The 65,317-nt window shown below is 39.4% G+C and overlaps 1 protein-coding gene, 1 non-coding gene and 1 pseudogene across 2 annotated transcripts; 1 reads left to right on the top strand and 2 right to left on the bottom strand.

Annotated features, from left to right (window-relative positions):
- Window positions 1-12,538: 12,538 nt before the first annotated feature.
- LOC102838294 lies at window positions 12,539-20,058 on the bottom strand (annotated as a pseudogene).
- A 1,017-nt stretch (window positions 20,059-21,075) lies between these two features.
- Window positions 21,076-52,604, bottom strand: WBP4 (WW domain binding protein 4). Its single transcript, XM_006837676.1, has 10 exons — window positions 52,600-52,604; window positions 51,632-51,704; window positions 48,462-48,524; window positions 48,253-48,376; window positions 41,448-41,615; window positions 33,954-34,000; window positions 33,290-33,362; window positions 27,840-28,030; window positions 25,505-25,668; window positions 21,076-21,283 (listed from the first exon to the last, which is right to left on the bottom strand). Exons 1-10 carry the CDS (start codon window positions 52,602-52,604, stop codon window positions 21,076-21,078), a joined length of 1,116 nt encoding a protein of 371 aa, XP_006837739.1.
- Window positions 52,605-53,652: 1,048 nt separating this feature from the next.
- On the top strand, window positions 53,653-53,724 carry TRNAE-UUC. The gene has a single exon. It is a non-coding gene; the product is annotated as a tRNA-Glu (tRNA).
- Window positions 53,725-65,317: the final 11,593 nt, after the last annotated feature.

Here is a 65,317-nt window from a genome sequence, read left to right as displayed (position 1 = left end):
ATGTTAAGTAGCTACCTAGCTAGTTTTTGTATGTTAAGTAGCTACCTAGCTAGTTTTTGTATACTCTGTGTGTGTGTGTTAGGTGCCATTGAGTCTGTTCTGACTCATAGCGACTCTATGCACAGCAGGAGGAGACTCTGCCAGCACCTGCACCATCCTCACAATTGTGTTTGAGACCATTGTTAATGTCACTGTGTCAATTCATCTTGTTGGGAGTCTTCCTCCTTTTCGGTGACCCTCCACTTTTCCAAGCATGATGCCCTCGCCAGGGACTGGTCCCTCCTGACAACATGTCCAAATTATGAGAGACAACTCTCGCCTATCCTTGCTTCTCAGGAGATATACTTATTTCAAGATAGATTTGTTTGTTCTTCTGGCAGTCCATAGTATTTTCAATATTCTTTTCCAACACCGTAACACAAATTCATAGATTCTTCTATAGTCTTTTCCTTATTCATTGTCCAATTTTAATATGTGTATGAGGTGATTGAAAATGCCATGGTTTGGATCAGACATACCTTAGTTCTTAGACTGACATCTTTGCTCTTTAACACTTTAAAAAGGTCATTTGTAGCAGATTTGCTTAATGCAATAGGTCATTGGATTTCTTGACTGTTGCTTCCATGAGCGTTGATTGTGGATCCAAGCAAACTGAAATATTTGACAACTTCAATCTTTTCTTATTACGATGTTATTTATTGGTCAGGTTGTGAGGATTTTTGTTTTCTTTACATTGAGGTGCAATCCATACTGATCTTCATCAGTAAGTATTTCAAGTCCTCGTTGTTTCCAGCAAGCAAGGTTGTGTCATCTGCAGATTACAGGGTGTTCATAACTCTTCCTCAAATTTTGATGTCATGTTCTTCTTCATATAGTCCAGCTTCTTGGATTATTTGCTCAGCACACAGATTGAACAAGTATATTGAGAGGATACAACCCTAGAGCACTTCTGATTTTAAATTTCTCAATACCTCCTCGTTCTGTTTGAATGACTGCCTCTTGGTCTATATGTATGTACAGGCTCCTCATGAGCACAATTAAGTGTTCTAGAATACCTATTCTTCAAAATGTTACCCATATTTTGTTATGATCCACACAGTCGAATGCCTTTGCATAATCAGTAAAGCACAAGTTAACATCTTTCAGATGGGTCTTTTAGTCAAGATCCAGTTGATGTCAGCAATGATATCCCTCATGCCACATCCTCTTCTTGATCTGGTTTGAATTTCTGGCAACTCCCTATCAATGTACTTGCAACTGATTTTGAATTATCTCCAGTAAAATTTTACTTGCATGTGATACTAATGATGTTGTTTGATGGTTTCCACATTCTGTTGGGAATAAATATATATTTCTTCCAATGGGTTGGTCAGGCAACTGTCTTCCATAATAATTGACATAGAAGAGTGAGTGCCTCCAGTGCTGCCTCAATGTGTTGAAACATATCAATTTGTATTCTGTCCATTCCTAGAGGCTTCTACTTTGGCAGTGCTTTCAATGTAGCTTGGAGTTCTTCCTTCAATACCATTGGTTCTTGATCATATGGTATCTCTTGAAAGACTGAACATCAACCAATTCTTTTTGGTACAGTGACTTTGTGTATTCCTTCCATCTTCTTTTGATGCTTCCAATGTCATTCAATGTTTTACCCACAGAATTTTTCAATATTGCAACCTGGGGCTTCAAATTTTTCTTCAGTTCTTTCAGCTTGAGAAATACTGTATTCTTCCCTTTTGGTTTTCTAACTTCAAATCTTTGCCCATTTCATTTTAATACTTGACTTTGTCTTCTTAAGCTGCCCTTTGAAATTTTCCAGTTAGCAATTTCACTTCATGATTTCTTCCAGTTGCTTTAACTTCTGTATGTTTAAGAGCCAGTTTCAGAGTCTTTCTAGTCTGTCTTAATTTTGAAGCTTCACCGAAACCTGTCCACCATGGTTGACCCTGCTGGTATTTAAAATACCAGTCACAGCAACACACAATCCATCACAGTACAACAAACTGACGGGCAAGCTGTGGTGTATAGTGAATGTACTATAAACCACTGAATTTTATACTTTAAAAGGGTGAATTTATGGTGTATGAATTATAGCCCAATAAAACAGTTTTTTAAAACTTCCTTTTTATCATTATATTGCTATATGTTGTTTATAATATAGTGCTATATATATATTGCTTTGGGTTAATGTGCTGGACTGCAAGGTCAGTTTGAACCACAAGATTGGTGGTTCAAGCTCACCAGTCACTCCTCAGAAACCCTATATAGGGTCACTATGAGTTGGAATCTACTTGACAGCACTTAACAACAACATATATATTGTTAGAGGAGAAAGATGCAGAAAGCCTCAGAAATCCTATTATAGGTTCACTATGAGTTAGAACTGACTGGACAGCACTAAACAATAACTATAACAAATGCATTGTTTATATATATACATGAAAGGAGCTCTGCTAGCGTAGTGGTTATGAATCGGGCTGCGAACCTTAAGGTCAGCGGTTCGAAACTACCAGCCGCTCCGCAGGAGAAAGATGAGGCTTTCTACTCCCGTAAAGATTTACACCCTCGGAAACCCTGTACAGGGTCGCTATGGGTCGGAACCGACTCAATGGCACTTAACAACAACAACATATATATACATATATACATACACATGCATATATACATACTACGTTGTTGTTGTGTGCTGTTGAGTTGGTTCTGACCCATAGAGACCCTGTATAGGGTTTTCAAGGGGCAGATGGTGAGCTGGTATGTATGTTGTTGTTGTTGTTAAGTGCTGTTAAGTCAATTCCAACTCATAGCAACCCTGTATAGGGTTTTCAAGGCCTTAAATCTTCAAGGGAGCATAAAGGCTCATCTTTTTCCTGTGACCTTGAACCTTGTGGTTCACAGTCCATTGCTTATTGTATACATACACACTGAGCCCTAGTGTGGGTAAGCACCGGACTGATAACCATGCTAACCAGAGGGTGGGCAGTTCGAACCCACCAGCTGCTCTCTTAACACCTGTACAAGGTCACTGAGTTGATTCCACAACATACAACAACAACAATATATATACCCTATAGTATGTATATACATGTGTATAAGTGTGTATAGATGTATATGTCTATATATACATTCTATAGTATTTATATAAGACTCCTAGTGTGATGCTGTAGTATCAGCACTGGACCTCAAGGTCCATGGTGCAAACTCACCAGCTGCTCCTCAGAAAACCTGTACAGAGTCGCTATGAACCAACTCGATGATACTTAACATAGTATGTATATATGTGTGTGTGTATCTTTATACATATATCTATATGTGCAATGTATAATATATACATGTGTGTGTATCTATCTATACATTCTATAGTGTGTATATGGGATCCTGGTGTGGCGTTGTAGAGTAAGCACTGGACTGTTAACTGCAAGGTCAGCAGTTCAAACTCACCAGCTGCCCTTTATAAACCCTGTATAGGATTGCTGTGAGTTGGAACCAGATTGATGATACTTAACAACAACAACATATTATGTATATATCACATATATATGTATACCCATTGAATAACATTTGGCTTGTTTCCAGTTTTTACTATTGCAAATCAAGCTGTTATGAAACAATAGCCATTTTTCAAAATTCACAACTCTTATTTTTATATGGAACTATTTCAAGGGGAATTCTGCAAATTGTATATGCCAAACTTTGTCAGCAAAAAAAAAAAAAAAAAATTATGCTTCAGTTAGCAGCTGTGTCTCTTTACTTAAATTATTTTAATAAAAACTTGAAGACTTTACTCTTCATTCCTCTTTATTAAAAGTTTCCCTTGTCTTGAAGACAAGATGTATTACATATGCTGTGACCAGATTCTCCTCCATATTCTCAAGTGGGACAATTCTCTGCTAACTCAGTACCACGGTCTATTTACTTCTAGTAGGGTCCCTTCTTAAGGAGCTCTGATAGCATTGTTGTTGTTGTTAAGTGCTGTCGAGTCAGTTCCGACCCATAGCAACCCTGTACAGGGTTTCCGAGGCTGTAAATCTTTACGGGAACAGAAAGCCTCATCTTTCTCTCACGGAGCAGCTGATAGTTTCAAACTGCTGACTTTGAGGTTCGCAGCCCGATTCATAACCACTGGTTGCAAATTGGTCGGTGTACCTTAAGGTCAGCAGCATGAAACTACCAGTTGTTCCGCAGGAAAAAGATGAGCTTTCTGCTCCTGTAAAGATTTACAGTTTCGGAAACCCTGTACTAGGTTGCTATGTGTTGGAACCAACTCCACAGTACATAACCACCACCAACCAGGGGCCCTTCTTAGAGTCCCTGGGTGGTGCAAATGGCTAGGTGCTCAACTACCAGCAGAAAGGTTGGCAGTTTGAACACACTTAGAGGCAGGCCTGGCAAACAGCTTCTGAAAGGGTGTCCTATAAAGCAATTCTACTTCTCACACATCACCACCAGTCAGGATCAACGTGGCAGCAACTAACAACACAGCCTTTCTCACTTGCTGGATGTATTCTGTTTATTGATTTGTTTTACACTTTTGAGTCTGTCTTTTTCACTAGAATGTACACTCCATCATGTGTGAAGCCACGTTTATCTTTTTCACTAGTTCCTAGCATAATGCCAGACATGAAGACAGCACCCAATGAATGAAGAAATAAACTGTTTGGTGCCATTTACATTTATATGACAAGCATCTGCATTTGTAACTCTCATCAGTTAGTGAGCTCACAGCTTTGAGGAAAAGCTGTTATTACACCATTTTTTTTCCTGGTTGTTATAGCAACCACTAACTGCCAGAGCTACAACTTAATTCTGATGGGTATGTTTTCCCAGAAGACCAAACCGTATTTTCAATTCTGGAATAACGATGCCATTATAAACCACATTTCTCACACTATAATAAGACCATTGAGAGACGTTTTCAGTTGTCTTTTATGAAGATGGCAGAGATTTAGAAAGGAAACACAAATCTTTTCAAGCCAACTGAAGCAAGGGGCTGGGGTAGTGGGGAGACAGTCTGACACACATCTTCACTACCAAACCTTTCATGTTCTCTCGAAGGCTCTCTCCACCTTCCTGCAGCACTCATGAACTCAGGTGAATTTTCTATCAAGTTGACAAGGAGGTTTTGGGAGGTAATTGCTGCAAAACAAAGAATTCTGCAGAGTGCCCCGCTACAGCATTAGCGTTTTCTTTTTCTACTCCTTGCCTGGTGATTAAATTTCATGTTAAGTTAACAAATGATGGTCCCAAAACCAAAAACCAAACCCACTGCCACTGAGTCATTCTGACTCAACACAGACCTATATATAGGATGGAGAAGAACTACTCCTTAGAGTTCTGAGACTGTAAATCAGTATGGAAACAGACACCCCATCTTTCTCTCTCAGAACACCTGGTGTGTTTGAACCACTGACCTTGAGGTTAGCTGCCCAAGACTGCATCACCAAGACTCCTAAATGATGACAGTCTTACAAAAATTGAGATTAGCTTTGAAAAGATCCCAAGTCAGGTACAAATCCCCCCCGCCCCCCTGCTGTAAAGGCAGAAACTGAGAAGAGTTTTATTAAAATGGATTAAAAACCCACTGGTTGAATCAATTTTACTCATAGCTAACCTATAGGAGAGAGTAGAACTGCCCCATAGGGTTTCCAAAGCTGTAATATTTACAGAAGCAGATGGCCAATTCTTTCTCCCTCAGAACAGCTGGCGGGTTCAAGTCACAAATCTTTCAGTCAACAGCCGAGTACTTTAACCACTGTGCTATTGGGGCTTAAAACTGGATTTTGTTATTGTTAGGTGCCATCGAGTCAGTACAGCAGAACGAAACACTGCCCAATCCTGGGCCAACCTCACTACTGTTGCCACACTTGAGTCCATCGATGCTGCCACTTGGCCAATCCATCTCCTTGGGGGGGCCTTCCTCTTCTTCTTTGACCCTCTACCTTACCAAATATGATATCCTTTTCCAGTGACTGGTCCCTCCTGACAATATGTCCAAAGTATGAGAGATGAAGTTTGGCCATCTTGGCCTCCAAGCACTCTGGTTGCACTTCTTCCAAAACGGATCTATTGGTTCTTTTGGCAGCCCATGGCACTTTCAATATTCTCCTCCAACAACACAACTCAAAAGCATCAATTCTTCTACAGTCTTCCTTATTCATTGTCCAGGTTTCACGTGCATATGAGGTTATTGAAATACCATGGCTTGGGTCAGGCGCACCTTAGTCCTCAAGCTGATATCTTTGCTCTTCAACACTTTAAAAAGGTCTTGCGCAGCAGATTTGCCTAATGCAATACGTCATCTGATCTCTTGACTTTTGCTTCCGTGAGTATTGATAGTTGATCCAAGAAGAATGAAGTCCTTGACAACTTCAATCTTTTCTCCATTGAGAATGTGGTTTATTGGTCCAGTGGTGAGGATTTTTGTTTTCTTTACAGTGAGATGCAATCCATACCGAAGGCTGTGGTCTTTGGTCTTCATCAGTAAATGTTTTAAGTCCTCTTCACTTTCAGCAAGCAAGATTGTATCATCTGCATATCGCAGGTTGTTAATGAGTCTTCCTCCAATCTTGATGCCACGTTTTTCTTCATAGAACCCAGCTTCTCATATTCTTTGCTCAGCATACAAATTGAATAAATATGGTGAAAGAATACAACCTTGTTGCACACGTTTCTTAATTTTAAAACATTCAGTGTTCCCATGTTCTGTTCAAACAACTACCTCTTGGTCCAGGTACAGATTCCTCAAGAGCACAATTAAGTGTTCCGAAATACTAATAATTTGCCATGTTGTCCATAGCTTGTCATGATTCGCACAATCAAAAACCTTTGCATAGTCAATAAAGCACAGGTAAATATCTTTCTGATGTTCTCTGCTTTCAGCCAAGATCCATCGGACATTAGCAATGCTATCCCCTCATTCCACGGCCTCTTCTGAATCTGGCTTGAACTTCTGGTAGTTCTCTGTCAATGTATGCTTGCAGCCGTTTCTGTATTACCATTAGCAAAACTTTACTCGCTTGAGATATCAAAGAGATTGTCCGATGATTTCCACATTCTATTGAGTTACCCCTTTTTGGAATGGGCACAAATATGGATCTCTTCTAATCAGTTGGCCAGACAGTTGTCTTCCAAATTTCTTGGCAGAGATGAGTGAGTGCCTCCTGTGCCACCTCACATTCTTGAAAGATTTCAATTTTTATTCCACCAATTCCTTCAATGTACCTTGGACTTCCTCCTTCAGTATCATTGGCTCTTATTCATATGCTACCTCTTGAAATGGTTGAACATGAACAATTTCCTTTTGGTACAGTGACTCTGTGTTCCTTCCATCTTCTCTTGATGCTTTCTGCATCATTCACTCATTTGCCCAGAGAATCTTTCAATAACAAAAGTCGAGGCTTGAATTTTTTCTTCAGTTCCCCCAACGTGAGAAATGCTGAGTGTGTTTTTCCTTTTTGGTTTTCTGATTCCAGATCTTTGCACATTTTGTTGTAATATTTGACTTTATCTTCTCAAGGTGATCTTTGAAATTTTCTGTTCAGCTCTAGGACCTCCTCATTTCTTCCATTTGCTTTAGCATCTCTATGCTGGAGAGCAAGTTTCACTGTCTCTTCTGACATCCATTTTGACCTTTTCCTTCTTTCTTGTCTTCTCAATGACTTTTTGCTTTCCTCCTGTATAATCAAACTGGATTAGTAATCATTAAAACAACAACAACAACAAAAAGTTAATCATACTATAAAACTCATAATTATGAGTTAAATAAAACAGAGTTTATCTGCACCCTTCACCTAGTCATTTTCTCTTCAGTCATTTTTGGTCACATGTACCGTAGGTCCCTAGTCCCCACCATATAAGATCACAGTTTCAAGGTGCAGCCTGACATAAATATTTTACTACAACTTTGGCATCGTGGGTTAAGTGTTGAGCTCCTAATCACAAGATCAGGAGCTCAAACCCATCATAAGCTCCAAGGGAGAAAGATGAGGCTTTCTGTTCCTTTAAAGATTGACAGACTTGGAAATCCAAATGGCAGTTCTACTATGTCTTACAGAGTCACCATGAGTTGCAATGAACTCCATGACAGTTGGAAACCTTTCCTTTGCATAGTTCTGAATGCTTTTCTCATATTACAGTTGCAATGTTGCTGCTAAGTACCATTGAGTCAGTTCTGACTCATAGCTACCCTGTATAGGCTGGTGAGCTTGAACCACTGACCTTGTGGTTCAAATCAACCTTGCAGTTCAGCACATTAACCCACAACGCCACCGCAGAACTCCTTCACATTAATAGAGCAAAGGGAAAAATCCACATGGCCATCTCATAGCAGAAAGTAAGTCACTTGACAAAATTCAACCCTTTTGTGATTAAAAACAAAACAAAAAAACAACACTCAATAAACTAAAAGTAGAGGGAAATCTCTCCACATGATAAAGCACATTTATGAAAAGGGCATTTATAAGCTCACAAATAAGACAAGGATATCCACTTTCATCATCACTATTCAACATTGTACAGAAAATCTGACAGCAGTTAGGCAATAAAAGAAATCAACATCTGAATTGCAAAAGAAGTCAAACTACCTCTTTCCACAGATGACATGATCCTTTATATAGAAAAAGAACCCAAAGATTCCACAAGAAAGCCACTAGAGCTTGTCCATGAATTCAGCAAAGTTTCAGGTTACAAGGTCAACAATACATAATATCTGTTGTGTTTCTATACACCAATGCTATCAATTGAATTGTGTTCCCTCAAATTCTGTGTTGTAAATCTTATTCCTTACATCTGTGAATGTAATCTCTTTCAGAAAAAAGGGTTTCTTTTTTCTATTGCTGAAGCCTTATTAATGTAGGTGTGTCTTATGCCAACCTTTTTGAGATACAAAAAGTAGATTAAGAACAGAAGCAAGAAAACACATATGGGGGAAGATAGATGCCCTGTCACATGAAAACCATCAAGGAACCCAGAAACAGGGGCTAAAAAGAGACAAGATCCATCTAACGTCAGCAATGATATCCCTCGTTCCACATCTTCATCTGAATCCAACTTGAACTGCTGGTAATTCCCTGTCAATAAAATTATAAAACAAGTATCTATAAACCCATCTTTAATGCTGTGAAGGTACAACAAACCGTCTATACACCAAATTCTCCTTCCTGCCTTCTGAAGTGATACACAAAACGGGAAGGAAGCTAAATCCAATTGTGGAAAAGTCACCAGAAGGGAGAATCAGGCAGAGCAAGTTTTATTGATGGAAGTGTCCTTAGTCCTAGTTTCCACCTGCATAAAAATAACCCAGTTCTTCTCTGGTGTTTTGTTGACACCAAGAAGCACATGAAAGCCTCTTATATTTAAAGTCATGGTCCCAGGAACAAAACTCAAAATCATAAAAACACCTGTCTTAGAACCGTCAAGAAGGAAGAGCATGAGTGGAGCTTGAGATCCTACCTAGAAAAGAGGTAGAGATGGTTGAGAGGCGATGACACGGAGAGACAGAGCACCTGACGACTGAGAATGGCTATGTGCACTTGGGCAGAAGGCTGTCTAGCAAAATGTACTCTTTGCACATTTAAATGAATATATATATTTTTTGTTTTGTATGTGTACATCAAATATTTTTGCTTTGTTCATTTGTGAAAAATAAGATGTAAAAGGGAAGCCACAGGAAGGAAAAAGGATAATTGTTGTTTCAGGGAGGAGATTGTAATCACTGAGAAGAAACAAAATGTGTGATTGGTTGATGAGCTTATCTGTTAACCTTTACTCAATTCACAATAAAAATGTTTTTTTAAAAAAATTATGGAGATGGAAAAGTGAAAAAAAATAACGCTCTTAAAAAAAAAAAAAAGAAGATGAAGAAAGACCAGACCTACCAATCAGAGAGAGTCTGGTGGAATCCTGAGCCTATGGCCCTTAATCACCCTTTAGGTCTGGGACCTCCCTTACCCTTGTGGCTCCACTGTAAGCCAAGCAACAGATAGATCTATAAGGAACAATAACACTAGTGAGGTATGCACACCTTAGGATAATCAGCCCATTGAGATCAAAAGGGCAGCATTTACCCAAGGACAAAGTTCAGAAGGTAAGAACGAGAAATGGAAACAAGAAATACAAGGCAGGAGTCTTCCAACTAGATGGCCAACTAGGCAGATGCACTATACAGACTCTCTACAACAAAGATGTCATTGTTGTTGTTGTTAAGTGCCATCGAGCTGATTCTGATCCATAGTGGCCCTGTATAGGATTTCCAAGGAGCAGCGGGTGAGCTTGAAGCACCGACCTTGCAGTTCAAATGACTTTGCAGTCTGACTCATTAGCCCACAGCGCCACACCAGGACTCCCACAACAATGATAGGGGATACCAAGTGAAACATACACAAAGCACAGTCCTGGGACCCTGAGCATCAGAGGAAAGGTTAGAGCAGTAGATTGAATTCTTACTGGGAGGAGCTGAGCAGGGGTGGTGAAAGAAGGAGACTGATGAACAGTTGGCTGGCTATATGCATCATGGCTATCTTGAACTTTTGCAAGCAGCTTTGGAGACAAAAGGTGGCCTGGCCGAGCAGATTCACACAGGTTACAGAAAAGGCGCTATTCCTTTTTTTCCTCCATATTCCCCTGATTACCAGAGATGCGACTACAACCCCTCTGCCCCTTTCCACGACCCCTCCAGTGCAGACCCTGCTTTCCAATGAGTATGGAACCTCATGGTTGGGAACTGCGCCAGTGTGAGGTGGGTGCCTGGATACAGGTGAGTTCCCAGACCTACAGAACCTGCAGAGGCAACAGGCCCGCATTAGTCTAGCAAAATCCTCATAAGCAGCCACCCTGCCCTCAGCTCCATGTGGTCCTAGCAAACGATGAAAATAGCCCCATTAAGGAATGAGTGCCCCGAACCTCGACAACACCTAGGCCTAGAAGAACTCAATCTAGGACCAGGAACAATCTTAAATGGGAATAATGCTCAAGGCAGATATTCTTTATCAGTTAAGTTAAACTGTTGTTTGGTTTTAATATGATGTCGAGGAATATTTTTGGTTGAAGTTTTAAAGATGATCTCAAATCAATAATTTCAGGAGTTCAACCAGCTCCCATGGCTACAGAGAGTCTAGAGTTCATGAGATTTGAAACTCTGTTCTGCATATATCACCTATTGAATTTTTTATCAAAAGGTTCAGTAAAGGTAGTCAGACACCATGCAGTTCTTTTGGTCTCATGGCAAAGGAGACAATTATTCACATGTTCCATATCCTCCTCCTATTCCTGGCTTGCCTTATTTCTCTCATACTCCAGGTAAAGAGAGACCAATTGTTGGTCCTTGGATGGCCACTTGTGGGCCTATTAGACCCCAGGCACTACACCAGAAACTTGGAGGTAGAATAGAAGCAGTAGACTTGTTACTAGGTCAATTTGTTGGAATGTCTCATGTAACCATGACCCCAGATCTCTTAAGTCAAGGAACTAAATTTCTGTACATAAGCAGCTTTGGCAGTTCCTTTTTTTAAAATCACCCAGGGCATTTTATTTGAGAAATTTCTATGAGTTACACTAAGTGTTAACTTTCCTCCTCTCACCTTTACCCTCTCAAAACAGGAAGATTTAAAAACAAACTAACAACAACAACAACAACAAAAAAAAAACAACTCAAGATATAAAATCTGCTCTCTAGTTTCTCTAAAGTCTTAGGTTATTTGAAAAAAAAAAACCCAGCTGAAATGGTGTCTTCTCTTGGATGAGGAAACTGCTTTTTAAAGAGAATTAAGTCTTTCCTTGTGCTCACTCCAGATTTCTGTTCTTTCCTGGGGGGAAGGGGGGGTAATGGTCACTGCTTCTGCTTCCTTGTAATAAATTCCCTTCTTGATTATTATACACATTGTAATTCCCCACTCGAAACCTTCTTAGACACTTTATTGTTGGATGAATTTTTCACTTGGCGAAAATTCAATGTGGCTTTGCATGGGATGTTTAAGTGTCAGAAGCAACAGTGTTGACACTCTGGTTTTGAGGGAAATATATATAGAGAGATTCATAGACTCTCCGGAAGAACAAAAGTCTGAGACTGAAACAGGGTGTGCACAGAGTTAAGAAGGCTGACAGACACTACTTGGTTTTGCATTCTGTGGCTGTCAGCCATTAAAGACTGCAGTGCAGGCCGGAATATCCATCTCCCCAGGAAGAAGTTTTGTTAGACCCTTGGACTGACAAAGATTCATTTCATTTGTTCCAAGTGTATCAGAGCAGACACACACAAGAGGGAGCAGTGTGGGCCATCAGCAGTAGATGTAACCTGTGATGGAATGGGCGTTTCTCTAATGCTTTTGTCAATCTTGGCACGGGGGAAAGAGAAAGCAAGTGTTCTGTAAAAATATAAAACACATTTCCATTTCTACCTCACCCAAGACCCCAGGTTTCCTTAGCTCTGTGATTTGATGACTAGAATGAAGTTTACAGTTCACGTGTCATTCAAGGTCATCTGGCAGCTGGTTCTCTGGGGACAAATCAGAGGACCCAAAGACCTGGTGTGGCCAGGAAGGCAGCAAGCCTACCCAGAAGGGTATGACTTGATGATCTTCACATCGTCTACAGGGTGGTCCTGAGAGTTTGTTTCCACCATTCTCACTCGATTCACCATTCCTATGCCCTGGCACACCTAGCCAAAAACGGTGTGTTTGCTGTCAAGCCACTGGGTGGGAGCCAGCGTCACAAAGAACTGGCTGCCATTGGTGTCTGGCCCGGCATTGGCCACTGCGAGAATTCCAGCCCCTGTGAATTTTAAGTCTGGATGAAGTTCATCTTCAAACTGCTTGCCATAGATAGACACACCATCTCGATCTGTTCCTTTTGGGTCACTTCCCTGGATCATGAAGTCTTTGATGATCCTGTGGAATTTGGTATCATTGTAATAACCTGGACGAGCCAGCTCAGCAAAGTTCTTACATGTCTTGGGAGCATGCTTCCAGTATAGTTTCAGCACAATGATCCCCATGCTGGTCTCCAAGTCTCCAGGGAACTGCCGCCATAGGGAAATCAGCCGGATCCTTCTCTAACAATTGCCGGCAGCTACATTTTTTTGTTCTTGTTGTTGTAAATATTCTCATCTCACTCATAACTTTTGTTCTCTTGACTTTTTATAGGTATACAACTTATTTGACAGTAGTTACAAAAATTGACTGTGCAACCTTACCTTTCATGAATTGGATTAAAAAACACAAACCACACTATTTATTGTTAACTGAATGGATTACAGAGCAGATCAGTTTTCAATTCAACAATTCATATACATCTTGTTTTATCTCATTGATTGCAATCCCCACAATGTAACATCACTTACTCCACTTTCTCCCTGTGTTTCCTGTTTCTACTCCTCTTTCTTTCCTAATCCTTTTGAATTTTTGTCCTTGGGTAACTGCTGCCATTATTGATCTCAAATGGTAATTTTAAGGTTGAGTAGTTCACCAGTGTTATCATTCCCCTTATAGACCTGACCAGCTATTAGAACACTAGACAATACCACCACCATTACGTGGCTGAAAATTAAGCCATGGAAGTGAGTTCATTTTCAGACCTGAAGATTGACTAAGAGCTATAGGCTTAAGTGCTCCATCAGTCTCTATCTGACCAATGCGCTTGGTGTTTTTATATTTTGACTTTCATTCCACATTTTTTCTACTCTATCCAGGGCCTTTTAATGTGATTTCTTTCAGAGCAGTTGGCAATGGTACCAGGTACCATTTTCTTTTAAGTGATATTACATTGTGAGGATTGTAATCAATGAGATAAAAACAAGATGTGTATGAACTGTTGAATAGAAAACTGATCTACTCTGTAATCCATTCAGTTAATCAAAAAGTGATGTTTGTGTGGGCCATTAGTCCATTGGACTAATTGTTTTCATATCTTTGAGTTTCATCACTCTCTTTTCCTCCAGACAATGAGAGACCAATAGTTGTACTTCACATGCTTTTAAGACCCCAGTTGCCGCACACCAAAGTAGAATGTTAAACATTGCCTTTATGAGCTCTGTTATACCAATTAAACTTGGTGGCCCATTAAGACTGTGGTCCATCTTCTTTAGATGTTTCCTGTGTCATTCAGCATTTTGCCCATAGAATCCTCCAGTATTATAATTAGAATGCTCCTTGGAGGTGAGGATGGCGAGACTTCCTCTCTTGCCCACAGACTCTTTCAATATTGCAACCTTGAAAATTTTCTTCAGTTCTTTCAGCTTGAAAAATGCTAAGCATGTTTTTCTCTTTTGGTTTTCTAATTCCATGTATTTGCACATTTCATTATAATCCTATGTCTTCTTGAGCTTCCCTTTGAAATTTCCGCTCAGCTCTTTTACTTCATCATTTCTTCCAGTTGCTATCTTGTTGTTAAGTGATACCAAGTTGGTTCTGACTCACAGCAACCTGGATAGGGTTTCTGAGGAACCGCTGGTGAGTTTGAACCGCTGACCTTGAGGTTCAAACTGACCTTGAGGTTGACTGCTTATTATAGGGCACCACACTGGGACTTCTACCCTCTCTGTATTAAACAGCAAGAAGTTTCAGAGTCTCTTCTGATATTCATTTGTGTCTTTTCTGTTTTTCCTGTCTTTTTGGTTATCTTTTACTTTCTTCATGTCTAATATTTTTTATGTCATCCCACAACTCTTCTGGTCTTCGCTCATTAGTGTCTAATACATCAAATCTGTTCTTGAGTGGTCTCTAAATTCAGTTGGAATATATTCAAGGCCATATTTTGTCTCTTGTGGACTTGTTTGAATTTTCTTCAGTTTCAGCCAGAATTTGCATAGGAGCACTTGATGCTGTTCTACCATTGGCCTGGGCCTTGTTTTGGCTGATGGTATTGAGCTTCTCCACCCTCTCGTCCCACAGATGTAGTCCATTTGATTCCGGTGTATCCTATGAGGTCCACGTGTATGGTTGCCTTTTATATTGTTGAAAAAAGGTATTTGCAATGAATAACATTTCATCTATCTTGAAGTTTTATGCTGTCTGTGACAGGATATCTATAGATGTACAAGGGAGACCAGTTAATACCAATATTTTTCAAATTTACACACCAACCACTAAAGCCAGTGATGAATTCTACCATTGTATATAGGTCTCCAGGTATGGCATTGTAAGGTCAACGCTTGACTGTGAAGCACAAGGCCGGTACTTCAAGCCCACTAGCTGCTCCTCAGAAACTCTATACAGAGTCATTGAGTTGGATCAGACAGCATTAATAACCATCACCATTGTATACAGGACTCCTGGAATGATGCTATGAGATAATGCATCGGACAGTAAGGTCAGTTTGAACTGCAAGGTTTTGCTTTTATTATATGGATATTATATAATCTGTTGTTAAAAAACTAGTTCTAACAATGTTGCCTGGCATTTTCTTCTACTAATATTATGGGTCTTTTTTTCCAGTTAGGTTCTTCATGCTTTAAACTTTGTATTTTGAATGGAATGAAGGTTTACAGATCATCAGTTCCATATTCAACAAATCATATACTTCGTGTCATTACGATGGCAACCCACTCCATGTACCATCAGTTTTCACCTCTAATCGCTCTTTTTCCCTCTCCCCAGCCTTGTAACCATCAGAGAATGTTTAATTTAGCAAGAAAATCTTAACTTTTTACAGCTGTGGCCTCATGCGCAATTAGTTCATTTTGAATTTGCTTTTGTGTATCGTGTAAAGCATTGATCCTGTTTCATGGTTCTGCGTATAGAAATCCAATATTGCCAACACCTTTATTGACGGGATTTTCCCTATCTAATGGACTTAACAATCTTGTCAAAAATCAGTTGACCATAGTTGTTTTTTTTCTGGGCTGTCGAGTCCATGCCACCATGTATCTATTGTTGTACCACAACCAAGCTGTCTTGGTTAAAGCTGTGTATTTTCAAATCTGGAAGTGTGTCTACTTTTGATTTTTCTTTCACACTGTGTAAGTTATTTGGGGTCTCTTGTCATTCCTTATATAGTTATACTTATTTAAACCATATGTTGAGAAAATAATCCAAGCTGGACTATATAAAATAGAAAGGTGCTAAAATGATACCAAAAACGTTTTAAACGATAGAAATCGAACAGCTTTTAATCGAGACACACAGACATTTAATAATTGGTAGTTGCTTTCTCTATTCCACAGTTCACATTTAACAGCTTTAAGGCCAGCATTTGCCTTTTGTCTTCTGGCTTTGGTACAAGGTTTGAATTTGTGTCAGTAGAGACTTTGCCCAAGTGTACAGGCCCTGAGACCCTGGCTCTCCAACACCAGTAGTGGGGTGCTACATTTGACTATGCACATGCCTATCAGCTGGGGTTCAGCCCTGGGGCTGTCACCCAAACAGATTCCAGGTTGTGTGCCAACTCTGAATAACTACAGGGACAGTTTGGAGTCGTGGTTGAGAGACAAGTCGAGTTTTCATTACAAAGAAGGCTGTTATTAATTAGCCATACCTGTTGTTGTTGTTGTTGTTAAGTCCCGTCGAGTCGGTTCTGACCCATAGCGACCCTGCACAGGGTTTCCGAGGCTGTAAATCTTTACGGGAGCAGAAAGCCTCATCTTTCTCCTGCGGAGTGGCTGGTAGTTTCGAACTGCTGACCTTGAGGTTCGCAGCCCGATTTGTAACCACTATGCTATCAGAGCTCCTTAGCCATACCTCTAGTGGTTATGAATTGGGATGCTAACCTCAGGGTCAGCAGTTCGAAACTACCAGCTGTTCAGTGGGAAAAAGAGGCTTTCTGCTCCCATAAAGATTTACAGCCTTGGAAACCCTGTACAGAGTCGCTATGAGTCGGAACCGACTTCATGGCACATAACCACCACCACCACTACAGGGGCCAAGGAGCTCTGGTAGCATAGTGGTTATGAATCGGGCTGCTAATCTCGGGGTCAAAACTAGCAGCTGTTTTGACTAGGCATGTAACAACTACAGGGGCCATGGTGACACCTGTTAGAAATGTCTGGAATGGGGAAACTGGGAAAGGGACTGCAGGCCGGTTATGGGCTCAAAAAAGGACAAGGAGGGATGCCCATCTTTGCCACACATGGGTCCTCAGCAAACCAGTCAAAGAAGTTGTGGGTAACTTCTCCAGGATCTGGGTGGGACAACTTAAGCCCCAACTAATGGGAGTTCAGACGGGTAGAGCTCACATCTGAAGGCAGAGGCAGAGGCCACACCTGCGTTAGCTCCTCACCCTCGGGAGTCAGTTTTATCTGGGGTAAGAGAGATGGCTGGTTGTCCTCTGAGGCTTAAATGCAACTCAGAGAACTAGATGTTTGTGTGTGGCACTTACACCAAAACAACTTTCATGCTGGATAAACTTTCACAGTTTTCCAGTCCACAATAAAAATATTTATCTTCTATGGGCTACTGAGAAAACAAAATTGGGTGAAAGGGCATCTAGCTTACTTTAAGCAAGTTCCAGAATGGAGGGACAGTTTTAGAAAGCTCGGTTTCAACAGAAAACGCACAACAGCAAAAGAATGTTTCTGGAAAATGCTAAAGGCATGGGTCATAAGCCCAAGTTTGTGTTTTGCTTCCCTTCGAGGCTATGCCATGTTCATAGGGTGGGAGGCTACTTGATCCAGCTGACTTTGGGGATGTAATGCTCCATGATTGTGTCAAGGTGTCTGTTGAAGTTCTCCACTTGTGGGTTTTGGACGCTTTCTTCAGGTTCCTTTCCATTTACTGCGTCTCCTGCATCTTCTCAAAGGCCACCTGGGTCAGGGTCCTCTTGTCCAGGCTGTTGTCACTTCTTCCTTATCCTTTTTGTTTGTTCCCATTGCTTCCAGAAGTTTCGCCTCGTTTTTGTCCTTCTTTTTCTTCTTCCACTTGGTCACGCCGAGCTCTGTGATACCTTTCAGTTTAGGGGACCCTTCTTGATCTGCTTGTAGGTGGCCATGGCGCCTACCGGCAATTGGTAGGTAAACTCGATATCAAATATTTTTGAAAAATATCCAGATAAAGTTGGTATGTGAGCTACTCATTCTTTCAAAGCAAATGTCTTATTTTTTAGTACTTATTTCATTAAAACTTTTAGTTTTTATTGTGCCTTGAGTGATAGTTTAAATGGGAGAACATCAGCTTTACACTTATCCTATTTCATTTCATTGCAATGACTACAATCCCCTCCATGTATCATCATTCAACAGCATTTTGCTTCTATTCCCTGTTTTTTTTTTTTTTTTTGTATGTACACCGAAGCACTCAGGAATATATAAGCATTCAAAACAACCAAAGGGTATCCCCTGCAAGACTGCCCCCCACCCCGGTTGCCAGCACACAGCCCCTCTCCCTCCATGAGTCTAGAGTTCTCCAGCTGCTCTGTCTCTCCACGTCATCTCTTGTCTCCATCTCTGGGGTTGCTGCTCCCCTGGATAGGGTCCCACACTCCGCTCTTCTCCCTTGATGGTCCCAAGGTCTTCCATGAAAACTTTTGCATTTGTTATAAACTAATATATATTTTTTTTATGAATAATTCTTACAACCAACCATTCAGGTTATATGTTACACCTTTTGGGAACACTGTCTTATTTCATAGGTAAAGGAGATGTTTTCAGAATGTACCATAAAGAGACAGAGCAGCTGAGGAGAGTGTTTTGTGTACACCTCCCCTCCTCCCCAAAAAACTCAGAGGAAATAGAAGCAAATATTGTTGAATGATGATGCATGGAGGAGATTGTAATCACTGCAATGAAATGATGAGTGTAAAACTGATGTTCTCCATGAAACTATCACTCAATCCACAATAAAAACTTTATTAAATGTACCATAAGAGAAATACGGTATAAAATATGAGTTTAAGAATTTGCTCATTTTGTTAAGAGTTGGAAGCAGGGAAAGAATAGCAGCATTCTATTTACACACTCTACTATTATCTTTTCCAGAGTCCTGGTACAGCGCTGTGTGTTAATGTATGGGACTGCAAGGTGGGTTTGAACCACAAAGTCAGCAGTTCAAGCTCACCAGCCCCTCCTCGGAAACCCTACAAAGGGTCGCTATGAGTCAGGACTCCACAGCAAAAAATAATTATCTTTTCCAATGAAGAAAACAGTCAAGCACAAAATCCACTTCTTAGCTAACTAATGACTATATGAAGAATTTTAATGTACTTCTCCATAATGTTCATAATACCCAAAGCAGATTGAAAATAAAACTATATCTACATATAGTTGATACTTTACCAGAATTAGAAAAAATAAAATATTTTACTTTAATGAAGTTTTTATTAAGCTATCATTTTTCTCACATGTATACTAGTAATCTTAAAAAGACAAATATCTACTACCAAAAGTTAAATACTGTATAATTTATGAAAAATATAATTTTAAGAATTTTAGGAATAATAAAGGACAAGTATTTACTTTAAATGGATTAAACAAGAAAATTCCAATAAGAAATTTAACCCGAAAATAGTAAACTCCTGGTTTGCCTAGGGGAACATTTGAAAAAGCATTTGCTGAAGCTAGAAAGATACTATTTTAGTTCAAGACTGTATCTACATCACTTTAAATAAACCTTAAAACTTATTTTCAGACTCCCAGAGGTCACCTTTTAGCCAAACAGTAGATTAGATTATAAACAGTATTACCCAGTAAATGTGTTCCTCAAAGAATTAAATTTGTATGAGAGCAAGTAGTTTACCTGAAAGCAAAGATAAGGAAGGCAAGGAGGGAAAGGGAAGCTAAATCAATGGTAACAGAACAAACACAAAGGGAATAATGAGAATGCTGACACGTTATGAAAATTATAACTAATGTTCTGGAACAAACTGTATAAAAATTATTAAACAGGAACCTAATTCACTGTGTAAATTTTCACCTAAAAATAAGAAATTGAAAAATTTTTTTTTTAGTATGTATAATTTGCTAAATAGAGTATTGGACTGGGGCTGAAAAGACTATGCTAGACGGTGAACTCAAGAACAGAGCTAGGTCTCACTTATCTTTCCATCCCCAGTTCTAGAATAATCCTGGTTCAGAGTAAAAATGCTTATGTAATGATCACTGTTTCACCTGAACTGGAGCAAATATACATTTCTACCTTTGGTCATGTTTCAATCCACATCAAGCATTACCTTTTAAGTACCTGAGCTGCAGCCCTTGTTTTTGGCTCTAGACTTTAAATTGAATAACCCAAAAAATCCCACTGCCATTGAATCGATCCCAATTCATAGCAACCGTACTGGGCGAAGTAGAACTGCTCCTCAGGGTTTCTGAGGCTGTCAATCTTTTTATGAGCACACAGCCTCATTTTCCTCCTGTGGAGTGGTTGGTGGGTTTGCAGCACTTGTGATTAGTTAGCAGCCCAACACATAACATACTATGTCACCAGGACTCCTTCTAAATTGAGAAAAGTATGCCAATGGACAAGGAATCCTGGGGGCAGAATAGTTAACTGCTTGACGGTTAAATTAAAGGTTGAAAGTTCAAACCCATCAGCGTTCATGGGATAAAAGACCTGGCAATCTGTTTCCATAAATTATAGCCTCGGAACCTTACAGAGTACTTCTACTCCGTCACTGAGTAGTACTTCTACTACTCACTGAGGGTCACTGAGTCGGAATCAACGCAATGGCACACCACCACACCATATGCAGACATTTTCTATATACGTTTTCTGAGAGGATCCTCAAATAAAATCATTATTGGGGCTGTGAATCTTCTCTTATGTAGTCTGGTTCTTATTTCTTGGCTAACAGTTATTATCAGTGTGCAATTTCAGTGCAAGAACTGAAATACTCATATGCTCATATGAATAAGAATGAAATAAATGCCTTGCTTTTTCATGTTTTAAGTAACAGATACATAGCATCTTAAATTATGACATAATTAGCAATTTTTAGACACTGAATATAATACACTGTATTACAATGCAATGTGATAGGCTTCCATTTTATAAACAAAAACATGTTTCACATGTAAAAACATTTATTATCATTCACATAAAATACAATTTAGCATATATCTAAATTTTTAGCTTCAAAGCACTTACAAACAAACACTGAAGAACTTAAAGATGTACAGTCTCTATTTTGTCCAAAAAGCTTACACAAAAAGTTCTCTTATCATTATTGATCATCGCCTCGTTGCCTTAAATTTCTAGATTTTCCATTTTCAATTCTTCTCTTTTTAAAGACTGGGGCCACTCCATCTGCCACAACTCCAAGAGAAGTGACTGTTTTCTCATTAAATACTATTTTGGATTCTCCACCACCATCAGCTGCTGAAGATGATACATACTCCTCAGTGCTTGGAAGTTCCAAATCTACCTCCTCACTAGAACAGCAAGAAAAATCAAATCATTTGACAGTGTAAGGCAGTAACTTTTATAATATAACCTATGCTCCCCAAAATCACCTTTCTCATGATATTAACAGTGAAAGGTTAGAAGATGGTCATTTTAGAGTAAGAAACTACTTTAAAATAAAGACTAATTTTACAATATGACAAATTGAAGAGAAATGTTGTTGTACTCGTCATCAGAAAGAACATATCAAGATTTACCATGAGGTACCAAGGTTGTCTGTGATAGGATAATACCCATGCATCTACAGGGAAGCCCAGTTAATACCACTATTATTCAAATTTACACACCAACCACTAAAGCCAGTGAGGATGAAATTGAAGAATTCTACCAACTTCTTTTCAGTCTGAAATTGATCAAACATGCAATCAAGACGTATTGTAATCACTGGCAACTGGAATGCAAAGGTTGGAAACAAAGAAAAATGGACCAATAAACAACATTCAATGCAGAAAAGATTGAAGTTGTCAAAGACTTTCATTTTTCTAGGATCAAGCATCAACACTCGTGAAGGTGGCATGTCAAGAAATCAGATGACATATGTGCATTAGGCAAATCTGCTGCACAAAACCTTTTTATAGTATTGAAGAGCAAAGATGTCAGTTTGAGAACTAAGGTGCCCCTGACTCAAGCCATAGTATTTTCAATAACCTCATATGGACTTGAAAGTTGGACAGTGAATAAGACAGACTGTAGAAGAATTGATACATTTGAGTTATGGTGTTGGAGAATATTGAAAGTGCCATAGCGTGCCAAAAGAACCAATAGATCTGTGTTGGAAGACGTGCAGCCAGAGTGCTCCTTGGAGGCAAGGATGGCCAAACTTCATTGCTCATACTTTGGACATATTGTCAGGAGGGACCAGTCGCTGGAGAAGGATATCATGTTTGGTAAGGTGGAGAGTCAGAGAAAAAGAGGAAGACCCTTAGTGAGATGGATTGTCAAAGTGGCAGCACCAATGGGCTCAAGTGTGGCAACGATTGTGAGGTTGGCCTAAGACCGGGCAGTGTTTTGTTCTGTTGTGCACAGGGTTGCTGTGAGTTGGTACCAACTCGATGGCACCTAACAACAATAAAAATAATTTTATAATATTGTTTAGCACTTATTTCGGTGGACTAACATGAAAAGTTCCACCTATTTTTTATACCTATTGCACAAAGGACATAGCCTCTAAGTAAATGCCTGTGCCTATTTATGTACAATTAGTACAAAGTAACTACATAGCTAAAGTATTTAGAAAAGCTGCAGGGATTGACAAGGATTTGGGGGCTTACAAAACACAAAATAGAATACCCTGGTGGCACAGTAGGTTACAGATTGGGCTATAACTGCAAGATCAACAGTTAGAATCCACCAGTTGTTCTGCAGGAGAAAGATGAGGCTTTCTGCTCTTGTACAGATTTATAGCTTCAGAAACCCTGCACAGGGTTGCTATAAATTGGAATGACAAACAACAACACAACACAAGATAAAACTCATGGAACCTCAACATCTCAGTATAATAGACTTCTTGTGGCTAATTTCTCTAGTACCACTTTTCTAACAACTAGCCCTTGAACAATCCACAAGGTTAGTGTGAAGGCTAATTTTGTGTGTCACACTGGGCTAAACTATGATTCTCAGTAATTTGGCAAAGTACTACATCAAAAAGCTATTGTTCTAGAATATAATATAATGCAAAATCACTTTCTATAATCTAACAATATAACCAATTAATTGAAAGGGGAGTTTCTTAGGGTGTGGTCTGCCAGCAGAACTGTCTTTCTTAATTTTGTACCCCTCCAGTTGCCTGACCTACAGATGTTCGGGCGCCAGCCGGCAGAAGTTTCATGTCTGCATCTGACTTAGGGATTTTGGACATGCCAGTTATCCATAATTCTGTGAGCCAGCAGAAGTCTCTAGCTGGTTGCCTGACCTTTGGAGTTTAGATTTTAGTCCCCACAGCTGCACAAACAATCCCTTTTAGTAAATCTATCTATATGCCTCACTGATTCTGTTATCTCTAGAGTATAAATAATGTGTTGATTAGCCCATGGTTAGAGTAACATCATAGTTATCTACTCCTTGAATAGTCAACTGGTCCAAGAAAGAACAAGTAACTCATGCCACACATATCAGTATTATCCACAAGATTTTTGAACACAGACCAGAGAGCTTATGTTTAACTCCTTATTGGTTGACAGTATAAAACATGGCAAGAATCACATTTCTCCTTATTTGGAGAAAGCCATTTTGCAGAGATAAGTGAATAAAGCTTGTATGTAGAGAAATTCAGAAATCGGAGGTGGAAAATCCTGCCAGTGTTTTAGTTCTGGTTCCAGAAATTCCTGAGGGCCCTATTTCTGTCTCTCCCACAACCTGGTATGCAGACTCTTCCTTGGAATATAAGAATAATGTTATGTTCTTTTCTTTAATGTTAATTCAAGTTTCTATTACTTGAAACCAAAAGATTACCTGATTAGTATGAAAGGAAGGCTAATGAAAGGAGAGAAAGCGAATTTAAAACAAAAAAAGTAAAGGGATAGGTTAAATGTTAAAAGTCACAGATAGCAAGAGCTGAGAAATGCCATCTAAGAGTAAAGGTGAGTATAGGTCTATACTCCTTAATCTTAGAATAACCCAGACGATGTACTACTCACTTAGCTTGATTCTGGGGAAGAAGACAACAAAGGCATCTTTCTCAGAGGACAGGAAATGTCTGAAAAAGCTGTTAGATCTAAAGTAGGAATTATAATATTAACAGTAGCTATATGGGACGCCTAAGGAGCTCTGGAAGTGTAGTGGTTACAAATCAAGCTGCAAACCTTAAGGTCAGCAGTTTGAAACTACCAGCTGTTCTGTGGGAAAAAGATAAGGCTTTCTGCTCCATAAAGATTTACAGCCGCGGAAACCCTGTACAGTGTTGCTATGAGTCAGAACCGACTCCACGGCACATAACCACCACCACCATATGGAACGCCTATTGTGTGTCAAACATTGCACAAGGTACTTGGTGTACATTTTTTTTTTTTTTTATTTTGGCCTGTTTAATATCTCATTCTTACTTTTCTAGCCCTAGAAATGTCCCCTCTTTCTCTCTTTGGGAACCACCTCTCCTCCTCTCCTAATCCAAGAGTTTTGAGTTCACTTTGAGTCCAACAAAGAATGGAAATAGGGTATGTGATGTAAACTAAGCAGACCCATTTGGGAAGAGCTGGTGAAAAAGCACATTTTTATTTTCCTCCTGGAATCACTGCTAATATAATGTGAGCCTAAATATTTGCTATTAGGTAAGGAGAGTCAGTCCATGTCAGAAGTGGTCAACCCAAAGTACTGCAGAGCTGAAAGAGTGAGAGTCAGAGACAGACTGTCCTGGTAACTTCACTGAAGCTCCTAACCCCATTTATGCTTGAAGCAAAGGCACCTGACACCTTACACATACCAAAATAAATGAAAAGATAACACTGGAGTGGGTTATATATACTTCTCATAATAAAACTAGCATGGCAGGAACAGTGATTTCTGGTAACCAGAGTTCTTGATAATTGAAGTTTAAATACAATGTGATTTTCATGTGTTTGCTAAGACTTACATTCATTTAATATATGCTATGTAGTTTAATTGTATATATTAAACTGAATAGCACATAAAAATGAACTTTAAGTTTATTCAGTTTAACTGGAGTCCTGGTGTGGTGCTGCAGGATAATGTGCTGGACTGCAAAGTCAGTTTGAACCACAAGATTGGTGGTTCAAACTTATGGACCGCTCACTGAAAACCCTACACAGGGTCGCTGAGTCAAAACTGACTTGATGGCACACTTAATAACAACAACAACCAGTTACATTATTTCAACAAAAATACAGGAAAGGTGGTAACAAAGCAAGAGCTTTCTTCTTGTCCCTACATATATGCCACTGACTACATATGTGGATATTTGTGAGAGAGTGAACGTGTCTGCGTGGTGTGAATGACTGTATGATCAACAGAAATGCCATGCTTTGGTAGCAATTAAAATAACCAACCACTGGCTTGTGCTTTAAAGCAGTCATTCCCTTATTTAAAAAAAGGCTAGTAACCCAGAAAGAAAGAAAAGAGGTATACTTTTAATGAGCTGTATCCATGAAATTAATTACTGTTATTTATGGAAGCAATGACATGTAAAATAAAAAAGCAATGGTTTGTAAAAACTGTGATAAATTTCAGGTACTTACGGTGACTCAACTTCTTGTTTAATTTCTTGCCATTCTCCATATGGGTTTGATTTTTTAACAGCTTTGGATTTTTCTTCCTTTGGACCTGATGAATCCTTTTCTTGTAGGATTTTTTCTTTCTGTGGTTCTATTTTAGTTATTTCATGACTATTTTTATTTTTTTCCTGAAATGTAAAAGTTAAGAAATAACATTTTAAGCAAAATTAATAAAACAACAGAACGATATTTAACATGAGAGTTTTTAATGTTGTTATAGATTTATAAGTAGTAAAACACCAATCAAATTAATAGTTTAAATTTGTACACAACACAATAAAATACACATAAAGAACTTTAATGATTGATTAGGTTTTTGATTGTCTACAATGCTAACATACCATTACTAAAGATGCTTTTTAAAATAAAACTTGATTCTATTAGTGTCAGGGAATATATGATTAAGGACATTCTTTCTCTCATTTCTTTTCTGCTTTCTCCCCTTGCTTATATATCCAACGGTGACTTATCTTTATGGAGTTCCCTAATGAGTTTCATGCCATGTCATCAGTCTCTTCTGTACCCATTAGCTATTTGAAACACTCCTTCAACCTATTAGTCTCAAATGAAGTCTGCTGTTACCTTGAGGACAGCCTCATTATCCTGTACAATTGGGGGTGGCAGTATTATAGATAGTTTATCTTTTATAATATGTTGTTCTATGTAATGGACACATTAATTTTGATGTAAGACAAATGAATCATTTCTGTTCTACAGATACTGGGCTACTTCAATTTGACTCTAAACACTGTGACATAGCCACCACTAAGGATCTGCTGCTCCTCCTCTTACAAACAGGATACATCTCTCACCGTCAACATTTATGAGGTCGGTAGGTAAATTCCAGGCAATGACATGATGATCCTAGGTATGACCTGGGAGTACTCTCTCTCCAGCATCCTTGATTTTCCTTCACCTCTGTCAGGCCAGGAATCTCAACCATGGATCAATGCTATTTACTCTGTCTTCTCTGCTTTGGCACCTGGGTGCTCCTGAGTGTTCCTAGAGAAGGTCCCAAATGCATGAGGACTAGCAATACTACAAAAATGTCTGTTTGCCTGCCACAGCTGGACACTTAGCATCACCAGTCAGTTCTCCTGCTGGGTTCATGACCTCTCAGCTCAGCTCAGTGATGATTTCAAGAGATTTATGTGGTGCAGTCCCTAAAGCTTTTTTCTCACTCTTAGCCCACAATCTCGCATCCTATATGAATGAGAAAATTGAGCCTGTAAGGCACGACTACCTCGATTTCCTCCCAGATACCTACTCAGTTTATAGTCATACTTTTCTTAAACCTCTTCTGTTGTTGTTGTTAAGTGCCGTTGAGTCGATTCCAACTCATAGCGACCCTGTATAGGGTTTCCAAGGAGCAGCTGGTGAGCTTGAACCACTGACATTGCAGTTCAAATGACTTTGCAGCCTGGTGCATTAGCCCACAGAGCCATACCAGGACTCCAATCCTCTTATAGAAACTGAGATTTCTTGTTACAGACTAACCTATTCATCTGCCCTTACTGGAATATCCTTTCTACCTCCTTTGATATCTCACCTTACTGGTCAAAATCCTCTTCTCATTTCTATGACTTTCTGTCCTTTAATCTGTAGGCATGCTCATCTTTCTTAATGAAAACACTACCACTACTAATCTCTGATCATTAAGAAGTAATATCTAGCCATGATTCTAACATCTAGGTTTCATTTCATACCCAATCACTTTCCAATTCCCTGTAATCTGAGTTCTGTCCTTCAAAATGCTGGTGAAATTGCTAGACAGGCATCAAGGACATCCTAACAGTCAGACACAATGGACATTTTTCTTTATTAATCCCTCCCCCCAACCTCTCTCTGTAATTAATTCTTGATGGTCTCTGTTTCCTTGGGCTTGGGGATAGTAAGTTTTTCTGCTATTCCACATACCTTTCTAACCACTCTTCTTCTTTGTGTCTTATGAGCTATTTTACTCAGCTTGTCAATTAAATGCTTAATGTTCCTAGATTACCTTCCACATTCTCTGATTCAAGTAACTACCAGTGTGCTGATGACACGCAAATCAGTATTGGAAGGCTACACATTCAGACTTGACTGTTAAGATAATGCTCTGAACGTTACACGGGCATGTCAAACTCAGGAGTTTAAAAATGAACTTACTGTCCTGCTTCTAAATAAATATCACTATATGGTAATAACCAAAATATATACCTTGGTTTCAATTTGTCATCTACCAGAAAACTAAAGGAAATCTGTAAAGCCTTTTTATAAAATGGAAAAGCTTTCATGAAAAGTAAAATCAAGAACCTACCTTAAACTTTATTATTAGCTTTTGTGTTTTTGTAGAGGTATCGCCTTCTACTTTCTGTTCTTCATCAGAATCACTATGTGAATCTGATGATTTGGACTCTTCTAGGTTGTCAACTGCCTTTTCACTGATCTTATTAGAAAGCAGATTGCCAGGGTACGGAATAAAATCATCAGGTTTCTCCCAGTTGGATTCTGTTCAACATATTTTAAGACATGTTATTTAGTTACCCATTTTATTCAGAAGTAATTCCCAAAATAACACATCCTATCACTTATATTTTAAATGTTTCATCTGTTTCACACTATTACTTGGTTAAGAAGATAATAAATGAGAGTCCCCAGAGTTCTTGCTCTTGTATCATTTAAAAATTTATTTCAAACAACTTGGATATACTAAATGTGTATAAACCTCATTCCAATGGAAAGAGTCCTAAGATCTGGGTGATACTTTCTAAGGATTCCCTCAATTTATTTAAGACCAATTTCAGGAAACACATTTGGTAATCAGTATACAGTAGTTTTCCTGGGAGTTTTCCACAAAGCAGTGAAATGATATTGTAAAGATCTAAATAAATACAATTTTCCATTAGAAAAAAATCTCAATGAAGTGAATTCTACTGCCATCCGGTGGTTTATTGAAGTTTCAATAAAATGAGAGCATTTCTAATTGTCTTGCAGTTTAATAATAAAAGGCAAAGGGACTAAACAATTGTCTAACTGGGATATTTTTAAGAATGAAAAAGGCTGCTACTGATAATTATACTAGTGATAGGCATAAACTGTTCAGGAGAAATCAGTATGTACAGCTTCTTATTTTACACATGGAACTTTCCAGCAATAATGAAAACATTACTTTTCTTTATCTACCTTTCACACAAGTAACGAAAGGATTTTCAGGAACTAATTTGTTAAGTATCTACTGTGTGCCGGGCACTGTTTGAGGAACAATCCCACAAAATACATACAGTTTTCTATATTTTACCCAAGAGCAACTACAGGCTCAGTTACTTGCCAACAATAATGAAGCTGGTAACGCAAGGAGTTATGAGTTGAGCTCTGCTCTAACTACTAACTGTATCACATTTTACAACTTCAATTTTTATGGGATATAAACATTTCTATCATTGGGCTGGCTAGGCATCTACCTGGGGGCTGCTGCAAGGGACTTATCCTTCAAAAAGATTTAATGCTATGTAGAGGGTTGGAACCGACCCCATGGGAAATAACAACAACAACAACAACAGAGGCTCACTGGTCACCACACACTCCTCAGAAATCATAAGAGTTGAAACTGACTCGACGGCACTTAACAACAACAAAAAGGGAATCATGATGAAATAAAAGAGGAGAAACAATGATGCAGGAAGCATCAGAAGAAGATGGAAGGAATACAGAGTCACTGTACCACAGAGTACTGGTTGACGGTCAACAATTTCAGGAGGCAACAGTTTTTCACCATGGTTTTCAGTATAGCGTGGACTTCTGTTTAATAGTATTGGTCAAAAACAAGCCTCCAGATATTTCCAAAACACCAACTGACATTTTTCAACAACAGATGGGATGCTGGAAGTGCTAAGTCATTGTTTGCCAAAAAATATGGAAAAGGGACAACTGACCAACCAACTGAAACAGATCTTTATTTATGTCCATCCTAAAGAAAGGTGATCCAACAGGTGCAGAAATTACAGAACAATCTAATTAATATCATATCCAAATAAAATTTTGCTAAAGAAAATTAAAAAGTAGTTGCAGTATTAGGTAGACCTTGGCTGAAAGCAGAGAATTCTATGATGTTTACCTTTGTTTTATTAACTATAATACAAAGTCTTTGACTGTGTGGGTCATAACAAATTATGGGCAAAATTGTTGGAATAGGAATTTCAGAACACTTAACTGTGCTCATGGTAGCATGGTAGCTCCATATGATGAGCACAGGGCTGCCAATCACAAGGTCTGCGATTCAAGCCCACCAGCTACTCCATGGGATAAAGATGAGGTTTTCTGCTTCCACAAAGATTTGAAGCCTCAGAAACCCTATACAGTGTCCCTGAGTAGGAACCAATTCAAAGGTACCTAACAACAATTGTGCTCATGCAGAAGGTGTACACAAACAGCCATTTGAATAGAACAAGGAGCTACTCAGGGGTTTAAAATCAGGAAAGGTGTGTATTAGAGTTTTATTCTTTCACCATCTTTATTCCATCTGTGGAATCCTGGTGTGGTGTTATAGAATCAGCACTGGACTGCTAAGTCCAAGGTCTGTAGTTCAAATCCACCAGTTACTCCTTGAAAGCTCTATACAGGGTTGCTATGAGTCAGAAATGACTTGACAGGACTTAACAACAGCAGCATGCCATCTGTATGTTGAGCAAATAACCTGACAAGCTAGACTATATGAAGAATTCGGCATTCAGATTGGAGGAAGACTCATTAACAACCCGTGATATTCAGATGGCACAACCTTGCTTGCTCAAAGTGAAGAGAACTTGAGATCAAAGACTACAGCTTTCAATATGGATTACAATTCAATGGAAAGAAAACAAAAATCCTTACATGTGTACCACTAAGCAACATCATGAGAAATGGAGGATATACTGAAGTTGTCAAAGATTTTACTTTAGTAAGATCCACAATCAAAGCCTATGGAAGCAGCAGTTAAGAAATCAAATGGTGCATTACACTGGGCAAATCTGCTGCAAAAAGACCTCTTGAAAGTGTTAAAAAGTAATGATGTCACTCTGAGGACTAATTGTGACTGACTCAAGCTATGATATTTTCAATTGCCTCACACACATTCAAATGTTGAACAATGAAGAAAGAAGACCACAAATTGATGTATTTGAATAATGATGTTGGCGAAGAATACTGAATATATTATGGACAGCCAGAGTCAGAAAGCACTTGAGAAGTGAGCATGGCAAGACCATCATAAGGGGCCAGTCCTTGGAGAATGGACATACCATTATAAGGGGCCAGTCCTTGGAGAATGACATCATGCTTGTCAGAGGATCAGCAAATAAGAGGAAGAACCTCAATAAGATGGACTGACAGTGTTATCAACAATGGATTGAAACATAGGAATAATTGTTAGGATAGTGCAGGACTGAGTAGTGTTTTGTTGTTTTGCATAAAGTTGTTATGAGTCAGAATTCACTTGATAGCATTTAACAACAATAGACTATATACAGTAGAAATTTAAGAACAAAGTTAATATCAGTATTATAGCTATTCTGGAACAACTGCTATAGAATGAGCAAGGCATACAAGGTTGCCATCACCATGAAGCTTACAGCCAGAGAAAGAGAAATGGGAGAGACACAAGGTACATAAAAATCAGTGGTGAAGAAGAAATGAATAAATACAATCGAAAGGCTTTTCAGCTTGCTGTGCTCTCTGTGCTGTCTAGCTTGTTGTTCCCCTTTTCTCTGTACCCTCTCCTGCCTTCTCCCTCTTGCTCTTGCTTTCTGCTCTGCTGCTACCTACTTCTACTTCTCCTGCTAGCGCAGTTACTTAGGTTCTCTATGAAAGGGAGTAATTTACACAATTCTCTTTTGTATTCAATTCACCAAAGTTGAAAGCAATTGCTGCTAAGCTAGTTTTTCCTAAGGTTTGTAAAATTCATAGTGAAAAGCTGTGAATATTGCCATATTATATATTTTTACAAGTAAATTCGGAGCTAACTTGAAGGGAAGATAGGGGCTAGCCTCTGAGAGTCATTCGCCATGCATAATGTCCGCCCCCCCCACCCCCACCCCGCGGCCGTGCCAAGCAATGGGAGTTAAGCGCTTCCTGCACCCAAGAAGCTCTAGTAAAAGGTGAATAATAAATGAGACAAGGTGTATGCATCCCCTTCAGTTTGCTGTTTCATCAGTGTTTTGGGGGCTATCACCATTTATTTCCCTGTGTCATTTAGCTGTTCTCTTCTGAGAGGCTATGTTTTCTCCATTGCAGATATTTAGCATTCTGCAATCACTGTTTCCTGCAAAGTGTTATTTTGTTTGCTCCCAAAACCAATAAAATGTTAACAATTAAAAAAATTAACAGTAGTCATAATTATTGTTAAGTGTCATAGAGTCATTTCCAACTCACAACAAACCTAAACAGGGTTTCTGAAGAACAACTGGTAGATTTGAACCACTGAACTTGCAATTAGTGGTTTAGTGCTTATCCTACAACACCATGCCAGAATATAGTAGGAACCAAATAAAATTATGGGAAGGCCATTTGGTACCTTGTGTGGTGCTGTAGGATAAGCACTGGACTACCACCCACAAGGCTGGTGGTTCAAACCCACCAGCTGCTCCAAAGAAACTATATACAGTGTTGCTCTGAGTGGGTACCAACTTGTCAGCACTTAAGAACAACAAAGAACCTTCCAAAGCAATCATTAATTTCTAGAACCATTAAAATAACAATTAGTAATGGTAAGGAGGTTAAAATGATTCTTTTTTTAATATTTATGTTTCAATTCAGGGTTGCTATGAGTCGGAACTGACTCGACAGCACTTAACAACAACTGAGAATAACAACACTGTATGGCCTGGTATATTATATATGATGTTGTTAAGTGTTGTTGAGTTAGTTCTCACTCACAGTGACCCTGTTATAGGATTTTCAGGGAATGGCTAGTGGGTCTAAACCGCTGACCTTGTAGTTAGTGGTCCAGTGCTTATCCTACAGTGCCACACCAGGATTCAATATCATACACAAAATTCTTAAAAAAAATTTTTTTATCATGGTGAAGTATATAAAATTTAAGAAAAAAAAAGATGAGGTTTCAAAAATTTGTGGACAAATCAAATGAAAAGATAAAGGATTTTTCCACGAACTCTTTGGTTCGTTATAAATAACAAAAAACGGCCATCATCACTATTTTTAAATAAAATCATTTACTTTTGTTGTTAAGAATTTAAATAACAGGATATCCATCAACTCAACAATTTCCACATGTACAATTCAACAAAAATGGTTACGTTCTCCGAATTAGGATGCAACCATTCTCACCCTCCTTTACCAAGTAGTTTCTCTAACATCTTTCAAGGTGCTACTGTCAATTTAATTCCATACAGATAGATCTTAAAAGAGAAGAAAAGCTTAAGACAGACATTTGTTCTTTTCCAGGTAAGCTAAACAATTGTTTGGTTTAAGGAAGACTTAAGGGGGAAATTTCTGGAAATGATTTGAAGGCATTTAACAACAGCAACAGGCATCTTTCAGGCATTTTAAAATGTATAATTCAGTGCCATTGATTATATTTACAATGTGTGCATCTAATAATGTTTTAAATTTGCAAAATAATAATAATGCTTGCTATGGAAATATGTGTACCTGTGTATTCGTATTAGCAAGTACAGATCCTTCTTCAATACATTGAAACAACTGAATATCAACAGGCTACGGAGCAGTTTCAGGTAATTTTAAATAGTTAATATAATCAAAAGAAATACTTACCTCCTGTTTCTGTATTGTAGTAATATGTATAGCCATCTTCACTTAACCCTTCTACCCACACAGCCTTCACTGTCTAAAAGGTGAAATAAAAAGAGCATAAATAAATAAAGCAGAGTCCATCACCCTTTGCTTTCCTCTTGATTCCTGGGGGCTAGTGGTCTGGTAGCGTAGTGGTACGAATCGGGCTGCAAACCGCAAGGTAAGCAGTTCGAAACTACCAGCTGCTCCGCAGGAGAAAGATGAGGCTTTCTGCTCTCGTAAAGATTTACAGCCTCAGAAACCCTGTTCAGGGTCGCTATGGGTCAGAACCGACTCGACGGCACTTAACAACAACAAGAGGTGGTAGTACTATCATGGACAGAAAGTTGGTTTGTGTTAATCATGAGCCAACTTCTTGGGAGACACTGTATCACCTCTGAAAGCCAGGGAACAACTTTTTTCAATGGACAGGGATATATGAATGGTAATGTTTGCAAACAAGTCTATTTGTCATGCATGAGTTTTTGGGTAAACATCAATGTTTCATCTCTACCCAGCCAAAAGTAAGTAACAAAATGAAGGGGAGGCATTCCCTTATGTGGAAGCAAATTTGCTTAATTAAACTCTATAGAATCCCAAACACATAAAGAATCAAGCATAGATAATATTAATGTACTACAGTTACCTTTTTTAAGTTTCCTTGAAATCCTTCAGGCTTTTCCCATTGAGATGCTTAAAGTAAAATATATTGCATTTAAAAATCTCTCTGCTTAAAACAAACAAACCAACTTTCCAAAATATTTAATTTGGCAAAAATTTACAATATATTCAATGTTTACTAAGCACTATAGACATACAGTTTAAAACACAATTGAAAAATAAAAGAAACAACATATATCTGGTAGTATTGTGCAGAGAACTATATATGAGTGCTACCCAACCCAGAAGAACAGATGACGGACTAAAGATTAGATGATACTGCAACTTCCATACGAATTATTAGAGCCAGGAAGGGATTCTCTTGCAAGACTTCATGGAATTCAAGACTGATGAATTTTGAAGGAAGGAGAACATCTTTTAACATTCTGGATCAAGGAAGAGTAAAGAGATGGTAGGAATAAAAACCAGAAGAGGAACAGGATAGAATATGTAGAAATCAAACAGTTATCATTGAGAGAGTAAGAGCATATATAATTAAGATGAAGAAAGGAAGAAAAAAACAAGTACTAAAAGACATAAAATAGTCACATCACTCTCCTACACTGCCATGGTATGACCCTAATCTATCTTTCTGGACTTTCTTCTGCCATGACATCTTCACCAGATGATTCTCTACCCTGAAAACATGAACTTTCAAACCTGTTTGGTTCATACTGTTCCCACTACTACAAGGCTGTACCCTCTATTCAGTCAAAATATGGAGTGTCTGGCATGTGCCAAGCTTTGTGTTAGGAACATGAATGGTGGGTCAAATGATATGATTCTCGTTATTCTCATCTTATCAGGTAGTTTATGTGATAACCTCTCAGATACACCTATGCCTAATCACAATTAATTCCTCAACCTTTTAAGTTCCCATATAATCTTTTTTATTGTGAATTATGTGACAGTTTACATGGGAGAACATTAGTTTTACATTAATCCTATCATATATTGTTTCATTGCCATCCATGGGTACAATCCCCTCCATGCATCATCAATCAACCAAAGGGTATACCCTGCAAGCCTGCCCGCTGGTTGTCAGCACATAGCCCCTCTCCCTCTCTTGGTCCACATCATCGTCTCTGCCTCCATCTCTGGCATCACTGCTTCTCTGGGTAGGGTTCCGCTCTCCGCTCTTCTCCCTTGATGGTCCCAGGGACCTCCGCTCCTAGACTGCAAAGTTAATCACTCCCTTCCTTGCTACAAAATGTCTACCTTTACATTTCCAACCCTAACAATCAGTAGTGATAACAATTATTCACTATTGTATCACAAGAGACCTATCCGTATTTCCTTTCATCAGCCCCACCTAGACAGATTGGATACTACTCAGTGGAGATTCTACCTTCCTCCATGCCCTCAGGATCTAGGTTGTAAGCCAGTCACTTCTTGCCTTTGTAGTCCCCCCGACTTTGGGTAGCCAATGTCCAAGTTGCCCATCCCTGTCTACTCTGTGTATGGAGGGGGTGAGAATGATCCTCACTGTAAAGATTTGTTCCCTCTTTTGAGCTACGGCATCCATAGGTGTAGGTCAAGTTCATCAAATTGTATCAGATTACTCTTTTTTCCCTCTTCTTTCTTCTAGTTGAGCTCTGCTCATCCAGTCATTGAAGCCAAGTCAAGTGGGTATTATCTGCAAGTGTGGGTATTCTTGTGCATATGCTCTCTCTTCTTATCAGCTGGATGCTTCATTCTCTACTCTAGTCCTCTGTGGCTATGTCACTGACTGTGGGCGGGACTCTTGGGCCCAGAGTGTGTGACATAGTCACAGAGGACTAGAGTGGAGAGTGAAACGTCCAGCTGATATTAAGTTCCCATATAATCTTAACTGTACCTCAATAATGACTTTAAAATTCCCTCTTGTGTCATGTTTAGTTGTTTATTTGTCACAAATTTTGTTTCTGGAGAATAAGTAGCTACATACATGTAAAATAAATTATTTATTTATTTGAGGATTCTTATGGAATAAAATTTCCAAAGCCATTTAGTTTTGAAGGAAAACAAAAATATATTTTTTTAATGAACAACAAAAAAAATGCCATTGTTTATAACTGATTTCTAAAACACTGTCATGGAATGAATTGTGTCCCCCAAAATACGTGTTAGCTTGACTGGATCATGATTCTCAATGGTATGGCCGTTATGTGATGGTCCCCATTATGTCATAAACCACGAAGAGGATTAAGGTTTTAAGGTTGGGAGACACCACCCGTAATCCCATCCTAATTCTATGAAAGGAGTTTCTTCAGGGGTTTGGACTATAACACATTTTATCTTGCTGCTGTCATTAAATGTCAAATAAGTTTCTACTTATAGCAAGACTATAGTTTTTCCAAGGAACAGCTGGTGGGTTTGAACCACAGACCTTGTGGTGGTTAGCAGTCTAGTGTTTTTTTACAGCACCAAACCAGGACTCTAACTTTTACCTTGTGAGAGGTAAAAGGATAGTGTAAAAGGGACCTCTACCACCACTTAATAGTACCATGAACTGCCAGAACAACAAACAAATCTGTGTTGGAAGAAGTATAGCCAGAATGCTCCCTAGAAGCCAGGATGGCAAGACTCCCTCTCTTTTACTTCGGACATTACCATCAGGATCATACCAGCAGAATGACAGATCATTTTTGGTATAGTGAAGGGTCAGTTAAAAAGAGGAAGACCCCCAACGAGATGGACGGTAAAGTGGGCTAAAGTGTAATCACTGTGAGGATGGCGCAAGACACTGTTTTGTTTTGTTGTGAATGGGGTCCCTATGAGTGAGAACTGACTCAATGGCAACTCACAACACTACTATCAGTAAAGAAGAGCAGGGAGTGGAGTTTGTGCTTTGGATCTGGGTCCCTGTACTGTAAAGTTCCTAGGTCCAGGGAAAGATTGGTGCCAAGACACAAGAGATGCTTAAAGCAGTTGGTGTCCTGAATGGGACTTCTAACCTCCTAAACTGTGAGTTTGTCATACTGTGGTGGCTTGTGTGTTGCTGTGATTCTTGAAGTTATGCCATGGCTAATACTCATGGTGGACAGGTTTCAGCTGAACTTACAAATGAGGACAGACTAGGTAAAAGGCGAGACATATTACTTCTGAGTATTTAGTCACTGAAAATCTTATGATTAGCAATAGAAAACTGTCAGCACCAGAATATTGAATACTGAAACATGATAAAGAGCACCAGAATATTGTCAGATGTAGTACCAGAAGATGAGCCTGTAAGGTTGGAGGGCACTCAAAATATGACTGGGGAAGAGTTGACTCCTCAAAGTAGAGTTGACAGTGTTGATGTGAATGGAGTAAAGCCTTTGGGACCTTCATTTGCTGATGAGGCAAAACTTAAAATGAAGATAAACAGCTGTAAACATCCATTAATAATCGGAATACGAAATGTACAAAGTATGTACCTAGGAAGATTGGAAACTGTCAAAAATTAATTGGAATGCATAACCATTAATATCCTAGGCATCAGTGATCTGAAATGGACTGGTCTTGGCCATTCTGAATCTGACAATCAGAGGGTTTACTATGCAGAGAATGTCAAATTGAAGAGGAATGACATTGCCTTCATAATCAAAAAGAACATAACAAGTTCTGACTTGAAATAAAATGCTGTGATAGGATAATATCCATATGCTTACAAGGAAGACAGACCAGTTAATACCACTATTATTCAAATTTACTCACCAACCACTAAAGCAAGTGATGAAATTGAAGAATTCTACCAACTTCTTCAGTCTGAAATTGATCAAACATGTAATCACAATGTATTGATAATTACTGGTGATTGGAATGCAAAAGCTGGAAACAAAGAGGAAGGATCAATAGTTAAAAAATATGGCCTTGGTGACATAAATGATGCTAGAGATGACACACTAGAATTCTGCAAGATCAATGACTTGTTCATTGCGAACACCTTTTTTAAACAACATAGAAGATGACTATATACTTGGACCTGCCTACATCTTTGGAAAGAGACAGTGGAAAAGCTCCATAACATCAGCTAGAACAAGGCCAGGGGCAGACTGTGGAACAGACCATCAATTGCTCATATGCAAATTCAAACTGAAGTTGAAGAAAATGAAAACAAGCTCATAAGAGCCAAAATATGATCTTGAATATATCCCATCTGGACTTAGAGATTATCTAAAGAACAGATTTGATGATTTGACATGAAAGACTGAAAATCAGAAGAGTTGTGGTAGGACATCAAGAACATCATACAAGAAGAAAGCAAAGATCAAAAGGGATGTCAGAAGAGTCTGAAACTTGCTCTCCTGAATAGAGATGCTAAAGCAAATGGAAGAAGTGAGGAGGTACAAGAGCGGAACAAAAAATTTCACAGGTCAGCTCAAGAAGACAAAGCTAGATAGTATAACAAAATGTGCAAAGACCTGGATTTAGAAAACCAAAAGGGAAGAACACACTTGGCATTTTTCAAAGTGAGGGAAGTGAAGTAAAAATTTATGCCTCAATATGAAATATTGAAGGATTTTATGGGAAAAATATTGAATAACACAGAAAACATCAAAAGATAGAAGGAATATACAGAGTCACCAAAAAGAAATGGTCAATGTTCAACTATTTCAAGAGGTAGCATATGATCAAGAGCCAATGATACTGAAGGAAGAAGACATCTAAGGTGCACTGAAGGCATTAGCAAAGAACAAGGCACCAGGAATTGATGGAATACAAATTGACATCTTTCAGCAAACTGATATGGCACTGGATGCACTCACTCATCTATGCCAAGAAATTTGGAAGACAGCTACCTGGCCAATTGACTGGAAGAGATCCATTCCAAAGAGAGGTGACCCAATGGAATGCGGAAATTATTGGACAATATCACTGATATCCCATGTGAGTGATATTTTACTAACGATAACACAAAAAGGGTTGCAACCATACATTGACAAGTTCTAGTCAGATTCATAAAAGGATGTGGAATGAGGGATATCATTCCTGATGTCAGATAGATCTTGGTTGAAAGCAGAATATCAGAAACATGCTTGTTTCTTACTGACTATGCAAAGGCTTTCGATTATGTGGTTCATGACAAGTTATGGACATTGTACAGAATAAGTATTCTGGACCACTTAATTATGCTCATGAGGAACCTGTACATATAACAAGAGACAGTTGTTTGAACAGAACAAGGAAACACCAAATGGTTCAAAATTAGGAAAGATTTGTGCTAGGGTCGTATTCTTTCACCATACTTGTTCAAGCTGTATGACGGGCAATAATCAAAAGTCTGGATTATATGAAGAAAAAGATGGAATCAGGATTGGAGGAAGACTCATTAACAACCTGCCATATGCAGATGATACCACCTTGCTTGCTGAAAGCCAAGAGGACTTAAAATACACACTGATGAAGATCAAAGACCACAGCCTTTGGTTTGTGTTGCACCTCAATGTAAAGAAAAGTAAAATTCTCACCATTAGACCAATAAACAATATCCACATAAATGGAGAAAAGCCTGAAATTGTCTAAGGCTTCATTTCCTTTGCATAAACCATCAACACTCATGGAAGCAAGAGTCAAGACTCAAATGATGAACTGCCTCAGTCAAAATTGTCGCACCAGACCTCTTTAAAGTGTTGAAGAGCAAAGATATCAGCTTGAGGACTAAGGTGCACCTGACCCAAGCCGTGGCATTTTCAATAATCTTATAGGCATGTGAACGTTGGACAGTAAATAAGGAAGACTATAGAAGAATTAATGCATTTGAGTTATGGTGTTGGAGGAAAATACTGAAAGTATCATGGACTTCCAAAAGAACAAACCAATCTGTGTTGGAATTAGTACAGCTAGAACACTCCTTGGAAGCTAGGATGGCCAGATTTCATCTCTCATACTTCAGACATATATTATCAGGAAAGACCAGTCCCTGGAGAAGGGTATCATGTTTGGTAAAGTGGAGGGTGAGAGAAAAAAAGGAAGCTGAACAATGCGTTGGACTGGCACAGTGGCAGCAGGAATCAGCTCAAATATAGCAACTATGTTGAGGTTGGCACAGGACCAGGCAGTGTTTCATTCTGTTTTGCATAGGGTTGTTATGAGTTGGTACCGGCTTGATGGCACCTAACAACTGTGAGAGAGTAAATTTCTGTTAGTTGATGCTTTCACCTGTGCTATTTCTATCACAGTAATAATAGATAACTAAGACAAACATTAATGGGAAAGAGGCTCATAGAGGCTTCTGGAGAGAAAATATTTTCCACAGAATATTTTAGTTCAAGAACCTTAAAATTTGAAAAGGTAGATCTGAAACGCATTCCATGTAAGCCTGTAGTTTATATTTGTAGCATGTTCTATTGAGAAAACATAAAGCTATAGTTCATTGGGAAGGAACTTATTTTGAAAGCCTGGAAAAAGCATGCCACTGAGTCATTATGAGACGGGTACCTTTTTATTTTAAATTGAGTGGAGATTTAAAGAACAAATCATCAGTCCCGCATTCAGCAAATCACACACTTCGTGTCATCACAATGATTGCAATCTCTTCTCTGTACCATCATTCACAGGATTTACCTCTACTCATTTAACTCGTGCGAACCCCTCCCTGTGTCTTTCACTACCTTCCATCTTTCCTATGCCAATCTCCCTCTTTTTGAGTACTGCATTCCCCATCAACAGGATACCTTTTTTTAAAATCTAGGGTTAACCTAGTTGGACAAGCTCTAACTGTGTTGAGTGCCTCTGCAGGTAAGCACAGGGGAGCCGAGAGAGGAATGGCAGGAGCAGGCACCTGAGCAGTCGGGACACCAATTGCAGATCGTGCGTGAACCATGTCAACCTTGTCACCTATTGAGTGAAGTACTGTGATTCACTGTGATTTGTTCTCTTCCATTAATTTTTTCGAGCTCTCGATCTCTGAGCATAGAGTAGAGACCACTTAGACAGGCTTCACAGTCTGACTAGTTAGCTCATCCACTTTGTGGATCAACTTCCCTAATATGGCCTCAATCTTCCCAACATCGATTTGAAATTGGATTATTTGTTCGTTATCGGAGACTGTTAGTGATTTGAGAAGTTCCTCATTCGACAATGCTTCCTTGCCGGTTTCCCCTTCCGGATTCAACAGACCGGCTCCGCCTTCCTTCAGGCTCGCCATGATCTCCTCCACCGGTGCATCCATGATGTCTTTCGTGAGCCTGCTCCTGGGGGATCTTGATCTTGACCGCCGAGTCTCCTCTCTCTCTCTCCTCTTTGCTCATGCCTGCCTCCTCTCTCGATTGCCTTGTGTCGACACTGCATCTAAAAGCAGTTCGATAAGACACAGAAGTTTGTCAGGGTTCATTGGGGCTTTTTATTGGTTATGTTCAGGATACCTTTTTAAATGACAGAATTTTCTTACCTTTTCTTACGATGCAAAAATGCAGTTACAGTCTTTCATTATTGAAAGTGTTCAAATATTAAAAATACTAGCACAAAATAAACTGTCAGCTATTGTTCTCCATTAGTTCTAGCCTAAATAACTTACCTCCTGTGATAAGATCATAATAGTAATGATAACCCTCAGAGGTTATGCCTTCTACCCATCTGCCCTTGGAAGGATCTTTTTTTTTCTTCTTCTTTTCTTTCTGCTGATTTGATGTGGAAGAGGGTGACGTGGTGTTGGCTACAGGTGATACACTTGGCTCTGAAATGTCTAGAAGAAAGAGGAGAGAAGGGTACTGAAGTAGCCATAGCAATTCTCCCTCTGACACTCTCAACAAGATACTTTTGAGAATTTGACAAAAGCCATCATAAGGTTCCTTTGGAAAAATAAACATTTAAGAATATCCAAAAAGTCATAAAAAATAAAGTGACAAAGGGAAACTAAGTCCTATCAAGTAATAAAATTTATTTTAAAGTTATGCTTGATAAAGCAGTGCTTTAATGATGCAGGAATAAGACAAATGTATCATTGAAAAAGAATAGTCCAGAAAGAGGCCCAATACCAGATTCTTTATGTTTCTGATTAGTGAGAACAAGATAGATCATTCAGTAAGTGGTTTCGTAATACCTGGCTAATTATTTGGAAAAATGAAAAGCCCAACCTTCCCCCACTTTTTTACATTAATATAAATACCAGATCACAGATATATATAAGTACCACAAAGTAAGTAATGATAGTTTTCACTACATAAGCATTGAAATCTTTTGTTATGACAGACAAAATAAAACATACTAACAACAAATATGACAGAGTGTTAATGTTCATAATAAAGAACCCTTATAATGAAAAATTCAGACAGAAATAAGGGCAAAAAGCACAAACAGAATTCAGAGAACCTGATGGTTACTTTCACTAACAAAGAAATGCAAGCACATGTATATGTATGAGGGAGCTTCAGAATGTCTGTAAAAAATTCTATTATCTTTAAATTCCATTTGTTCATGAACTTTTAAAAGACCCCTTGTGTGTATTTATTTGCATCACATCAACAAGTACTGAAAAGAATGGCCACATCCAATGTTGGTTTAAACTATTATGTTGTTATTATCTGGTGCCATCAAGTTGGTACTGACCCATAGCGACCTTATGCACAGCAAAACGAAACACTGTCTGATCCTGGGCTAACCTCACTATCGTTGCCACGCTTGAGCCCACTGATGCTGCTACTTTGCCAGTCCATCTCGCTGGGGGTCTTCCTCATTTTCTCTGACCCTCTACCCTACCAAACATGATATCTTTCTCCAGTGATTGGTCACTCATGACAATATGTCCAAAGTATGAGAGACTAAGTTTGGCCATCCTGGCCTCCAAGGAACACTCTGGCTGCACTTCTTCCAATAAAGATCTGTTGGTTCTTTTGGCAACCCATGCCTTCCAATATTCTCCTCCAACACCATTACTCAAAAGCATCAATTCTTCTGTGATCTTCCTTAATCACTTAACTCACATGCATATGAGGTTATATTGAAAATACCATGCCACCTTAGTTTTCTTCAACACTCTAAAAAGGTCTTGTGCAGCAGATTTGCCTAATGCAATATGTCCTTTGATTTCTTGACTGCTGCTTCCATAAGTGTTGATAGGTAATCCAAGAAGAAAGTAGTCCTTGACAACCTCAATCTTTTCTCTGTTGATAAGAATGTTGTTTATTAGTCTAGTGGTGAGGATTTTTGTTTTCTTTATAATGAGATGTAATCCATACTGAAGGCTGTGGTCTTTGATCTTCATCAATAAATGTTTTAAGTCCTCTTCACTTTTAGCAAGCAAGGTTGTTATCATCTGCATATCGCAGGTTGCTAATGAGTCTTCCTCCAATCCTGATGCCACGTTTTTCTTCATAGAACACAGCTTCTTGGATTATTTGCTCAGCATACAGGTCGAATACATATGGTGAAAGAATACAACCCTGTCGCATACCTTTCTTAATTTTAAAACATTGTGTTCCCATGTTCTGTTCAAACAACCGCTTCTTGGTCCATGTACCGATTCTTCATGAGCACAATTAAGTGTTCTGGAATGCTCATACTTCGTTATGTTGTCCATAGCTTCTCATGATCCACAAATCAAAAGCCTCTGCGTAGTCAATAAAGCACAGGTAAACATCCTTCTGATATTCTCTGCTTTCAGCCAAGATCCATAGGACATCAGCAGTGATATGCCTCATTCCACAGCCTCTTCTGAATCCAGCTTGAACCTCTGGAAGTTCTCTGTCTACGTATGCTTGTAGCCGTTTCTGTATTACCTTTAGCAAAAGTTTACTCGCATGGGATATCAGAGCTATTGCTCGATGATTTCCACATTCCGTTGGGTCACCTCTCTTTGGAATGGGCACAAATACGGGTCTCTTCCAATCAGTAGGCCAGTTAGTTGTCTTCCAAGTTTCTTTCTTTTAAATTTATTTAAATTTATTTTTTTGTCTTCCAAATTTCTTGACATAGATAAGTGATTGTCTCCTGTGCCGCCTCACTTTCTTGAAAGATTTCAATTTTTATTCCATCAATTTCTGGTGTCTTGTTCTTTGCCAATTCCTTCAATGCACCTTAGATTTCTTCCTTCAGTATCATTATCTCTTAATCATATGCTACCTCTTGAAATAGTTGAACACCAACCATTTCCTTTTTGTACAATGACTCTGTGTATTCCTTCCACTTTCTTTTGATGCTTTCTGCATCATTCAACAATTTGCCCAGAGAATACTTCAATAACAAAAGTCGAGGCTTGAATTTTTTCTTCAGTGCCCCCAACATGAGAAATAAATGCTGAGTGTGTTCTTCCTTTTTTGGTTTTCTGAACCAGATTTTTGCACATGTTGTAATATTTGGCTTTATCTTCTTGAGCTGATCTTTGAAATTTTCTGTTCAGCTCTTGAACCTCCTCATTTTTTCCATTTGCTTTAGTATCTCTATGTTGGAGAGCAAGTTTCAGTGTCTCCTCTGACATCCATTTTGATCTTTTCCTTCTTTCTTGTCTTCTCAATGACTTTTTGCTTTCTACTTGTATGATGTTCTTGATTTCATCCAACAACTCTTCTGGTCTTTGGTCTTTAGTGTTTCATGTATCAAATCTGTTATTCAGATGATGTCTAAATTCAGGTGGGATTATTTAAGGTCATATTTCGGGTCACGTGGACTTGTTTTCATTTTCTTCAGCTTCAGTTTGAATTTGGATATGAGCAATTGATGGTCTGTTTCACAATCTGCCCCGGCCTTGTTTTGACTGATGATAAGGACCTCTTCCACCATCTCTTTCGGCAGATGTAATCAATTTGATTTCTATGTGTTCCATCTGACGAGGTCCATGTGCATAGTTGTCTCTTATACTGTCTAAAGAAGGTATTTGAAATGAACAAATCATTGGTTTTGCAGAATTCTATCATGCTATCTCCAGCATCATTTCTATCACCAAGGCCATATTTTCCAACTACTGATCCTTCCTCTTTGCTCCCAACTTTTACATTCTAATCACCACTAATGATCACTACATCTTGATCGCATGTTTGATCAATTTCAGATTGAAAAAGTTGGTAGAATTCTTCTATTTCATCCTCACTGGCTTTAGTGGTTGGTACATAAATTTGAATAATAGTGGTATTAACTGGTCTTCCCTGTAGGTACATAGGTACTTCATGACTGATCTGGATATGTTCTTTTTGACAATGAATGCAACACCATTCCTCTTCAATTTGATTAGCAGCATAGTAAATCATGTGGTTGTCAGATTCAAAATGGCCAATACTAATCCATTTCAGCTCACTAATGCCTAAGATACTGATGTTTATGCGTTCCATTTCAGTTTTGACAATTTCCAATTTTCCTAGATTCATACTTCATACATTCCATGTTCCAATTATTAATGAATGTTTACAGCTGTTTCTCTTCATTTTGAGTTGTGCCCAATCAGCAAATGAAGGTCCGGAGGGCTTTATTCCCATGGGCTTTACTCCTTTGGTGTCAACATGGTCAACTCTACTTTGAGGAGGTAGCTCTTCCCCAGTTGCATTTTGAGTGCCTTCCAACCTGAATGCCTCATTTTCTGGCAGTGTTTCTCTGCTATTCATAAGGTTTTCAGTGACTAAATATTCGGAAGTAGTTTGTCATTCCTTCTTCCTAGTCTTTTTCTGGCAGCTCATCTGAAATCCCTGCTGGTATTTAAAATTCCGGTGGCATAACTTCCAGAATCATAGCAACTCACAAGCCACCATATTACGACAAACTGACAGACGTGTGTTAAGTTGTTGTTGTTAAGTGCTATCAAATTGGTCTTGACTCATAGTGACCCTATATAGGGTTTCTAAGGAGCAGCTACTGGGTTTGAACTGCTGACCTTGTGTTTCACGGTCCAGTGCTGATCCTACAGCATCATACCAGGAGTCCGAACCATTATGTACCTGGTGTGAAAAATGGGTAGTTTGTAAAGCTTTACTTTTTTTCAAATGAATGGACAGCTGTTTCCAACATCACTTGATAAATTCTATTTTATATCTAATAAAAGTGCAAATTAAAGCAGCACATTCTGGAGACATCTTGGTATTAGATATTAACATATAAAGTATGTTTACACTTTGATTCTATAATCTACTTTCAAATGAGGAATCTACAAAGATAAATAAATGTAAAAAGAAGCATGCATAATTAGGATGCTCACGGAAGTATTTTTTAACAGTGACAATCTCCAAGCAATCTAATGTGAAATTAACTAAGAGATTACATTTTGACAAAAGAAACAATGATGGTTATGTGCTGTGGAGCTGGTTCCGACTCATAGAAACCCTGTACAGGGTTTCCGAGGTTGTTATTCTTTAAGGGAGCAGAAAGCCTCATCTTTCTTCCACGGAACAACTGGTAATTTCGAACTGCTGACCTTGTGGTTCGCAGCCTGATTCATAACTACTATGAATGATTGTTGTTGTTAAGTGCTATCGAGTAAATTTCAACCCATAGCGACCCTGTAAAGGGTTTCCGAGGAGCAGCTGGTGAGCTTAAATCACCAACCTTGCAGTTCAAATGACTTTGCAATCTGACGCATTAACCCACAGCACCACACCAGGATAGTAATCCTGTATTATGTGTCAAAACCAACTCCACAGCATTTAACAACAATCATTTCTTAAGCATTTGTTATGGATACTGTTGCTATGTGCTTTCAAGTGGGTTCGGACTCATAGAGACCCCGTATAGGGCTTCAGAGGAGTGGCTGGTGAGTTCAAGTCACTGACCTTGCAGTTCGAACAGACCTTGTGGTCCAGGGCTTCTCATACAGCGCCATACTAGGACTCCAATAAATATCTTATAACATTATCTATCTTACCATTAGCAATGACCCAAGACCACAACAGTAGGAAAAGGCAATTCTGCTAACTTCACAGTCTGTTTCCTAACCACCCTAAAGTAGTTAGGAAGCCACTAAAATCATGAATATCCTTATTTTATAATAAAAAGTTATACTGTTGTTATTAGGTACCATTGACTGAGTTCTGACTCACAGCCACTGTGTATATAGTTTCTGAGGCTATAAATTTTTACAGGAGCATTAAGCCTAAATTTTCCTCTCAGAGTGGCTGGTGGATTTGAACTGCCAACTCTGTGTTTAGCAGTTCAATGCTTATCCCAAAATTCCACCAGTGCTCACAAGATGTATTTGACATGTAACTGGAGGTGAAAACAAAACTATCTTCAAACAGAACACAACATAGACTCATAGTTTAATTTTATAAAATAATTCTAGAAATGTTACCAAAAAAATCTAAACAGTAGTTAGTGAGTTTTTAATAAAGATTTTTATTTGTACTGTGCTGCTTGGTGAAAATGAACTTGTGAGATTTATTTGTTCAAAGGACTGCATAATACTCTCCCATCCATGTAACAGATAGGTTGGATTTTCAGTTTGATTTCTCTTGAATTTTCCAAAATGCCTACATCCATTTTCCCCTTAAAATGGACGTATGGCTTTAGGCACAGAGAAGCAATACCAAGAATATTATTTTGAAGACTAACAGCTGCTCTTACTTGAAGGGAATACAAATTGACTTAAATGCCATTCTACTACAAACCTTGACTGAAAGTGGTTTTTATTAGCAAGTAAATAATAATACAAGGAGGCTTCAGAAAGACTGGAAAATTCTAGTATCTTTTAACTGTATTTTTTCCATGATCTTTTTAACGCTTTCTCTTACTATTCCATGTTGACTATCCAAACTATTATGGAAGATCAATAACTGAGATCTTGGCTTATGGGTGGTTTAAGGACAATGAATTTGCCATGGAAGAAATACTCATACAAGCTTTCCAACTCAAAGGCTAAATGCAGCGACAGAATGGACACATTCCAGTTACATTATGCCTCTTACCTGGAACTTATCCTTGAATCCTCAGAGTATCTACCTTCTAGTAGTAAAGTCAGTTAATTTGTTCACCAAACACTAATTCACTATAATTCATCCATATATATAAACATGATTCGTAGCTTTCAACATAGTTATGGCTAATGGTAATTATAATGCAAGGCCTATTATTTAATAAATAATTTCTTTTAACCAAATAATTAGAATACTAGAAAAACAACAAAAGTGTCTCTGAAATAAACCAATGACTTATGACACAGAGCTAGGATAAGGTAACCACAAAGGTAGTATGTTTGCTGTGGATAGGGGAGTTAAAAGATGAAGTGTTAAAAGCGAAACAAAAGTTTATGAGCAAAGCACCACAGTGGAACTAGGGCTATGAGGCAAAGTAAATACCCTGAGAGTAGACCCTGAGTGTAATACCTCTTCTTGGAAACAATAAAAGTTCTCTTAACATGACTTCAAGACCTCTGATGTACTTATAAAACACATTGGCTGCTTTTTTACCTGACTCTAAGCCAAGCCTTTTCAAATCCTCTTGGTATGCTTTAAGGGCAGCTGCCTCCATTGCAGCAAACTCCTTTGATGCCTTTTCTTCTTCCTTTGCTTTGTCCAGGCTTTTCTGTTTAATCTTTGTAAGACACACACAAAAGTGAAAGTGAGATAAAGGACTGATATCTACATAGGAAAACTGGCAAAAAAATAATCTAAATTACCTCACTGATTCTTTTCGCAACATTTTCCTTGTGAGTCTTCCCTCTTTCATGAAATTCAACACTCTTGGAAAAAAAAGAGAAAGTACAATGGAAAGTGATATAAACGTTTTAGTGTTTGTAGTAAGGTAATACAGTATACATGGTAATTGAAACTAAAACAGGCAAAAAGGACAAAAATAGATTAACTTTACTGCAAATTGCCTTTTTTATCAAATGATGCTAGAGAATTAAATCATATTTTTGTTACTGGAGTTCTGGTGTGGTGCTGTTGGATAAACAATGGACTGCTAATTACAATGTAAGCGGTTTAAACCCACCAGCCACTCCTTGGAAACCCTATACAGGGTTGCTATGAGTTGGAATCAACTTGATGGCACTTAATAACAATTTTTATTATTATGCTCTTTTATGAGGGTTTCCTTTGGTTCTTAGACTCAAACAAGACACGTTCTACACTCCAAAAGAGAGGTGGCAAAAATCTTTTCAAGAAACATCTCTCAATATCAAAAGCATTCAAAGAATTCTATTGCTCTCTTGTTTATATCAGGTGACAAAGAACAAAGAGAGCCTTAGCGCTTTATTCCTTAAAAGTGAGAAAAACCATACATTAAAAAATTACTCCTAAATTACAAATAAACACTTTGATATATTGTAATAGTGCAGAATGGTACAACTCCTATAGAAGACAATTTGGCTCTATTAGTCAAAATTACAAATGTATTTGCCCTTTGACCCAGCAATTCCATTTCTAGGAACTTACTTGATAGATCTGCATTCGTACACCAGGATGCTAAGTATAAGTTTATTCACTGTAGCCTTGTTGTTGTTAAGTGCCATCAAGTCGGTTCCAACTCATAGTGGCCCTATCTATGTAGGGTTTCCAAGGAATGGGTGGTGATTTTGAACTACCGACCTTGTAATTCAAAACGACCGTGTGGTCCAGTGCTGTATGCCAGTATCACACCAGAACTCGTTGTTATTAACAGCAAAAACTGAGAACAATCTAATCGTCCATTCAAAGGTGTCTAGTTTAATAATGTATTAAACATTCCCAGAGACTGCTATAATAGTGAACAGGAAGCTCCTTATGTATTATATGGGGAGCTCCAACATATACCATTCAATTAAAAAAACAAAACAAAACTATGGTTCAGAATAGTGTATACAGAAAGCTAACTTTCATGTTGTGGCACTGCAGGGTAAACACTGGATTGTGAACCACAAATTTGGTGATTCAAACACACAAGTTGCTCCTTGGAAACCCTATACAGGGTGGCTATGAGTCGAAACTGACTTGATAGCACTTCACAACAACTTTGATGTATACTGGAATATGAATCTTTGTTATATGCATATATAAAGACAATGGAATGAAAAGACAAGAAAATGAAAAAAAAAAAAAGAAAAAGTGGTAATTTATGGAGATTTAGGGCCTGAACCAATTCCACAGCACAAAAAACAACATAGAAGTTCTGGTGTAGAATTAAGCACTGGACCACAAGGTCAGTCTGAACCACAAGGTCGGCAGTTCAAACCCACCAGCCACTCCTGGGGAACCGTATACAGGGCCATTATGAGTTGAAACCGACTCAGTGGTACTTAACAAGAGTCAGACCTGACCTGACAGTACTTAACAATAATAGTAACTGAATGCTAGGGCAGAGATGGGTGAGTGAACATTAGTACTACTTTAAAACAGCCAGAAATGATCCCTAAGTCACATGTGGCTGGTTGTAAGCAATAAAAAATTCCTGGTAAAGTCTGCAAGGTAAGTCCTGTCAATCATGTCATGATGTGATACACTGGCTGGGCTATTCTAAAGTACCATTGTGAGCACTTTTTTTGTAAAGCTGAACATTACAAGGCCATTCAGAAATAATATTGTTTCTAGTTAAAGACTCAATAAATAAACACTAACAACCTCAAAGAGCTGCAGATAGACTACCCAGGAGAAAAAAATTTACTCTAGACAACTCATAAAATTCACTGAACTGCTTTGGTGCAGTGACATCTAGTGATTTGTGTGAGTTTTCATGTTTGTGGTATTTATTTAATTAATTATTGTAAAGATGGCCTGAGTCAAGAACTTTAGCAAATATTCAAAAAAGCCAAAACACACATTCAAAAAAAGGAAAAGAAGAAACCCAAACACCTCATAGATAATAACAAGTGCAGTTGAGATGATTGTGACTTCCGGGTAAAGTACTTTACCCACAGGGTAAAGTACAACTTCTCTATGTTACTGCTGTGAAGTACCACTGAGTTGGTTCCAACGCATAGAGAGCCTGTATAGGGTTTTGGAGGAGTGGTTGGTGAATCTGAACTATTGACTTTGATATGAGCAGTCCAGTGATTATCCTACAGCGCCACATCTGGACTGCCTCGTTTTTCTCCTGCAGAGTGGCTGGTCAACCTTTTGGTTAGTAGTCGGGTACTTAACCCATGACACCAGGGCTCCTTCACAGACAACTGTAAATATGTATTTATCAAAGAAACAAGTATTGCAAAAAAAAAAGGGGGTGGTGGTGGACTACTGTTCTTTAATACACCCAAACTTTCCAGATACAAGGTATATAAATATATATTTCACAGATATATTTATGAAACCCTAGGGTTTATATGCATGAGTGGGGGAGAAAAACCTCAATGGTGTTATTTTCTTGACTTCAAAAGGTAAATTTAGACTAGGAAACATAGTAATGTGTTTAGCTGAGTTGCTATTTTTATATTCTATTACAGAGGTGATAATGTACTTTTGAACTGCTGCATCTATGGATGGGAAGCTTTTAATCAAATATATAAAAAAGAAAATATAAAAGAAAAACTCTAATAGTGTTTTTTCTTTTAATATTTGAAGGGTTTTTCATTTTATTTTACTTTGTATATGGAAGTACTACAACAACTATAACATAGATATTTTATAAGCACAGAAGATCTACTCAATGACCACTTCCTGAATGTGACTGATGATGCCATGGAGAAATAACCTGATTATTCATAAAATCAAATTTAGGTTGATGAAAAGAAAAGAAAGACAGCAGAAATCTTTCAATGTTTTGAAAAATTAAGAGCAATGTATATGAAAGTGCTTTGCAAACAGAATTTAGATCAAAAAGGAACACTTCACAGGAACAAAATGAACAGAATTTCTAGTAGGAGAATTATCATACAGGTCTGTTGTCCGCTATCCAGCACTTGCAGTAATCACAGAACTTCTTTGGTTGTGACTTCCAGTAATCTGCCCTAAAAAAAAGGGAAAAGCAGCCTAAGCTTATTTACATATGTGAAAAGAGTAAAGTTTTGCAAGCTTTAATATCTGTTTAACAGCATGAAAAAAATGTCTGCGCTTGTAGGATAAGTACTGGACTGCGAACTCCTCGAAAACCCTGTACAGGATCCCAGTGAGTCAGAATTGACTCGAGGCACTAAACAAGAAGCCAATCTTGTCTTGTATATTGCACTGCTTTAGTTTATCTGACTGAAATTCCGTTGCCATTAAAAAAAAAAAAAAATCAACTACAAAAACCCCTGCACCAGTTTTATTATAAAATTTCCCCCAAATACAAGTTCATTTTTTCCTCTGATGTTATTGTCATTATTGCAAAGAAACAGGGACGTTTTGTTAAGGGCCGTGGGGTTGGTTCTGACTCATGGCGACCCTGTAGCAGGGTTTCCGAGGAGCACCTGGTGGGTTTGAACTGCTGACCTTGAGGTTAGCAGCCCAGTGCTTAGCCTAAATCGCACCACGAGGATATTTACTCTCTCCGTTCTTGTCTTGCTTTTAAAAGGCTGCAGTAACGACAGTCAGAAGAAACTCACAAAGTTTGCCTTAAATCTAGTCACTTTCAGACGAACAAAGCACAAGATTACTCTGGTGGGGAGCCCCTGGTTCCTTCCAGGCTATCAGTATCATTTGTTCTGGAGCCGCCAGGGAAGAGAGAACTGGAAAAGCTAACGACAAATAAAGCCACACCAAAAAGTCGTCACTACACAATAAGGGCAGGCCGCATCTCGTGGGGGGAAAGAGGGGCGACAACCTACGCCTAAAGTTTCACAACACTCCAGGGTTCAAGCGTTTCACATCCCAGTTGGGCTCTTGCGACCCCCGACTGCGCAGAAGGAGAGCGCTCCCCCTCACCGCATCGTGACTCCCAACCCGCCATCACCACCGGCTGTCAGGCTCCCACCGCAGAGCCGGGCTCCACGCCCTCAGGGCGCTCCGCGAGGTAGCATTTCTAACCCGCCCAAAGAACCGGTCCTGCAGATCCGAGGCTGTTCTCGGGCGATTTAAGAGCGTCTGTCACGCCCCCGGTCGACGAGCGGGGGGAGACTCGGTGGAACAAGGTCCGCTCTGAGAAACAACACTTCGGTTGTTAAGAGCCTGAGAACCAACTCACATGATTCCGTCAGCCGTTCCTCGCGTCGCCCCGGGGTCCGGCTCTGACTTGTGCCCACCACACAGGACAAGCCTAGCTGTTTCTGAGGCCTACCCAAGCCTCGGGTCCTAAACACCGCCAGTCTTCCCCAGAACCAGCGAGTCTCGGTTTCCAACTACGGGTGCTCAGCTGACTCAATCCGCGTTCAAAAGCGTCCCCTCTTTCCCTCCCCTTCCAGGGGCGGTACTCCAGGCTGCAGAGAGGTGGGGTCAGTATAAAGGAGTTGAGGTCGTTGAGTAGGGGCGAAAGCACGACGGGACCTGAGCGGAAGGGCAGGAGCTCGAATCCTTTAGCTTCTTCTATTATCTGGAATCAGGAACCTTCCCAACCCCTTCTTTTAGGCTTGCTGGCTCGCACGCCGCCTCCGACCCGATCGCAAACAGCTGTTCCCAGAGACGTCGCCGCCCTCAACTTTGCCAACAAATCCGCACGCACTTTGACCAGCGGAGCAACCCGGATCTGTGGGCTGGGGGCCATTGGCGAGTTTAAAAAGAAAGGTGAAACAGCTGGCTTTGGGGCCGCGAGTTGCTCGGCTTAGCCTCGAAACTTTCCTTTGGCGGTGGAGCGGCCCCGCCCTCCCCCGCGACGCCCGCGAGCTCGGCCTGTCTAGTTCTCTCGCTCGGAGCGTGTGAGCAGCGGCAGCAGTGACTCCGGTGGCGTACAGGCGGCGGCTGGGAGAACAGCAGAAGCTTTCACCGACAGCAGCAGTGGCATATGTTTGTCAGGTAGGTCACGGCAACGCTCTTCGCAGCGCTTCCCATATGGTCTAGCGGTTAGGATTCCTGGTTTTCACCCAGGCGGCCCGGGTTCGACTCCCGGTATGGGAAAGTCAAGATTTTTTTTTTTTTTTTTTTTTTTAAACCGATTAGGGTAAACGTTTCAATTTCAGTGGCTCTAACTTTTCTTGTCCCCGTGTTGAATAACAACAACTCTTTTCTTGTCCCGTGTTGAAGCTCAAATTAAGAATTTGGTAAACGAACATTCGTGAAGGTAGTGACGGCCGAGACTGGGCTGCCGCTTCAGGGGTCACCGGGGCTGTGCCGACCGGACTGGAGGAGCGAGCGCCCACGGGGTCCGTCTCCCCCGGCTTGGGGCTTAATTCGCCGAGTTTCACTTTCTCGGGAACAGTCCCCCACGCCCACGCTCCAGCCCCGCGCCGTAGTTTTCCAGACGTTCAGGAGATGATGATTAACTCCGGCCTTGACTTGTCCCCTCCCAGCGCCCCACTTGGCCCCACACCCTCCTCGGTCGCCCCAAGTGACAGGGGCGTGTTTGCCCCTTGCCCTACACCCCCTCCCGGGCGGCCGCCACTAGTCTCCGTCGTAGTCTCTCCGCCGGGTGTTTACTGGCACGTAGTGCGCCCTGTGTTCGGCAGCTTCCCCAGGGACGCTCGCGGGCTGGCTTGGGACCCCCAGCGGTCGGCGGGGCATGGCGGGGAGCACCAGCGCCCGCAAGCGCGCTTTCCCGTCGGCTCTTGGGTCGGGCCGGGTCACATCGGCTGCGTGTGCACCCCTGTTGGCAACGGCCATGGAGCCTTTCCTAGCCCGAAAGCCGGCCTGTAGCGTCAACCCCAACTTGACATTCGGTGGCGCTCGTGGCAGCTCGCGAAAAGTACCATAGACTCCAGAGCCACAGACCTGAGTGCGTTTTGCTTGACCAGGCCCTTGGGGGGAAAGTCAATCCCTACGTCCCCCCCGCCGAAACTTTAACTGTTTTTAAAAGAAAAATACGATGATGACACGCCTTTAAAAGCAAAAAAAAAAAAAAAAGACTTTCCAAAGGTCTATTGGTTTGAGCGTCGTAGATAAAAACCCTGGGGTGGGGGGTGGGGCTTGGGAGAGAAAATTGGCTGGAGACTGGGGAGGGGATGTTATAACAAAGTTTCACTGTGTTTTTAAATATAGAAGCCCTGTGTTTATCACAAAGAAGGGGCAGCTGTGTCAGCAACATGTGAGCTGTAAATGAAACAAAAGCGTTATCTTAAATGCAAGCTGAAATTAGAAAAATAGGGTCAGCTATATAATGTTTAGTCTGTGGGGCTTCTGGGAACAAATGGAGAAGGAAAAAGTGACTTGTGGATGGGTTTTTGGTTAGTACTATTGCTAAGAGCTCAAGTTTTGTTGATATGCGTGCTCAGACTATTCTTTATAGTTTTACTGGTTTTATAGTTTGAAATAATATTTTAAAGGTGATCTGTGCTATGAGTTGGAACCCACTCCATAGTACTTAGCAGCGTTAAAGAATTAGTTAGTAATCTATTTTATATGTATTTTAAGGTATCATCATTAATTCAAATTTTTGAGCATTTACTATATATATTACGGATGTTCAAGTAGTTCATCTTAGGAAGTCGTGGCAGCTGGGACCTTGTCGAGATGTTTCACCTTTGAGCTTAGGTTTAGAGCTATATATACATTTTTAATCACATACTACTCACAAACTTTAAGGAGCTCTGGTAGCATAATGGTTATGAATCGGGCTGCGAACCGCAAGGTTACCAGTTCGAAACTATCAGCTGCTCCACGGGAGAAAGATGAGGCTTTCTGCTCCCGTAAAGATTTACCGCCTCGGAAACCCTGTTCAGGGTCGCTATGGGTTGGAAACGACTCGATGGCACTTAACAACAACTCACAAACTATCTTGAGATTTAAGAATTGAATAGGTAATGAATGTGGAAAAGTTTGATTTAAATATGTAGCATTATATGACATTATTAAGGAATCAGCTACTATCATATTAGGTGGAGATTTAGAAGAAAGGAAAGGCAAACTTTACCTTAACTGTCTCCGTGGTGGGCTCAATTCTTGATTTTGCATATTATTTTTTTGGTATCATATTGTACCAAAAGGTGCTAAGGTGGATGTTATTTCAACTGAGCCAACTATTGACTGCAAATTTTTTGTTAAGTGTTGTCGAGTGGGTTCCAACTCATATCCACCCTGTGTAGGCTTTCCTAGGAGCAGCTGGTGAGTTTAAACCACTTACATTGAGGTCCAGTGCTTATCCTACAGCATCACACCAGGGCTCTACAAAGCCACACTGACTGCTTGGGAAAGGGAAAGGGAGTTGTTGGTCTGTCACATCATAGTAGGGAAGTACTACCAGAGAAGGTGAGCATTCAGTTCTGCTCAGGCAGAGAACCTTCAGGAGAGTGGTTGTGCAGGGCCTTGAAGAACTGGTTAGATTTCTCCTTGTGGCGAATGTGAATCATAAAGGTGTGGTGGTGGGGAATAGATATGAAACTGGCAAGTAATCTTATTGGGCTAACAGGTGACTGGAGGATGAGCCATCGTAACTCAATCTGGGAAGATAGTAAGGAATTCGGATTGATTGTACAATGATAATAGGCTCTTTTAAGGGATTGTGACATTTTATTTCACTTGAGTTTTAAAAACCTTTTTTGTCTCTTTGAAAAACCCAAATATAGCAGCGCTATGTGAAAACATTCTTGTTTCCAGAAACATCATTTTATGCACCTGGGTTTTATATGGCCCCTGGTGTGGTGCTATAGGATAAATGAGCACTGGACTGGTAACCAACCACAAGGGTGTTGGTTAAACCCCACCAGCTACTCCTCAGAAATCCACTATGAGTCGGAACACACTTGATGGCATACAAAGACAACAAGCTTTTATATTTGTGGTGTTGTTATGTGCTGTCAAGAAGGCTCCAACTGATAGTGACCCTGGATAGGGTTTCCAAGGAGCATAGCTGGTGGGTTTGAGCCGATGACCAATCTTGTGGTTGGCAGTTCAGTGCTTATTTTATGGTACCACTCTAGGACTCTGGTTTCATATTGGTTATTTTTTTTAAGCAATTGGTTATTAATTTTTTACTAATAGAATAGACACAGAAAATTTATTAGAGTTCAATTTAAAAGAATGAAATCAAGATTTAAATTGTGGGAATGACTTAAGCTATCTATATTCTTGTTTCCTTTATTGAAAATGACTTCATATTTTGAGGTGGAGTTCATTACTGTAATTAGGATGGTGGTGGTGGTGCTGTGCTGTGGAGGCGATTCCCTAGCGATCATCCAAAAGGTTTCCAAGGCTTTAAATCTTTCTTCCAGGGGCAGAAAGCCTCATCTTTCTCCTGTGGAACGGCTGGTAATTTTGAACTGCTGATCTTGAGGAGGTTGTTGTTATGTGCCGTGGAGTCGGAACTGACTCATAGTGACCCTGTACAGGGTTTCTGAGTATAGAGTTTCTGAGACTGTAAATCTTTATAGAGCAGAAAGCCTCATCCTTCTCCTGCGAACTGCTGGCTGTGAGATTAGCAGCCCAATTCCTAACCACTGCACTACCAGAGCTCCTCACTATAGGATGTTAGCAATCCAATTTGTAACTGCATTACCGGAACTCCTGTAAGTAGGGCGTATGCTTTAAATTCATTAACAATTGATACATTTGTGAGGATTCAGTTACATGCTTCTGCTTTGTTAATAAAATACCATTGTCATTCATTCATTAAGGTGTTTTCTCTTGGGCCACAAAAGAAAAGTGAAGCTAACCAAATGGAGTGGATTAATCCACTAGCATAGGATCAGCACTGGACTGCAAACTACAAGGTTGGAAGTCAAGCCCACCAGCTACTCCTTGGAAACCCTAGACAGGGTCGCTATGAGTCGGAACCAACTCAACAGCACTTAACAAACAGCAACGTTGTTAGTACAATCAGAAGAGAATTGAAAGTTCAGTAAATTTTACAGAAATGAATGCCTGTATTTAAACAAATGGTATTTGAAAATGATTGACATTTTTGAACAGAATTCTGTCCTTACCATATTGTTGTTAAGTGTCATTGAGTTGGTTCTGACTCAGCTACTCTGTTTAAGGTTTCTGAGGAGCGACTGGTGAATTTTAACTGCCAACCTGTGGCTTAAACTGACCTTGTGGCCCAGTGCCTTCTCCCACAGCATTCTTACCATGGTGGTGGTTGTGTGCTGTTAAGTCAGTCCAGTTTATAGCAACCCTGTATAGGGCTTCTGAGACTGTAAATCTTTCTCTCACGGAGTGGCTGGTAGTTTTGAACTAGTGATCTTTCTTAGCAGTCCAACTAATAACAAACCCACTGTGCTACCAGAGCTCGTATTATCTGACTTTTGCTTACATTTCTAGCTTTATGGTCTGTTGTCTCCACCTTGTGTTTCAGCTGCACTAGCTTCCTTTTTGTTCCTTGGACATGATTCTTGTTCTTGTCCCAGGATTTTATTATTTGCTATTTTTTTTTTTGGCATTTTCTCCCTCCAGTCTTCACATGTCAGGTCAAAGTTGCCTTCTCAGAAAGATCTTCTCTGGCCACTATAATTAGAGCCTTGTTCCCTTTCTTTTCTAGTTACTTTCTGTTGCTTTGCCACATTTGATTTTCTTCATAGCATTTACTGTTACCTGAATGAGCCTGCTTGTTTCTGTTTATTACTCGTCTTCCTCCACTAGCATACAAATTCTATGAGGATAGGGTATTGTGAGATATTTTTGTTTTATAAGGTTCAAGAAATACTGGAAAATGGGAATCCTTATATATTACTAAAGATGTAAAAGGGTGTAGTTTTAAAAAACAGTTTGGCAGTTTCTCAATGGTCAGAAAAAGTTAATCATATGGCCCAGTAATTCCATTCCTAGATACATTTCAAAAAGAAATTAAAAAACACGCTCACATAGAAACTTGCATATGAAAGTTTGTAACAGGATTTATGTACAAATAAAAAGTGAAAACAACCCAACTGTCCATCAACTGATAATGGATTATCAAAATGTAGCATATCCATGTAGTGGAACATTAATTCAGCAGTAAAAAGGAATGAAGTCCTGATACATACCAAAATATATGTGAGTGTTGCAGACATTATGCTAAATGAAAGAAGCCAGACACAAAAAATTCCTGTTTTGTGTAATTCCATTTGTATGAAGTATCTGTATTGTTATTTGTAGTTGACTCAGCTCTGACTCATAGTGACCCTATATAGGATTTTCTAGGAGCAGCTGGTGGGTTTGAACCACTGACCTTGTTGTTCAGTGCTTATCTTACAGTTATTGTTCAGAGCTTATCTTAGAGTTAATTGATAAGCTGTTATGCTGTTATGTGCCGTCGAGTCGGTTCCGACCCATAGTGACCCTGTACAGGGTTTCCGAGGCTGTAAATCTTTACGGGAGCAGAAAGCCTCCTCTTTCTCCCGCAGAGCAGCTGGTAGTTTCGAACTGCTGACCTTGTGGTTCGCGGCCCTATTCATAACCACTACGTAGCAGTTCCCTGCTTATCCTACAGCGCTACACCAGGACTCCTTGAAGTATTTAGAATAAGCACATCTTTTGTGATAGAAAATGATTGTCTGGGGTTGGGGCTTGGGCTGCGGTAGGAGGGGACCCCTAGTGTATATTTATTTTCCGGTAATTAAGATGTCCTAAATTAGATTGGAAATGCCTAGGAGCTCTGGTAGCGTAGTGGTTACGAATTGGGCTGCGAACCACAAGGTCAGCAGTTCGAAACTACCAGCTGCTCCGTGGGAGAGGCTTTCTACTCCCATAAAGATGTACAGCCTCGGAAACCCTGCACAGGGTCACTATGAGTCGGAACCGACTCCACGGCACATAGCAGCAGCAGCAAATTAGATTACTGGTGTGGTGCTGTGGGTAACGCTGTGGTTGGTGATTCAAGCTCCTTGGAAACCCTATACAGGGTCACTCTGGGTCGGAATCGACTCGATGGCACTTAACAACAACAAATTAGATTATGATCATATAAATATACTAAAAACAATTAATCATATTTTTTTAAACTCTGAAAGCTTAAAAATTCAAACAATAGAAAGTTGTTATGAGTTGAATCGTGTCTTTCCAAATTTGTTTTATAAATCCTAAACTATAGGCTGTGGTTATAATCCCATTTGTCTTTGTTATGCTCATGAGGCATGATTAGCATAGTGTGTACTTCTTAGTAGGTCTCTTCTGATATTGTTGTTGTTGTTGTTATGTGCCATGGAGTCAGTTCTGACTCATAGCGACCCTGTACAGGGTTTTCAAGGCTGTAGATCTTTACAGGAGCAGAAAGCCTCATCTTTCTCCGGCGGAACAGCTGGTAGTTTAGAACTGCTGACCGTGAGATTAGTAGTAGCTTGATTAGTAACCACTGTGCTACCAGAGCTCCTTTTTTTCTGATATAGAACAGAGATATTAGACACCAGCTAGCATAGTGGTTATGAGTCCGGCTGCTAATTCAAGGTCAGAACTTCAAAACTTATCAGTTGTTTTGAGGGAGAAAGATGAAGCTTTTTATAACCCCATAAAGATTTACAGCCTTGGAAACCCTATTCAGGGTCGCTAGGTATCAGAACCGACTCCGTGGCACACAACCACCAACCACCAGAAGCAGAGATGGGCTAAATTTCATGAAAATCATCCTGGAGCAGCATTCCAAGAGACAAGGACTTTACTCCAGAGCCACAAGAAAGCTTTCCCTTAGAGCCATGCTCTGAAAATGGACTTCTAGCCTTTTAACTGTGAGAAAATATCTGCTTGGTAAAGTTCTTTATAGCAGAACTAGATAACTAGTACAAGTTTATGTAATATTTTGTGTCACTAAATCTTATATTTATCATTTTGAAATTGCATATTTGAAAAACAATAATGGAATTATGTAACACTTAAGCTTGTTTGATTTCTTGACTGCTGCTTCCATGAGTGTTGATAGTGGATACAAGCAAAATAAAGTATTTGGCAACTTCAGTCTTTTCTCCATTTATCTTGATGTTATTTGTTGGTCTAATTGTGAAGATTTCTTTTTTTTTTTTTCTTTACATCAAGTTGCAATCCAGGCTGAAGGCTGTGGTCTTTAATCTTCATCAGTAAATAGTCTAAGTCCTTTTTGCTTTCTGCAGCCTAGGTTATATTATCTGTGTATCACAGATTGTTAATGAGTCTTCTTCAGTTGTGATACCACGTTATTCATATAATCCATCTTCTAGGAGTATTTGCTCAGTATAGGGATTGAATAAATATGGTGAAAGAATACAACCCTGGAGCACACCTTTCCTGATTTTAAACCATTCTGTTCTGTTTGAACAACTGCTTCTTGGTTTATGTACAGGTTCCTCATGAGCACAGTTCAGTGTTCTGGAATACCCATTCTTTGAAATGTTACCTATAGCTTGTCATGATCCACACAATCAAAAAACCTTGTATAGTCAATAACACACAGGTAAACATGTTTCTGGTGTTCTCTGCTTTCAGCTAAGATCCATCTGATGCCAGCAATGACATCCATTGTTCCATAACCTTATATGAATCTGACTTTTCTGTCCATGTACTGTTGCAGCTGTTTTGAATTATCTTTAACAAAATTTTACTTGAATGTGATATTAATTGTGTTTTCCTATGATTTCCTCATTCCTGGTTCTTCTCTCTTTGAAATGGGCACAAATGTGGATCTCGTCCAATCAATTGGCCAGTTCGTCCAGATTTCTTTCATAGATGAGTGAGGGCCTCAAGTGCTGCCTTAGTTTGTTGAAGATTTCAGTTTGTGTTCCATCAGTTTCTGGAGCCTTGTTCTTTGCCAATGCCTTCAGTGCACCTTGGATTTCTTCCTTCAGTACCTTTGACTCTTGATCATATGGTATCTTGAAATGGCTGAACATCGATCATTTCTTTTTGGTACAGTGACTCCTGTATATTCCTTCTATGTTCTTTTGATGCTTCCTGCATCAATCAATATTTTGATCCTTCGATTCTTCAATACTGAAAGTCAAGGCTTGAACTTTTTCTTCAGTTCTCTCAGCTTGAGAAATGCTGAGTTCTTCCCTTTTGGTTTTTTAACTCCAGGTCTTTGTACATTTCGTTATAATACTTGACTTAGTCTTCTCGAACTGCCCTTGGAAATTTTCTGTTCAGTGCTTTTTACCTCTTTATTTCTTCCATTAAGCATCTCTGTGCTGGAGAGTAAGTTTCAGAATCTCTTAAGACATCCATTTTGTTTTTCCTTTTTTCCTGTCTTTTTAATGACCTTTTGCTTTCTCTTTTATGATGGTCTTCAAGTCATCCACAACTCCTCTTCAGCTTCAGCTTGAACTTGCATATGAGCAATTGATGGTTTGTTCCGCAGCCTGCCCCTGCCTGATTTTGTCTGATTATATGGAGCTTTTCCACTGATTTTCTGTGCACTCCATCTGCTGAGGTCCGTGTATATTCTTATCATTTATGTTATTTTAAAAATATATTTGCAATGAAGTCATTGGTCTTGCCAAAGTTTGTCATACGATTTTCAGCATTGTTCTTCTCACCAAGGCTATTTTTTCACCTACTGATCCTACCTTTTTATGTTTCCAGCCTTTGCATTCCAATCACCATTAATTAGCAGTACACCTTGATTGCAAGTTTAATCAATTTCAGACTGAAGAAGGATTGGTAGGATTCTTCAGCTTTATCATCACTGGCTTTAGTGGTTAATGTGTAAATTTGAAAAATAGTGGTATTTAATGGTCTTCCTTGTAGGCTTATGGATAATTGCTCTATCACAGACAGTATTACACTTTAAGATAGATCTTGAAATGTTCTTTTTGATGACAGATTTGACACCATTCCTCTGCAGTTTGTCATGCCCAGCATAGTAAACCATGTAACTGTCAGATTCAACGTAGCCAATTCAAGTCCATTTTCAGTCAGGATATCGATAATATATATGCATTCCATTTCCCTTTTGAGAACTTCCAATTTTCCTAGATGAATATGTTGTACATCCCATGTTGTGATTATTAATGGATATATTCCAAGGATTCTCCTCATTTTGAGTTATGCCCCATCAGCAAATGAAAATCCCGGAGGTTTTAATCCATTCACGCCATCACGGTCAACTCTACTTTGATAAAACAGCTATGCCCCTGTTGTAATTTGAGTACCTTTCAACCTGAGGGTCTTATCTTCCGGCATTGTGTCTAATATTTTGGTGCTATCTGATAGAGTTTCACTGCTACTCAGAAGGTTTTCAGTGGCTAAATATTCAGAAGTTGTCCGCCTCTCCTTCTTCCCTAGTTTGTCTTAGTCTGGAAGGTCAAGTGAAGCCTGTCCGCCATGAAACCCTGCTGGTATTTAAAACACCGGTGGCATAAATTCCAGTATCACAGCAACATGCAAGCCATCACAGTTTGACAAACTGAAAGACGAGTGTCGACCTTGCTCTATTGTTGTTATGTGCCATGGAGTTGGTACCGACCCCATAGCGACCTTATATGCACAGCAGAATGAAACACTGCCTGATCCAGGACCGGCCTCACTACTGTTGCCATCCTTGAGTCCATCGATGCTGCCACTTGGTCAGTCCATCTTGTTAGGGGTCTTCCTCTTTTTCTCTGACTCTCCACCGTACCACACATGATAACCTTCTCCAGTGACTGGTCCCTCCTGACAATATGTCCGAAGTATGAGAGACGAAGTTTGGCCATCTTGGCCTCCAAGAAGCACTCTGGCTGCACTTCTTCCAAAACAGATCTATTGGTTCTTTTGGCAGTCCGTGGCACTTTTAGTATTCTCCTCCAATACCATAACTCAAAAGCATCAATTCTTCTACTGTCTTCCTAATTCACTGTCCAGTTTTCGCATGCATATGAGGTAATTGAAAATACCATGGCTTGGGTCAGGTGCACCTTAGTCCTCAATCTGACATCTTTGCTCTTCAACACTTTAAAAAGGTCTTGTGCAGCAGATTTGCTAATGCAATACGTCGTTTGATTTCTTAACTGCTGCTTCCGTGAGTGTTGATAGTTGATCCAGAAAGAATGAAGTCCTTGACAACTTCAATCTTATCTCTGTTGATAAGAATGTGGTTTATTGGTCCAGTAGTGAGGATTTTTGTTTTTTTTTACAGTGAAGTATAACCCATACTGAAGGCTGTGCTCTTTGATCTTCATCAGTAAATGTTTTAAGTCCTCTTCACTTTCAGCCAGCAAGGTTTTATCATCTGCATATCACAGGTTGTTAATGAGTGTTCTCCAATCCTGATGCCACGTTTTTCTTCATGGAACCCAGCTTCTCGGATTATTTGCTCAACATACAAGTTGAATAAGTATGGTGAAAGAATACAACTTTGTCGCACACCTTTTTAAATTTTAAACTATTTAGTGTTCCCATGTTCTGTTCGAACAACTGTTTCTTTGTCCAGGTACAGATTCACCATGAGCACAATTAAGTGTTCCAGAATACTCATACTTCGCAATGTTGTCCATAGCTTCTCATGATCCACACAATCAAAAGCCTTTGCGTAGTCAATAAAGCACAGGTAAACATCTTCCTGATATTCTCTGCTTTCAGCCAAAGTCCATTGGACATCAGCAATGATATCCCTCGTTTCACAGCCTCTTCTGAATCCAGCTTGAAACTCTGGATGTTCTGTGTCAATGTATGCTTGTAGCCGTTTCTGTATTACCTTTAGCAACACTTTATTCGCATGGGATATCAAAGAGATTATCCGATGATTTCCACATTCCGTTGGGTCACCTTTCTTTGGAATGGGCACAAATATGGATATCTTCCATTCAGTTGGCCCAGATAGTTGTCTTCCAAATTTCTTGGTAGAGATGAGTGAGTGCCTCCTGTGCCGCCTCACTTTCTTGAAATATTTCAATTTTTATTCCATCAATTCCTGGTTCCTTGTTCTTTGCCAATTCCTTCAATGCACCTTGGACTTCCTCCTTCAGTATCATTGACTCTTGATCATATGCTACCTCTTGAAACAGTTGAACATTAACCATTTCCTTTTGGTATAGTGACTCTGACTATTCCTTCCACTTTTGTTGATGCTTTCTGCATCATTCAATAATTTGCCCAGAAAATCTTTCAATAACAGAAGTCAAACTTGAATTTTTTTCTTCAGTTTCCCCAGCTTGAGAAATGCTGAGCATGTTCCTTTTTGGTTTTCTGAACCAGATCTTTGCACATGTTGTTGTAATATTTGGCTTTATCTTCTCGAGCTGATATTTGAAATTTTCTATTCATCTCTTGGATCTCCTCATTTTTTCCATTTGCTTTAGCATCTCTACACTGGGGAGCAAGTTTCAGTGTCTCTTCTGACATCCATTTTGACCTTTTCCTTCTTTCTTGTCTTCTTAATGACTTCTTGCTTTCTTCCTGTGTGATGTTCTTGATGTCATCCCACAACTCTTCTGGTCTTTGGTCTTTAGTGTTTAATGTTTCAAATCTGTACTTCAGATGGGATACATTATACATCTATAATTCAGGTGGGATATATTCAAGGTCATATTTTGGCTCTCATGGACTTGTTTTCATTTTCTTCAACTTCAACTTGAATTTGCATATGAGTAATTGATGGTCTGTTTCACAGTCTGCCCCTGGCATTGTTTTCAGTGATGACATGGAGCTTTTCCATCGTTCTTTCCACAGATGTAGTCAATTTGATTTCTGTGTATTCCATCTG

This window comes from Chrysochloris asiatica, unplaced genomic scaffold, assembly GCF_000296735.1.
Source record: "Chrysochloris asiatica unplaced genomic scaffold, ChrAsi1.0 scaffold00022, whole genome shotgun sequence".
NCBI classification, from domain to species: domain Eukaryota; kingdom Metazoa; phylum Chordata; class Mammalia; order Afrosoricida; family Chrysochloridae; genus Chrysochloris; species Chrysochloris asiatica.
Note: the sequence above shows the minus strand (reverse complement) of the source record. Positions and strands in the feature narration are given on the sequence as shown.

Bases quoted from the DNA above. Each gene is read 5' to 3' on its own strand.
- WBP4 (XM_006837676.1), bottom strand. The intron at 48,525-51,631 runs GTATGATAATTC...TTTTTTTCCAAG, and splicing joins GGATAGCGGACAACAGACCT to AGTGTTGAATTTCATGAAAG. The intron at 34,001-41,447 runs GTAAGTTATTTA...TTTTACTTTAAG, and splicing joins TTATGATCTTATCACAGGAG to CATCTCAATGGGAAAAGCCT.